Consider the following 67,806-nt stretch of genomic DNA (forward strand, 5'->3'; position numbering starts at 1 on the left):
TTCTCATTTTTCTCATGAAAGCTCAGCAAATCACAGAGAGTAATGAACAACACTTCCTTCAGCGACGATCGATTCAGCGATCAATCGGTCAGAACTTCGCGAAACTGCGAAAGAAACCTCAAGAACACAGCGAACCTCCACAGAAACCTGCAACTCCACCAGAAACCAACGCTTCTTCCACGAAAAACCAAACAAGCCAAAGAATTCAAGTCTCACCGAACAAAACTCGCGCAATTAGCAGAAAACTTCACCTCACCGAACAAAACTCCAAACGAATGGTGGAAAACGCGAAAATACCGAACAAAACTCAGATGAACAGCGAACAGTGGTTGCACCAGCACACAACCACGCAGAAAACTACAAAAACCTCCAAGAACTCACGCTGTGGATGGGAACAGGTTTTACACGGCCCCACGGTGGGCGCCTGATGATCCTGCCTGTTGACCAGAACGTTGAAGCTTGCCTCGTCAAACTTGGATCGACGTGTGCAACGCGTCAACCCCCGTCCTTCGTCACGATCCACCTCAAGAACCTGCAAACGAACAGAGCGGCGCCGCTGCGGCCGATCGCAGTCCAACGCCCAAGTCAGTGACTGAACCACCAAATACTTCAAGAGTAACACTCAAGAACTCCTAAGGAACCGTGAACCAGTTCTCTCTCTCACAATATACTCAAGAACTCGCAAGCGTAAAGAAGATAATCTGAACGTGCGTACCTTAGAAGTTCGTTGGGAAACCCTTATATACCTGGTCACTTTCTCTCTCCTGGCAGTTACACATCTGGACACGTGGCTCACATCCAGCTGTACACGTGCCATCATCTGGAGCCTCCTTGACTTGGGCGCTGCTTCTGACTTCTCCTTTGGCTAAGTTACTTATGCATGATACTACTCAGTGCATAGCTGTCCTGGAGTGCGATCTCTACTGGATTGGCGAGCTAGGGTGCCTTCGTACGCACCTTCCCTGTGGTCTCGCCGGCCGCCTTCATAATCTGTACCGCCTTCATCTTCGGCGATGTGCTTGCTCCGGCGATCTCTAATCACTTGGTTGCCTAAGTTTACATCTGGCGACTTCATTTTTAACCCGGTGACCGCCGGTTCTGGTACGCTGGAGATCGGAGCACGCCAACTTAATAATTGGCGATTTCACGAGCCCCCCGACTCCCTTCCCTCCTGCCAACCTGGCGTCTCGTCAACACGCCTATACTGTAGCTTGATGCCACGTCATCACTCCCGACTACCAGGGTGGTACAATCTTCTACTCCTCTTTCGTACTCATCACTTATGTGAAGAGAATTAATCCAATTTCGATCTATTCTATTCTGAAATAGTCATGAAGGTGAATTTTAATTAGTGTTCTACCTAACGCGTTTGCCGACACCCCAGACTCAATACCAACACGTATCAATTGTCGAGGGTGGAACACCCTCAGACTCAATACAAACATGATAATTCTATTATAAACTAACAACTAACATAATATAAATTAAAATAAACACTAAATAATATAAATTTTAGGAAATAAAAATTATAATACATAAAAAAAAAATCATAACATTAAAAAAAAAATCAAAGAATACGACCAACCTTGTGTGTGAAGGCAAAGTAGCCAAGGTTGCACGGCGGCGGCAGCCGACGAGGCAGTGGACGCGAAAGCAGCGACGGAGACACAAGCAAGAAGAGAGGAACCTACGAAGGCAATGCAACTCTATGAATGAAGGCAATACAACAGTATGAACCGTACCAATAACGCTGTATGAATGAAAAATACATTGGTGAAGAAGAAAGAGAGCTCCCAGACTTACCACGAAGGCAAGAACGCTTCAAGAAGAGAGGAACGCGAAGCGCAAATGAGAGAACAGTGCAAACGCGAAACGTTTATGGAGAAAGAAAGACTAGTGAATGGCGCGCTTCTGAGGTGAAGTTAGGGTAAAAATGATTTACGAGGGCAACTATTTGTAACAATCGCACTTGTAAATCAAAGCGTTTGATTTACGAGTGCAGCTGTTACAAATAGCCGTATTTGTAAATGAAATTAATTTAAAAAATGCCACCGCATTTTTTACGAGTTCGTCTGTTCGTAAAACTGCACTTAATAAGGTGCCCTTGTTTTGCCTTTATGCACTAATGTTGATGGAGTTCCTTCTTCGTGATTGTGAAATTAACATTGATTGGTTTGGAATTTGGATGCAGAATCTATGGAGGAATGAAGCCAAGGCAAAACTCATAAAAGGGCTTGGAGTGTCGTGAGGTGTTTTGGAGAGTGATAGATGAGGCCTAATCACTTGGAAAGGGAGAGGAGATGATTGAAGAGTTCCTTCAATCCGATTGGTTTTCTTGGTGGAGAGGTGCGGTAACTTCATGGATTGTAGCAGACAAGGAGCTCACTTAGAGCTTGTGGATTCCTTGAAGGTGAAGGATAGGTATGGAGAGTGATAGGTGAGGCCTAATCACTTGGTCTAGTGGAAAATTGAAGATCAAACATCTATCCTAGGGAGGGTAGGAGACAAGAGTGTAATTGGCACAAATTTGGCAGCAATTCACTCATTGATTAATCTTGATATTAGATGAGCCAAGCCCTCTTACCTTGGTTAATTTAGAGGTTTTACAAACCCTAAATTAACCTAGGTTGGTGTTTGAGGTGCCAAAATTAATTCTAAGAAAAATTACAAATAAAGTTCCTACGCTAATTTTGACAAGGAATTAAATTCTACTCTACACTAGAGTTATGGCATCTTTGAACATGTATTGGGAAGTTTCTTTGTCGCAGTAGCCATATCCCAGTCTTCTTGGATCTTCTTGGCCATAACTCTAGTGGTAGGCCCGAATCTTCTCTTTGTCGGGCTTGTATTTGAACTTGTCCTTGGGCCTCTTCCATCAGGAGATCAACAAATGTGTCTAACCTAAGGAGAGGCAAGACAAGGAAAGCTATAAACTTGCAATTTGGAAGCATAAATCTAATATTATTAATCTAAATTTTGAAGAGCCAAACACCTCCTTTTATAGGTAAAGAGGTTAGCCAAATTACAAGCTAAATGGAGGGAGTTTTAAATTTAGAACTAGGCACCAATTGCTAGTCACATGACAAGTGTGATAATGTGTGTTTTGTGTGAGTAATTAGGTTTAGGATGTTGTCCTAGGGTTTAATGTGGGTTTTAATTAAGTCCAGTTATACCATAGGTAGGTTTTAGAAACCTAACCCTAACCCTAATATACTCAAGGCCAAAGTACAAGCCAAAACTTTATTCTACTTTTAAGTAAGAATTTTAAATTCTACTCTAGATTGTACACCTAGATTTTGGCTCCTTCAAACATGTATAAAAGAATGTCTCTGCTTGGAGTAGCAGAGTCTCACTCTTCTTGGATTCTTCTAGCCATTACCCTAGTGGTTGGTCTTGTGTTGAGGACTCTGCCATCATCCCCTCCCTCTTAAAGAGGATTTCTTCTCAAATCAAAAGTCTCTGCCTCATCATCTATACTACCTGCAAAAGGTGTTAGATCTATTGTAGAGCATGGGAGCTTTGATATCTCAAATCCATGATGAAGCTTGAAGTTGTGCTGCTTTTGGTTTGGGTTTAGATTAGAGTGTTTAGAATCTATGTAAAAATCAGTTCTTGACCCTTGGACAAAGCTTGCCCAATTTATTTTAAAAAGAAAAGTGTTTTTCTAAGCAAAGAGAAAAACAACCGGTTGAATTATCGAAATAATCGGTTTTTTGTCACTTGGCTTGTTTAAAGGTTTTAAAACTGTTTTTGACTTGGTTATGTAACTGCCTAACCAATTCAACCGGTTAAAACGACTTTTCAACCGGTTGATTGTAACATTTCCTAACAGTTTTTTGAAAACTTGTTAATCTGTTTTGGATGTGATCAAAACTGCTTTGCTCATAAATGTTGCCTTAAACGACTAGTTTTTGAGTGTTGTAAATATAGCCTTTCTTTCAGAACAAAATACACAAGTTTTTACACAGTTTGAAATCAAACAAAGTGAGTTTGAGATTAGTTTTGAAAGAAGTTTTTCAAAGTTTGCAAGATTGTTGTTTAGCTTTGCATTGGTACAATATCTGATCATAGGACTTCCTGGTTTCTGTAATCTCAGGTGTTTTCTATTCCTTTCATGATTCTTGTAATTGTACTTTCATAAACTTGTAAGTGTGTGAAATCCTGTAAAGTCAGAGGGTGTTCTGACTTGAGGTGTGTAGTTGCAAAGAGGATGAGTGGGTCTTGTGGTTTTCAAGGTCACCTCTTTGTGGTTGTGTTGTTGTAATATGTAAGTGATTACTAGTGGAACCCAGTGGTTGTTTTGGGAACTTGATGTAGCTCAAGGTTGAGTGAACTAGTATAAAATTGGCTGTGTATATCTCTTTCTCTCTAACACCTTATAACTGTTTGTTTTAGTTTTGCTTTTGTTGCTGATATAAACAACCAATTAAAACGTATTTTCAATCGGTTAAAGTTCTCTAAACAGTTTATGTAGCATTGTTTGATTGTTTTCCTTAATTGCTTATCTGTGATTGTTTGATAAAGGTTCATTCTTATTCAATCTTTGCGAAAATATTTGATAAACAATTCACCCCTATCTTGTTTAAGCCATCAATTCTTACATCTATAACATTAAAAGTAGCATGTACTTCATATTCTTTAGGAAGGTATAACTTATATGCATTATTATTGATTCTCTTGAGGATTTGAAAAGGACCATCTTTTGGGAGATAAACTTATACTTCTTCTGAATAGGGAATCTATCTTTTCTAAGGTGAAGCCAAACCCAGTCTCCCTCATTAAAAACAATCACCCTCTTCCCCTTATTGTTATGTCTAATGTATTCCTAAGTTTGCTTTTGAATTTGAGTTCTAATCCTCTCATGTCTAATATATTCCATAAAAATTTCAGACCAAAATTCCCAAGGAGTAAGGCGTAGTAAGTCCTAGACCGAGAGTGAACAAAACTGGTTTTCTGAAAACAAAATATCCTGGCTTTTCTACCACGTATCTTCTTTTTGTGAATTGTTTATGGACGTGCCTCCTTACCTGGGTGCAATAACATATGAAAGTACTTGTGTGAATTTTTTCAGAGTAATACTGACCCAAAAAAATTGCTGAAAGCAGGGCAAAATTTCACAAGTTTTGGTAGAGGATACCCTTGGTTTGCACAAAATTTCTGAAAAATTCTCCCGATATAGGTTTTTCCTGAACATGTAAGAATCTCGACTGAATTTAGGACAAAACGCGACAGGTTTCAGGTCAAACATATGAGTATTCACCTAGGCAAATAATCAAACAGTTTCACACACAAACGAACCTTCTTTTCAGCCCTGACAATGATGAATAAAAAATTTATTGCAAATCTTGTGGGACGAATCTGGGACTCAAATCTTAGCCAAAACTCGATAGACACAACAACCAATGTCTGGTAAAAATTTCAAACCAAAATACCCAAGGAGTAAGGCGTAGTAAGTCCCAGACCGAGAGTGAACAAAACTGTGAATTTTTTTTGTGATATGTTTATGGATGTTCCTCCTCACCTGGGTGCAAACAGCATATGAAAGTACTTGTGTGAATTTTTTCAGCGTAATACGGACCCAGAAAAAAATTTGCAGAAAGCAAGGCGGAATTTCACAAGTTTTTGTAGAGGGCCTGCCCACTGCAGGTTGGGAGTTGAGTGTGGGGACTTTAGTGAAGACTAAGGTCTCTTGGCTCTTAGTGTGGAGGGCACAGCGTGAGGCTGGTTTCACAGAGCAACGACCACCTCCCACTCCCGACAGTGGAGGGTTCACAGGCTGCAACTACCTCAGTCCCTAATGGCCTGGTCAGCCTAGTCTACTTGGACTATCACTTTTATTTTTATTAGGTGTTTCTAGTTTTTTGTATTTTATTTTTTTCTCTTAACTCATATCTGTCACATACAAGATAGATTAAATATAAGTATAGTTTCCTGCACCATCATACATTTTTCTGGTTATAATTAAGTTTTGCACCAACCTTTTCAATATAATAGAGGAGATTACCCTAATTTTGTTTTGTATATTAAAAGTGGTTCAATATATGTATGATCGTGTCTTAATATATCTGATATTCATTAAATGTGTATCAATATTTAAATATGATGAAATAAAAGATAATATTTTATATTTATTTTACAATATTTATATATATCTAAATAGTTTTATATGGGGGTGGACTGATAAAATCAACTCATTTCTTATGTAAGGTGGGTGGGTCGGCCTCAATTGCCATATGTTAATATCATTGGGCCAATACAAATTTGGGATAGTACCATTTTTGGAATCAAGCATCTAATGCTACAACCCCTCAAGCTTCCCACCGGAACTAATCATCGTTCGAAAAGGAAATTATGCAATTTAGATTATTAGACGATCAATCGAGTAGGTGCTCTGCGAAACAAAGTTTGGTGAGATCAAGATATATTGCCCCGGATCAAGTTTGCGAGATACATTATGCAAGTCAGGAGTCTAGGCTTGTTGATGGAGATCAAGCTCAAGTGGACATGGAAGCCAATCAACAAGATCAAGAAGAGGTAGAGGCGCAAATGGAGGACGCCCATGGAGGTCAAAGCCCACCTCAAAGGCTTACAAGAAGCATGTTCAAAGCTTTAGGAGCTAGGGGACAATTATTTTCTCTTTTTGTAATTTCTTTGGTTGAAGGTGCTTAGAGGGAAACTGATCCTGCCTGTTGACCGGAGCGCTGGAGAATGCCTCGTCAAGGGATCGACGTGCGCACCGCTTCTCACCTCCGTTCCTCTTCGGGATCTATCTCAAGAACCTGCAAAGAAACGACACGGCGCCGCTGCGGCCGATCGCACTCCGACGCTCAAGTCAGTGACGGTATCACCAAATACTAAGAACGAGAACCGTGCAAATCCTCTCTCACAATCAGCTCTGTCACTCGCAAGCGTAGAGTGTATGAACTGAACGTGCGTACCTCAGAAAGTTTGTTAAGAGCTCTTATATACCTGGTGACTTTCTCTCTCCTGGCAGTTGCAGACTTGGACACGTGGCCCGCATCCAACCATACATGTGCCATCATCTGGAGGTTCCCTGACTTGGTGCAGCTTCTACTCTCATTTTGGCTAAGTTACGTATGCATGGTACTGCCCAGTGCATAGCAAACTTAGGAGTGCGATCTCTACTGGAACTGGCGAGTTGGGGACTTTCATACACCTTCCCTGTGGTCTCGCCGGCCGCCTTCATAATCTGCTTCTCCTTCATCTTCGGCGATGTGCTTGTTCTGGCGATCTCCGACTGCTTGGTCGCCTGAGTCTACATCTGGCGACTTCATCTTCAACCTGGTGATCGCCCATTCTGGCAATCTGGAAATCGGAACACGCCAACTTAACAACTGGCGACTACACGTGCCTCCCGACTTCCTTCCCATCTGCCAACCTGGCGCCTTGTCAACACGCCTACACTGTAGCAGGATGCCACGTCATCACACCCGACCACCAGGGCGGTACACAAGCCCCCCAGTCTTAAGCGAGGACTTGTCTAGCGAAAAGACTGAAAGAGCCTTCGTTAACACCGATCTACGTGGCACTGACGCAGAATTCCAAGCGATGGTACTTTCTGCTGCTCTGACGCTCCACCAACCCCTTCACTCATCGTTCGACACGTGGCTTTCATCAACGGCTCTCTTCATCTGCCGTTAGCGCTTCCTAACTTATTTCGAAAACCCTTAAACCCATTACGCTCCACTGTTCCATCACTTTCCTTCGTGCTTGAAAAACGCTCTAACTTCCCTCTGCGAAAGCTCTCAACGCTCTTCAACGCTCCAGATCACCATCTTCCTCCATCGTCTTCCCGATCATCGAAAGGTAATTACTTTCCTTCATCTGCTGGGTTCCCTTGCATTTTCACCGATTTGCATCATCCTGTAACTGCCTGGTGCATACGCTGTGGGTTGTTTCTCCATTTCTCCTTCTGCGTAACTTAGGGCTTTGTTGATCGTCGCGACGAACATACACTCGTTCGTTTTTTCACCTTCCTTCTGTGATCGAGTCAGCCTCTGTAATTCCCTGATCGTTTTTTCTTTCTTCTTCCTTTGCAGTTGCTATCATGACTCGCACAAAGATCACCCCGAACCCCCCTCCTTCAGCAGGAAACCCTTCTTCACAAGCACACGACCCAACACACGACCCAACACAAGTTCGTGGTGCTTCCTCTTCGCAGGCTGAGAGGCCTGCATCTTCCCAAACTGTCCCGGCTCAGGCGACTCCATCTAACGTTGGAGGAGCCCCCGCCCCTCTGCCAGACTTCAAAACGCTATATCCCTGGGCTAATCCAACCCTTCTAAAGGAGACTTCGTCGGTGAACACTGTGGGAGCAGTTTTGCGGTTGACAAAGGGGGACGAGGCCTATCAATCGTTTCACAAGGAGCACGACGAGAGGATGATGGTGCTGCCTTGCCCCGCCGCTCTGCCAGTGTGCGCTGATGACAAAGTAAGCGCCGACGGGCCCTTCTGCTTCGTCTACACAACTTTCTTCAAGAAGGTCAAACTCAGGTTCCCTCTCACCCGATTCGAGAGGGAACTCTTGACCGAGCTCAACATTGCCGCCGCCCAGCTTCACCCTAACAGCTGGGCGTTTGTTCGAGCCTTTCAAATAACGTGCGACCACCTGGGGCTGCCCGCGTCGGTGGACGTGTTTTTGTTTGTTTTTGAGGCCAAGCACCCAGGTGACCGCCTGTGGGTCAGCTTAAATGCAATTGCTGGGAGATCCATTTTTACCATCTTCCAGCAATCGTATAAGGACTGGAAGGGGAAGTTCATTCAAGTACGCGCAAACGATAAAGACACTTCCCTGCTTGATGGCTTCCCCTTGTACTGGGTGGACAAGGGGAAAAAGGAGTCCAAGAGCTGCTTCAGGAGGCCCAGAAGTCCTGATAGCATGGGAGCTTTGGACCGAGACCTCTGTCTATTCTGGAAGAGGGTGGCAGATGCCAACATAACATTCCTGACCCCCACCCTGATCTCCTTCGAATTCTTTGAGGACCAGTTGGAATTCCAAATAGGTTAGGACGCTATACTCTTGTTTTGATATTGCTTCTGATACTGCTTCTGGGCGTCTTGTGCGATACGCACAAGACAATGGTTTTACCTTTTCTGCATATACCTGTTTTGCTGTTTCATTACCTCATGCACTTATCTTTTTCTTCTCTGAGCTAACTCATGCACTTTCGTTTCATGCAGACACCATGTTGGGTAAGAACATGCTCGCCGACTTAAAGGCGCTCGCCCGAAACCACGGGTTGGCGACCGGTTCCCAGACGGTTCCCAACTCGGCGGTCGAGAAGGCTATCGTTCATGGGCGATCACCGCCCAAGGAACCCACCCAGCGCAAGAAACTGGTCCTTAAGAGGCCAAAACGGAAAGCCCCCCAAATCGTCCAAGAGGAGGAAGAAGAGGACGACGAGGTCACAGAGGATGGCCTTGTCACGAAAAGGAAGAGGGTGGCACCATCTTCTCCACCTGCTCCACCCCCTCTTCCAACCTCATCACCACCATCAACGCCCGCTCCTCCTCCCTCATCGCCAACACCACAAGCCCCTTCAGCACCAGTCCAAGCAACTCCACTGGCCACTGCGCCACCAGCAGCTGAGGCTCAAGAGCCAAATTTTCTGGAGGACCCCCCAAGTGCCTCTACGCCTCATATCTCATCTGGAGGGGGCCCCCCTTCAAACGCTTCAGCTGCAGAGAACGTTCCAATCGGGGATGAGGTTGCTCACACCTCTCCAATTCTAATTACCGAATCCCCGATTGCGTCGCCACGCCAGGATGCAAACACTGAAAATCCTGCTAAGGAAGGTGGCGGCGAGAACCCTCAACAAGCCCCCCTGGCGCCTCTCCAAGCATCAAATCTTTCCCTTGAAGTCACAAGGATGTGGGAACCTCTGACTGCCAAACTCAAAACCATAACAGAGGATATCCCATCGATTATAACGAGGGCTGTGGAGAGCTCCACCAGGCGGCTTCAAGACGACCTCTACAACCTCAAGACCGAAAATAGCACTATGAAGGTTGAGGTGGAGAAGGTATCATTCAGCCTGACGCTCGCGGAAATGGAACACTCCCGAGTGGAGGATGCCCTGAGTACCGAGCTCAGGCTGGCGCGCAAGGAAGCTGCTGACCTTCGCCGCAAAATTCATGATCTTGCCCAAGAGAAAGTCGAGCTAGAAAGCAAGATCGTGCCTCTCCGCACCAAGGCGAGCGACCTGGAGGCTCGCATCCAAGCTGATGCCGCCAAGTTGCAAAACCTGGAGCAGAGGTCGGTCGAACGCGAGAAGCTACTTGGGCAAGTAGAGAAAGCGAGGGACGACGCCATGGCTGATCTCACCGAGGCCAACAAGGAAAAAGGGAAGATGGCTGCCGAGTTGACCCAAGCTCAAACAGAATCCAAGAAGGTTGCTGACGACCTTCTCCATGCTCAAGAGACCAACAAACAACTCCGAAAACAGGTTGGAGAGCTGGAGCAGCAGAACAAGGAGCTCAAGAAACAGGTTGAAGAACTTCAAGGGCAAATTGAAGAACTTAAGCTAAGCTCCGCTCAGATTCTGGTTGCTGGATTCGAAGCCGCTCGGGAGCAATTCGCATGCCTATTCCCTGATCTCGACCTCAGCATGGTGTCGTTAAACAACGAAGTAGTAGATGGAAAGGTCGTTCCCGCCGAAGGCTCGACCAACTCCACCCCGTCTGCTACTTTATAATTTCGCTTGTATATACCTTGTAGTAAAAACTCGTGCATATGTGTTTTGAACAGATACTTATTTCAATCACAAAACTTGGGTATTCTTTCTTCTGACTTCTTTAAGCGCTTTCACCTTCTTTGTATGTTTAACTTTGTCGGTCTTAACTTAACGATTTCGCGAACACAACCTTTTGACTATAACCGCTTCGAACCACTTCAAACTTAAGCAATAATCACTTTAAACAACTTGTACTCTTGAGGCACTAACCTTATCATAAGAATACCTTCCAAGCAACGAACTGTAACTCAATCATTGGTTCAAACAACGTCCCACTCGACCTGCTTTATCAAACAAGTCTTTCAATCTTCTCGCCGTGTTTGAGCTTTTCCCGATCGCCAAGACCTCTTGGCAACACCAGCTTTTCCCAGCCTCATGCTTTGGCAATCGTTTCTTTATCTGGGGTAGAAACGCCCTTTGGGACCTTCCTTTCCCCCCCCTGAACTTCAGAGCAAAAGACCGGCTGACTAGGCGTTCTCTTCGAACCTACCTTAGCCACCTTTCAAGCTTCTTCCACCCTCTTCGCCATACCTGAACTCGTTCGAGACGAGAAGGATTTTATCTTGCCTATGCTCGCACATAAGCGAGAAGGTCTTTTAACTTGCCTGAACTCGCTCATCGGCGAGAAGGACTTTTTACTCGCCTGAACTCGCTCGACGGCGAGGAGGTCTTTAACTGGCCTTAGCTCGCGCAACGGCGATAAGGACTTTATATGGTGCCTCAACTTGCCCAGGGTGTACATCTCCTCCCCCCTGGATGCACTGAGGACCTTTCTTTCTCTCGCCTGCACTCGCTCGACGGCGAGGAGGTCTTTAACTTGCCTCTACGTTGCCCCAGGAGTTACATCTTTTCGCTCCCAGAAACACGGAGGACTTTTTCTCTTTCTCGCCTGCACTCGCTCGACGGCGAGGAGGTCTTTTACTTGCCTCGGGACGCGCGAGAGCGTTGAGGTCTTTCATCTGGTGCCTCCGATCGCCGAAAGACGATGAGGACTTTGAAAACTTAACTGGTGCCTCCAATCGCCGAAAAACGATGAGGACTTAAACTTAACTGGTGCCTCCAATCGCCGAAAAACGATGAGGACTTAAAACTTAACTGGTGCCTCTAATCGCCGGAAAACGATGAGGACTTAAAATCTTTTAGAAAGCACGCGATATATCTTTTCTTGCCTTAAATCATGTACAAATGACAAGGTCAAAACTTTTGAAAATAGCGCACATGCAATCTGAGAACACCTTATACTTCGAAAACTCTTCTTTTATTGGGTAGCCTCATTAAAAACCCTCCTTAGGGAAAAAAGAGTGCCGCCTTCAAACTGTTTTAACAGAGACATTGTAATATAACATTGTGTTTGTCTTTACTTACAAAGCTCTTAACTATAGTACAACTTCAAGTGTGTGGCGTTCCAGGTGCGAGGAATCGCCCCTCCTTCCAGCGTCTCTAAGCGGTAGGCCGCGTTCCCGAGCGCCTCGGTTATTCTGAACGGTTCAGTCCACTTGGGTGATAGTTTATTCTCCATCTCGTACTGGTGGGCCTTCCTCATCACCAGATCGCCTTCTCTAAACTGCCTTGGCATCACCTTTGAGTTGTATCTTCGCTTGATCCTCCTCTTCACCGCCTCAGCCTTCAGCCTCGCCTCTTCTCTGACTTCATCCAGCAGATCCAGGTTCAGCCTTCTCTCTTCATTCGAGTCTTCCTCTACAAAGTTCTGGAATCTCGGCGAGCTCTCCTAGATCTCCACCGGAATCATGGCGTCACACCCATAGACCAAGCTAAACGGGGTCTCATGGGTTCCTGACTGCTCGGTGGTGTGGTACGCCCAAACTATACGGGGCACCTCCTCAGCCCAACTTCCCTTGGCTTTCTCAAGCCTTCTCTTCAAACCTCTCAACAACACCCGATTAGCTGATTCCACCTGGCCATTTGTTTGGGGGTGCTCGACGGATGCAAACACTTGTTGTATTCCTACCCCTTCGCAAAGCTTCTTCAACAGGTGGCTTGCAAACTGCGTCCCATTATCTGATACCAGGCGCTTAGGCACTCCAAACCGGCACACGATGTTCTTCCATACAAAACCTTCGATCTTGTGTGCGGTGATCTGGGCCACTGGTTCTGCCTCAATCCACTTGGTGAAATACTCAATCGCCACCACCAAGTACTTCATTTGCCTGATCGCCAGCGGGAAAGGTCCCAGGATGTCGATTCCCCAAGTATGAAACGGCCAAGGGCTATAGATCGACTTCAACTCCTCGGGAGGTGCCTTATGCCAATCGGTGTGCTGCTGGCATTGTTTACAACATTGGGCATATTTCTTGCAATCTTCTCTCATGGATGGCCAGTAGTAGCCTGCACAGAGAGTCCTCGCGGCCAGAGCTCGACCCCCGACGTGGCTTCCACATATACCTTCGTGGAGCTCTGCCATAATTCTCGTGCACTTCTCGCCGTGTATACATTCCAGGAGTGGGTGAGTGAACCCAAACCTGTACAGATCGCCATCAATCAATGTATACTTGCTGGAATTTTTCTTTACCTTCCTAGCTTCTGTTGGATCTAGCGGGAGGAGGCCATCTGCCAAGCACCGCTTGTACTGTGTTATCCAAGTGTCTGGCTCATGGGCGGCGCAGACCTGCATCACGTCCACCTTCTCTCCTCGACATGCTCTAACTCTCGGCGATCTCAGGGTTTCTTGCGTCAAAGACTTATGGCTTCTCGCTGCTTTTTCCGTCGACTTGCTTATCTGGAGGACCAGGTGATCTGCTACAAATGCTCTTGGCGTCTTCAGAGTTTTTTGAATCACCGTCCTCTGCCTACCCCCCTTGCCTGAGCTGGCGAGCTTAGCAAGCAAGTCAGCTCGGGCATTCTGCTCTCGGGGCACATGCACTACTTCAAAAGAGGCAAAGGAACTCTTCAATTCCTGCACATACGCCAAGTAAGCCGCCATTTGTGGATCTTTAGCCTGGAACTCGCCTGTTACTTGCCTGTGACTAGCAGCGAGTCACTCTTAGCCATCAGCACCCTAGCTCCCATCTCCTTGGCCAGCAAAATCCCGGCGATCAGCGCCTCATACTCTGCTTGATTATTGCTGGCTTTGAAGGCAAACCTCAAAGATTGTTCGATCAGCACGCCGTTGGGCCCTTCCAATATGACTCCAGCACCGCTACCCTGCTGGTTTGACGATCCATCCACCGAGAGTACCCAACGGAAATCGTCTCCTTCAACCCGCGTCGCCTCTGATGAGAGCTCGACCACAAAATCTGCAAAGATTTGCCCCTTGATCGGGCCTCGAGGCTCATATTTAATGTCAAACTCTGACAACTCCACTGCCCACTTCACCATTCTTCCCGCAACGTCGGGTTTCTTCAAGACCTTCTGGATGGGCAGGTCAGTCATCACCAGTATTGTGAAACTGTGGAAGTAGTGGCGCAACCTCCTCGCCGAAAACACCACAGCTAGCGCAGCCTTCTCCAGGGCCTGATATCTCGTTTCTGGGCCCTGCAACACTTTGCTCACAAAATAAATAGGCTTCTGAGCCTGATCTTGATCCTGGGCGAGCACCGCACTCACCGCCCTCTCAGTCACAGCGAAATACAACCTGCGAGGGGTACCCGCCAGCGGTTTGCACAGAACCGGCGGGCTCGCCAGATACTCTTTTAGCTTGACGAAAGCTTCCTCGCATTCTTTCGTCCAAGCGAACTTGTTATTGCGCCGCAGACATTGGAAATAGGGATGCCCCTTTTCTCCGCTAGCTGACACGAAGCGAGATAGGGCTGCCATCCGACCTGTTAGCTGCTGGACTTCTTTCACCGTAGCCGGGCTTCTCATCGCCAAGATGGCGGCACACTTGTCCGGGTTAGCTTCTATTCCTCTTTCAGTCAAGAGAAAACCCAAAAACTTTCCAGCCTCCACGCCGAAAATGCATTTCTCCGGGTTGAGCTTCAACTTGAACTTGGCGATCGTCGTGAACAATTCTTCCAAGTCTGCAACGTGCTTGCTTTTCTCCTGCGAGGTCACGACCATGTCATCGACGTAGGCTTGCACGTTCCTTCCCAGCATTGGTGCAAGTACTCGATCCATCAACCTCTGATACGTGGCCCCCGCGTTCTTCAGCCCAAACGGCATCACCTTATAGCAGTAGCACGACCTCTCCGTCATGAAGGCTGTGTTTTCTTCATCCATGGGATGCATCTTGATCTGATTATAGCCCGAGAAGGCATCTAGGAAACTCAGCAGCTTGCACCCTGCAGCACTATCAACCAGGGCATCGATGCTTGGTAAAGGATATGAATCCTTTGGGCAGGCTTTGTTCAGATCGGTGAAATTGACGCACATGCGCCATTTCCCGTTACTCTTCTTCACCAGTACAACATTTGCCAACCATTCAGGGTACTGGACTTCCCTGATGTGGCCTGCAGCGAGGAGTTTCTGTGTTTCGTCCCTGATCGCCTGTCTCCTCTCTTCATTGAATTTTCTTCTCCTTTGTCGCACCGGTCTCACCATGTTGTCCATCGCCAGATGATGGCACAAGAAGTCGGGATCGATCCCGGGTATGTCCGAAGCGGACCAAGCAAACGCGTCCAGATGCCGCTCAATCACCTTGGCGATCTGGTCCTGGAGATCGACCTCCAGAGATCTTCCGAGCTTGAAAACTTTCCCTCCGATCTCCTTCTCGAGCCACTGCTCGACAGGTTTGGGCCTGGATTCTCTGGCGATCACCGCCTTGGCGATTCCCAGTTCTCTCACTTCCTCGGGGCGATTCCGCGCCTCTTCCTCCTCCAGGCCAACATTCCTCTCCCCCAGCTCAGCGTCTATCATCTCTACATCCCTTCCGGCGGCCTCCTCTGATACCGGCGGTCTGGGCTTCACGCCGGGAGGTGGGGTGGTCGTTACATAGCTCACTGATCTTTTGTTTTTCAGGCTATTCTCATAGCACCTTTTCGCTTCTTTCTGATCCGACTTGATTGTGATCACCACCCCTTCCATGGACGGCAGCTTCACCTTCATGTGCCGAGTCGATGGAATGGCGCCTATCCTGTTAAGAGTGGGCCTACCCAACAGGATGTTATATGCTGAAGGGGCGTTTACGATGAGGTACTTGATTTTCTCCGTCCTCGACCCAGCCTCATCTGTAAACGTGGTTCTCAGCTCAATGTACCCCCTGACCTCCACCTGGTCGCCAGCGAACCCATACAAGCACCCTCCATAGGGCCTTAGCTGGTCAAGGGGCAATTCCAGCTGCGTGAAAGTCGGCCAGAACATCACGTATGCCGAGCTTCCTTGGTCCACCAGAACTCTGTGGACCTTCCTTCCCGCCGTGATCAACGAAATAACTATGGGATCGTTGTCATGAGGCACAACGTCCCGAAGATCCTGCTTTGTGAACGTGATGTCCACTTCTGGCGAGTGATCTTCAAACATGTCCACTGCCATCACCGATCGCGCGTACTTTTTCCTCTGCGATGCGGTGCATCCACCGCCTGAGAAACCCCCTGCAATGGTGTGGATCTCCCCATGGATAGGCATCTCGTGTTGCTGGGTTTCTCCACCTGCTGGCTGGGAACTCGACGCTCCCCCCGTCCTCCTATCCAGCAGATAGTCATTTAGGAACCCGCTCTTAACCAGATCGTCGAGCTGGTATCCTAAAGACAAACACGAGTCCAGATTGTGGCCAAAACACTGGTGGAACTCGCACCAGGCGTCCGGCTTTGACCCCAGCACCTTGTCTCCCACCTTCTCGGGCGCCTTCAACCTAGCAGATATGTTAGGGATAGCGATCAGGTCCGCTAGTCCCATGACGAATTTGTGCTTAGGCGGGCTATTGTATTCCCGGCGTGCTGGTTGTTGGCGTGCTTGGCTTCTTCCCTTATTTCTCCTATCGTAAGGATAGCGAGTCCTTTGGTCTTTTCTGGCCGCCGCCGTCGTTTCCAGCACCCTCTGCGGCTGGATCCTGGTCTGGGCGCGTGGCCTGGCGGGAGCCACGCTGCCTCTCTTCTCGGCGACTTCACTCTCGTCGGCGATGTGGGCCACCGCAAGTCGCCTGACTTCAGCAAACGTCGCTGGATGAGCCCTGATCAAGGCCTCGCAGAATGGCCCTGGCTGCACGCCCTTCTTGAAGGCATAGACCAGCATTTCTTCATCCTTGGCCGGCGATCTGACCATCTGCGCTCCGAAGCGATTGAGGTAGTCTCTGAGGGACTCCCCATGGTACTGCCTTATATCAAACAGATCATAGGACACCCTGGGCGGTGCCTTATTCACAATGTACTGCTCGACAAAGATTTTCGAGAATTGTTGAAAATTGGTTATGTGGCCGTTAGGCAGGCTCACAAACCACTCCATCGCCGTTCCCTGGAGCGTGCTTACGAACATCTTGCAGTAGACGGCGTCTGACCCTCCTGACAGCATCATCTGCGTGTGGAACGTGGTCAGATGAGCCTCTGGATCCTCCACGCCAGTAAAAACAGCTTTAACCGGAACCACGCTCGTGGGAATAGGCGTGTCGGTAATCGCCTGAACAAATGGCATTGGGAAAACACGAGGTGGCGTCGACGGTGCCACCTCTTCAGCAGAAGAGCGTCCCTGCTGCTCCTGAAGAGCTCGACGCAGCTCCTCAGCTACCATGCTGAGCTCCTCGTTCCTGACGCGAGAGGCGACCAGGTCCTCATGTATCCTTGCCTGCTCTACGCGCGAGGCTTCCACGGTTGCCTGCAACGAGCGCATCATTTCTGCCATCTGCGCCATGGTCATGGCGGCGTCGCCTTCAGCTGCGACAGGCGCCACGGGACTGGAACGATTGCTTCTCATTTTTCTCATTAACTTCAGCGAACCACAGAAATACAGCAAACAACACTTCAACCACGATCGAATCAGCGATCAATCGGAGAAAACTCAAGAAACTGCGCAAGAACTCAAGAACACCGAAAACCTTCGCAGAAAACCACAAAAGAACTCGAACTTCCACCAAACAGATTGCGCGCAAGCAACAAAAGACCTCACTCCACCGATTGAAGGCCAAACAAACGGTACAAAACGCAAACTTCGCCGAACGAAACTCAAAGAAACTGCGAACGACGGTTGCACCAGCACACAACCACGCCGAAAACCTCGAAAACTTCCACGAACTCACGCTGTGGATGGGAGCAAGTTTTACACAGCCTCACGGTGGGCGCCTGATGATCCTGCCTGTTGACCGGAGCGCTGGAGAATGCCTCGTCAAGGGATCGACGTGCGCACCGCTTCTCACCTCCGTTCCTCTTCGGGATCTATCTCAAGAACCTGCAAAGAAACGACACGGCGCCGTTGCGGCCGATCGCACTCCGACGCTCAAGTCAGTGACGGTATCACCAAATACTAAGAACGAGAACCGTGCAAATCCTCTCTCACAATCAGCTCTGTCACTCGCAAGCGTAGAGTGTATGAACTGAACGTGCGTACCTCAGAAAGTTTGTTAAGAGCTCTTATATACCTGGTGACTTTCTCTCTCCTGGCAGTTGCAGACTTGGACACGTGGCCCGCATCCAACCATACACGTGCCATCATCTGGAGGTTCCCTGACTTGGTGCTGCTTCTACTCTCATTTTGGCTAAGTTACGTATGCATGGTACTGCCCAGTGCATAGCAAACTTAGGAGTGCGATCTCTACTGGAACTGGCGAGTTGGGGACTTTCATACACCTTCCCTGTGGTCTCGCCGGCCGCCTTCATAATCTGCTTCTCCTTCATCTTCGGCGATGTGCTTGTTCTGGCGATCTCCGACTGCTTGGTCGCCTGAGTCTACATCTGGCGACTTCATCTTCAACCTGGTGATCGCCCATTCTGGCAATCTGGAAATCGGAACACGCCAACTTAACAACTGGCGACTACACGTGCCTCCCGACTTCCTTCCCATCTGCCAACCTGGCGCCTTGTTAACACGCCTACACTGTAGCAGGATGCCACGTCATCACACCCGACCACCAGGGCGGTACAGAAACATTAGAAACCTCTATTGTTATAGCATCTTTTAGTCTTTAGTTAGGAGCTTTAGGAGGGGGTGTGTGTTAGTAGATAGGTGTATGAGTAAATAAGGAGGTGCCAAAGTGAGAGAAGGGATCACACCTTCCTCATGTCTTGTTTAGGCGCCGGTTGTAGCTTCTTTTAGGAGGGAATTTTGAATTCTCTTAGTTTGATTTTAAGGACCTTTAGGCTATAAATATAGGTGCTGCCCTTGTACATTTCAGATTTGAATTTTAATTAGAGAAACTATACTCAAATTTTGAGAGAGCATTGGAGAGCTTTGAGCCTTCTTCTCTAGTCTTATCTTGATGGTTCCATGGTTACCTCAAGTGGAGGCTTGCACACTCATCTAGGAGCATCCATCCTTCTAGTGGCGTGATCATCCAACCATACATCCATCTTCATGAGCTTTCTCCTCTCCTTCCTTCCTTCTCTTTCAATTGTTCATGTTTAAGCTTGTTTCCTTGAAATTCTGTTCGGTGTTCTTGTGTTCTTGAGTTTTTTTGGTTCGGCTGTTGTTATTTTCCAACACTCCTTTTCAGTTTTCTTGCCTTTTAATTCATTTTGTTCGGTTCATAGTTGTTCTTATTCAATTCTATTCGGTGCTTTTGATTTTTACATCTTTTTGTTGGTTCAATTTGACAATATGAGGAACTTCCATATGAGTTTGGATTTGGTGCTAGTTTTGGTGAGTTCTTGACTTAGAACATTGATCCAATTCTAAGAAAAAGCGCCTAACTATTGTCCAACTCAAGTTGATTCCTAAGAATGTCAAGAATCATTCTCTTCTTTGCTATTGGAATCACATCATGTGGTATCAAGAGTTTAGGTGTGTTCTTGTTTAATTGTTGAGTTGTGTAGCACTTTATTTCAAGAGCTCTTTTAATTTCTTGCAATTTATGGTTCTGTTTTAAGGCTTATTTGAGTTGGCTTGCTGTTTTAATTCTTTTGCCTATCATATGTTTGAGTATTTTCCTTTTTGAATCCATACAAGTTTTGTATTAGTCTTGTTTTTCCATAATTGTCATCACTTCTAGTAGTACTTTTGTTGATTTTCTTGTTTCTTGCTTTAGTGTCATATAATTTTCTGAATTTTATATTGATCCTTTGTACATTTTCTGTTTTAGAATTGAGTTCATGCTTGTATTCTAGACCTATACAAGTTCCTATACATCATTTTCCATTATGTCTTTGCTAGTTCATAATTCTGTTTTTCATTCCTATTAGGATTCCTCTGTTTCTGAAAACGTGCTTACTGTTTTTCCTTATTGCAATTGATTTACTCACTGGAAAATTCTGAAATTCTGGATTTGTGTTATTCAAAGTGTTATAAAAGCATAGAAAAAAGAAGTACTCAAAAATTCAAAGTACACAAAAAATGATAAATAAAATACAAAAAGTGTACAATTCTGCCGAAAAAAATACTGTAATCTGGCAGCGATTTTGAAAAGTTTATCTCAATTAATTGGCTTACTGTTTTTAAGTGATTCCAGTGCCATTATTGAGTTAACATCTTGAAGTTTCTGTGGTTTAAATTTCATAATCCAGTTCGCTCTATATCATTCCAGTTAAATCAGTGAACATCAAGCACAGTTTGCATAAATATTTTTTTCTAGTAGCTAATTTTTGTTTTCTTCATCTACTCTAGTGCTTTTCTTTAAGTATTCTTTTGTGTGCCTACTTTCTCATTGAGTTCTTTAATTTTCTTGCTTGTCTTTTGTTCTTTAATCTCTGAGTTTGTCAAACATCTAGTATTCCGTTTGTTCTAGCCTTTCTTTGCTTATACTTTTCTTGTTTGTCTTTATTGCTTCATTGGTTTTGTGGTGGTTGGCTTTGAGATTGGTGTGCTTGCTTTGACATATTTCATTTGAGGATTCCAAGGCCTCAAGATCAAATTGGTGCAAGGACATTATTTCTTTGAGAGTGACCTATTTTCTGCCTCAATTCACTTCGGCATTTTTGCTTAAAACACTCACTGTTTTTACTAATTTTGTTTCTTGACTTGTTTGCTGTTTTGTGTGTTTGCTGTTTTTGAATTACAAATGGCTGGCTTTTCAAGTGATGCATCCTACAAGCAGAATTCTCCTTCCAAAGCTTCAATCCTTGGTGAATTACATGAAGCACAAAGAACTATTAGACGCTTGGAAGAGAAGATGCAAAAGATGGAGGTCCAACAAGCTAGGCCTTCTCCTTCTATCCATGATGGGCATCATTCTCATAGACCATCTTCAAGAGCCTCTTCAAATTATTTTTGCCGTGAAGAAAAGCATAGGAGAAGGAGGACTCCACCACAATTTCATGGACAAAGACCTCATCATCAAGGAGAAAGACATCACTACGGCAATGACTTCTATCAAGATGCAAAGTCTAGGCTTCCTTCGATCAAGCTTCCTTGTTTAAATGGCTCTAGTGATCCTAATGTATATTTAGATTGGGAGGCTAAGTGTGAACAAATATTTGAGATCCATGAGATCCAAGATGAGCATAAGCTTAAGCTAGCCACCCTAGAGTTTAGTGATTATGCCATGAAATGGTGGCATGGTGTTGTAAAGGACATTATCTATCACAAGGGTTGATGAGAATCAAATAAAGGAGGCTTTTATTAATGGAGGAAGAGGACATCCACCCTCACATTTGAAGTTCTTCCTTCTAGTCTTCTCAAAATTAAAAGAAGACATAAAATAAAGATGAGGCCCAAGCCCAAAGCCCAAGCCCAAGCCCAAGAAGGCCAAAGCCCAAAGAGCCCAAGTCCATCCCATGAGGGGCAAGGCCAAGCTTTGAAATACTCTTGTATAGTTTTAGGAGGTGTGGTTATTAATAAAGGAGTGTGAAAATGTAAAATAAAGTCACATTGTCCATGTGACTTAGGAGAGTGGTGTAGGTGTAGTTTTTAGGAGGTGTCATAGTAGAAAAAGGTCACACCTCCCATGTGACTTGTTTTTGGTGGGAATTTCAAATGAGTTTATTTAAATTTTCCCACCTATTTTTCAGCACCTCTAGGCTATAAATAAAGGTGCTTAGCTTGTACAATTCAGATTTGAATTTTGATTAGAGAAACTATACACAATTTTTGAGAGAGCATTGGAGAGCTTTGTGCCTTCTTCACTAGTCTTATCTTGAGAGTTCCATGGTTACCTCAAGTGGCGGCTTGCACAATCATCTTGGAGTCACCATCCTCTAAGTGGCGTGATCATCCAACCATTCCTCCATCTCCATGTGCTTTCTCTTCTCCTTCCTTCCTTCTCTTTTCATGTTCATGTCTTAGTTTGTGTTCCTTGTCTTTTTGGTTCGGCATTTTTAATTTCAGCTGGCTGTTCTTCTTTTGTTTTTGATTTTGGTTCGGTGTTTTTAATTTTCCAGCAATTCTATTCGGTATTCTTGCCTTTTGTTCCATTTTAATCGGTTCAATTTGACAATACATGGAACTTCCATATGAGTCTTGGTGAGTTCTTGTTCATGGAACCTTGATCCAATTCTATGATAAAGTGCCTATCTCATATCCAACTCAAGATGATTCCTAAGAATGTCAAGAATCATTCATATTGTGCTAGTGGAATCACATCATGTGGTATCAAGAGTTTAGGTGTGTTCTTGTTTAATTTTTGAGTTGTGTTGCACTTTAATTTCAAGAGCTCTTTAATTTCTTGCAATTTACGGTTCTGTTTTAGGCTTATTTGAGTTTTCTTGATGTTTTCTTTATTTTGCCTATCATATGTTTGAGTATTTTCCTTTTTGAATCCATACAAGTTTTGTCTTAGTCTTGTTTTTCCATAATTGTCATCACTTCTTGTAGTACTTTTATTGATTTTGTTGTTTCTTGCTTTAGTGTCATAATTTTCTGAGTTTGATATTTGATCCTTTATGCATTTTCTGTTTTAGATTGAGTTCATGCTTGTATTCTAGACCTATACAAGTTCCTATACATCATTTTCCATTATGTCTTTGCTAGTTCATAATTATGTTTTTCATTCCTATTAGGATTCCTCTGTTTTCTGAAAACGTGCTTACTATTTTTCCTTATTGCAATTGATTTAATTACTGGAAAATTATGAAATTCTGGATTTGTGATCTTTAAAGTGTTAGAAAAGAGTATAGAAAAGAAGTACTCAAAAATTCAAAGTACACAAAAAATGATAAATAAAATACAAAAAGTGTACAATTCTGCCGAAAAAAATACGGTAATCTGGCAGCGATTTTGAAAACTTTATCTCATTTAATTGGCTTACTGTTTTTAACTGATTCCAGTGCCATTTTTGAGCTAAGATCTTCAAGTTTATGTGGTTAAAATTTCATAATCCAGTTCGCTTTATATCGTTCCAGTTAAATCAGTGAACATCAAGCACAGTTTGCATAAAAAATATTTTCCAGTAGCTAATTTTTGTTTTCTTCATCTACTCTAGTGCTTTTCTTTAAGTATTCTTTTGTGTGACTACTTTCTCATTGAGTTCCTTATTTTTCTTGCTTGTCTTTTGTTCATTAATCTTTGAGTTTGTCAAACATCTAGTATTCCTTTTGTTCTAACCTTTCATTGCTTATACTTTTCTTGTTTGTCTTTATTGCTTCATTGGTTTTGTTGTGGTTGGCTTTGAGATTGGTGTGCCTTGGTTTGACATCTTTCATTTGAGGATTCCAAGACCTCAAGATCAGCTTGGTGCAGGGACATTATTTCTTTGAGAGTGACTTCTTTTTCTGGCCAAATTCACTTCGGCAATTTGGTTGCCAAATTCATTTTTGCTTACTTTGTTTCTTAACTTGTTTGCTGTTGTTTTTTTTTGTGTTTGCTGTTTTCATTTGCAAATGGCTGGCTATTCAAGTGGTGAAGCTTACAAGCAGCACTCTCCTTCCAAAGCTTCAGTCCTTGGTGAATTGCATGAAGCTCAACACACCATTAGGCGTTTGGAAGAAAAATTGCAAAAGATGGAGGTGCAACAAGCTAGGCCATCTCACTCTATCAATGGTGGGCATCATTCACATAGACCTTCATCAAGAGGTTCTTCAAATGACTTTGGTCGTGAAGAGGAACATAGAAGAAGGAAGCCTCACCATCATTCTCATGAAGAGAGCTATAACCGTGACCAAAGATATCACCAAGTGTTCAACATTTCTTGTGCCAAAGTCCCTAGTTTTAATGGTGATAGTGATCCTAATGTGTATTTAGATTGGGAGACTAAGGTTGACCATTATTTTCATGTGTATAAGGTCCAAGATGACGATAAACTTAGGGTAGTTTCTTCATCCTTTTTGGGCTATGCAAAAGAATGGTGGCATAAAATTGTAATGGACATTATATATCGCAAGAAACCTCCCGTGGTTTCTTGGAATGCTTTGAAAGAGCGTATGCGCGCGAGGTTTGTTCCTCCTTCTAGGAAGGAACACTTGTTGAAGTTCCAAAGGCTTCCTCAAGGACATAGGATGGTAGATGAATACTTTAAAGATTTTGAAACAACTTTGACTAAAATGAATATACATGCTAATGAAGAGTCAAAGATAAAATGGTTTGTACGTGGTTTGAGAAGAGATATTAGAGAATTTGTAGAATTAAATGAGTACTCTTCTTTAAAGAAAGTGTTTCGCAAAGCTATCAAGGTAGAATCCTATCTTTTGAAAACAACTTTCAAAAATATTCATGATGATGATTTCTACAACTCTTATAGGAAGGATGCCAACAAAATTTCTACTCAAAATTCTCCTTCCAATTTTTCCAAACAAACCTTGTTTTCAAAAAAAGTTTCTACTACAAATCCTTCTACTCCTAAGTCACCTACCAAAACTTCAAATATCAAATGTTTTAAATGTTTAGGTTTTGGGCACATAGCTCTTCATTGTTCACAAAAGCAAATCTTAAAGCTAAACAAGGTAAAACAAGACCTCACTCACCCACCTACCACAAGTAAAAATGAAAAAGACAAAGAAGGCCAAGTTGACATGGGTCTTATACTTTCACATCCAAGGTGTTTTCCTTCCTTATCTTTTTCATTACAAAAGGTTCTTACTTCACCACCATCTTGGTTTAAAAATGTTAGGGATGATTTTTTCATACCTCCTAATGGTTGTCACCATTTAAGAGGACTTTTTCCAAAAGATATCATCATTCCTAAACAAATTTTTCCAACTTGGTCGTTTTATAGAATCTCCTTTTCTGAAATCCCATTGTTTCCAAATGCTAAGTCATGCTTTCCTTTTTCTTCCACTTTTAATTGTAAGAATAAACTGACTTTGTTATATGCAGGGATTCAGAATTCATGGACGAATTCTCTCCAACTCGAGGAGTATGATGAGAATCAAATAAAGGAGGCTTTTATTAATGGAGGAAGAGGACAGGCCATCCACTCTCACATTTGAAGTTCTTCCTTCTAGTCTTCTCAAAATTAAAAGAAGACATAAAATAAAGATGAGGCCCAAGCCCAAAGCCCAAGCCCAAGCCCAAGAAGGCCAAAGCCCAAAGAGCCCAAGTCCATCCCATGAGGGGCAAGGCCAAGCTTTGAAATACTCTTGTATAGTTTTAGGAGGTGTGGTTATTAAATAAAGGAGTGCGAAAATGTAAAATAAAGTCACATTGTCCATGTGACTTAGGAGAGTGGTGTAGGTGTAGTTTTTAGGAGGTGTCATAGTAGAAAAAGGTCACACCTCCCATGTGACTTGTTTTTGGTGGGAATTTCAAATGAGTTTATTTGAATTTTCCCACCTATTTTTCAGCACCTCTAGGCTATAAATAAAGGTGCTTAGCTTGTAAAATTCAGATTTGAATTTTGATTAGAGAAACTATACTCAATTTTTGAGAGAGCATTGGAGAGCTTTGTGCCTTCTTCACTAGTCTTATCTTGAGAGTTTCATGGTTACCTCAAGTGGCGGCTTGCACACTCATCTTGGAGTCACCATCCTCTAAGTGGCGTAATCATCCAACCATTCCTCCATCTTCATGAGCTTTCTCTTCTCCTTCCTTCCTTCTCTTTTCATGTTCATGTATTAGTTTGTGTTCCTTGTCTTTTTGGTTCGGCATTTTTAATTTCAGCTAGCTGTTCTTCTTTTGTTTTTGATTTTGGTTCAGTGTTTTTAATTTTCCAACAATTCTATTCGGTATTCTTGCCTTTTGTTCCATTTTAATCGGTTCAATTTGACAATACATGGAACTTTCATATGAGTCTTGGTGAGTTCTTGTTCATAGAACCTTGATCCAATTCTATGATAAAGTGCCTATCTCATATCCAACTCAAGATGATTCCTAAGAATGTCAAGAATCATTCATATTGTGCTAGTGGAATCACATCAAGGGTCCTCCCGTGGACTCTTGGAACTCTTTAAAGGATCACATGCGTGCTAGATTTGTGCCCCCACATTTTAGGAAAGACCTCATGTTGAGACTCCAAAGGTTTCAACAAGGCACGCTAAATGTGGATGAATATTATAAGGAGCTAGAGACGCTTGTGCTTAAAATTGAATTAGAAGAAAGTGAGGAAGCTATGATTGCTAGGTTTGTGAGTGGACTTAGGAAGGATATTCAAGACATTGTTGAGTTACAAGAGTATTCATCATTGGGTTCTTTAGTTCATCTTGCAATGAAGGTGGAAGCCCAACTTGCTAAGAAAAATTCTTTCAAAAATGCTCCCAATGATGGTTACTACAACAAGTCTTGGAGAAACAAAAAGTCTTTTTCTAAATTTCCTTCCAAAGAGTCTTCTTTCAAACCCAAGGAAACTAAGCCATCTACCTCTAGGCCTAAATCACCCACTAGAACGTCTAATACTAAATGTTTTAAATGCATGGGTTATGGTCATATAGCTGCTAATTGCCCTTCCAAACGAAGTATGTACATGCATGAAGGCATTGTAGTGAGTGAGCATGATTCAGATTCTCCTAAGCATTCATTGCATTCTAGTGCATCTAGTGAGGAAAAGAGTGAATGTCCACTTGAAGGGGATTTGTTAGTTGTGAGAAGACTTCTTGGACAAGTTTCACAACCTTTTGATGAAAGTCAAAGGGAAAATATTTTCCATACAAGATGTCTTATTCAAAACAACATTTGCTCTTTGATAGTGGATGGGGGTAGTTGTGCAAATGTGGCTAGTCCAAAGATAAGCTTGGATTGCCTACTATCTCTCATACAAAGCCCTACAAATTACAATGGCTTAGTGAAGTAGGAGAACTAGTTGTAAATAAACAAGTCCTCATCCATTTCTCCATTGGAAAATACAAAGATGAGGTATTATGTGATGTTGTGCCCATGGAAGCCACTCATGTTCTTTTGGGAAGGCCTTGGCAATTTGATAGAAAAGTTTTACATGATGGCTTTACCAACAAACTTTCTTTTGAATTCCATGGTCACAAGGTTACTTTAAAATCTCTCTCTCCAAGAGAAGTCCATGAGGACCAAGTTATCATGAAGAAAAAGAGGGAGAGTGAAAAAGATAAAAAAGATAAGAGTTCTAAGCCTACACTCCTTGTGTCTAGGCGTGACATTGAAAGGGAAATAGTGGCTCATCATCCTCTTTTTTTAGCCATCCCTAGAACTCTTAGAGTAGAATCACTTGTTGATAGTCCTCATTGCTTGGAAAATTTGGTAGAAGAGTTTCAAGATGTGTTTCAAGATCCTCCAAATGGACTTCCACCTTTGAGAGGGATTGAACACAAAATTGATTTGATACCGGGCTCTTCTTTACCAAACCGTCCAGCATATAGGACCAATCAAAGTGAAACCAAGGAAATTCGCCAACAAGTCGAGGCTTTGATTGAGAAAGGGTGGGTGCAAGATAGCATGAGTCCTTGTGCTATGCCTATCATCTTAGTGCCAAAAAAGGATGGCACATGGCGAATGTGTTCGGATTGTAGGGCCATCAATAACATAACAATTAAGTATAGGCATCCCATACCTAGACTAGATGATTTGTTGAATGAATTACATGGTTCAAAAATCTTATCAAAGATTGATCTTAAAAGGGGCTACAATCAAATCCGTATCAAACCGGGTGAAGAATGGAAGACGGCTTTTAAGACCAACTTTGGTTTATATGAGTGGTTAGTTATGCCTTTTGGTCTAACTAAAGCACCAAGTACCTTCATGCGCCTCATGCATCATGTTCTTAGACCATTCATTGGTAAGTTTGTTGTTGTTTATTTTGATGACATTCTCATTTATAGCTTATCTTTGGATGACCATAGGTTGCATGTTAGGCAAGTTTTAGAAACCCTTAGGAAAGAACATTTGTATGCTAATCTTGCTAAATGTATGTTTGCTCTTGATCATATAGAATTCCTAGGGTTTGTTGTGAGTTGCAAAGGGGTCCATGTGGACAAAACTAAGGTGATGGCCATTCAGAATTGGCCTACACCGAAATCTTTGAATGAGGTCCGAAGTTTTCATGGACTTGCTTCTTTTTATAGAAGATTTGTCCCAAACTTTGGTACCATTGCCGCACCACTCAATGACATAGCGAAAAAGGATGTGGTCTTTCAATGGGGAGAAGCACAACAAAAAGCTTTTGAAACTTTGAAAGAAAAATTGACTAATGCTCCCATCTTGGCCCTTCCTAATTTCACTAAGACATTTGAGATTGAGTGTGATGCTTCAAGCATAGGTATTGGGGCTTTTCTCCTTCAAGAGGGCCACCCCATAGCCTATTTTAGTGAGAAATTGAAGGGAAGTCATCTCAATTATTCCACCTATGATAAAGAATTATATGCACTTGTTAGGGCTTTGTTTACTTGGCAACACTATCTTTTTCCCAAAGAGTTTGTGATACATAGTGATCATGAATCTCTTAAATATTTGAAAAGCCAAAACAAACATAACAAGAGGCATGCAAAGTGGGTGGAATTCATTGAGCAATTTCCTTATGTGATCAAACACAAGCAAGGCAAAGTAAATATTGAGGCGGATGCTCTTTCTAGAAGATACACTTTGTTAAATCTTTTAAGCTCTCAATATCTTGGTTTTGATCACATTAAGGAACTTTATCATGATGACCTTGATTTTTCTCTCATCTATCAAGAGTGTCTTAAGGGAGGACACAAAGATTTTTTTATACAAGATGGCTTTCTTTTTAAAGGAAAACGTCTTTGTGTTCCTCAATGCTCTATTAGATTGTCTCTTGTTAGAGAAGCTCATGAGGGGGGTTTAATGGGACATTTTGGGGTTGCTAAAACTTTGGATGTATTGCATGAACATTTCTTTTGGTCTCATATGCATAAACATGTTCATAGTTTGTGTGATAAATGCATAGCTTGCCGCAAAGCTAAGTCTAAGATGCATCCCCATGGTCTATATACTCCTCTTCCTATCCCTTCAATGCCTTGGGTAGATATATCTATGGATTTCATCTTAGGCTTACCCAAGACATCAAAGGGAAAGGACTCCATTTTTGTGGTAGTGGATCATTTTTCAAAGATGGCTCACTTTATTCCTTGCCATAAAGTGGATGATGCATGCCACATTGCAAACCTCTTCTTCCAAGAAGTGGTTCGCTTGCATGGGATTCCTAGATCTATAGTGTCCCCGATAGAGATTCCAAGTTCTTGAGTCACTTTTGGAAGACCTTGTGGGGCAAGCTTGGGACTAAGCTTTTATTTTCTACCAATTGCCACCCACAAACTGATGGTCAAACCGAGGTGGTGAATAGAACTTTGGGACAACTATTGAGATGTTTTATTTCGGAGAATCCTAGAGTGTGGGAGAATTTACTACCCCATGTTGAGTTTGCATATAATAGTGTAGTAAATTCTACCACCTCACATTCTCCTTTTGAGGTTGTCTATGGGTTTAACCCCCTAACACCTCTTGATCTTCTTCCTATTCCCCTTCTTAGAGATGTCTTGTGCAAAGATGGGGGATGAAAAGGCTTCTTTTGTAAAAACTTTGCATAAAGACATCAAGAAGAGAATTGAGAAGAAGGTTGGCAAGTATGCTGAACTTGCCAATAAAAGGAGAAAAGCATTGTTGTTTGATGAGGGCGATTGGGTTTGGCTTCACTTGAGGAAGGATCGTTTTTCTACTCAAAGGAAGTCCAAACTAATGCCTCAAGGGGATGGACCTTTCCAAATCCTCAAGAGGATTAATGACAATGCTTATGAGTTAGATATGCCTGATACATTCTTAGGTAGTCATACTTTTAATGTCAGCGATCTAACTCCTTTTTCTGTAGGTCTCCAGAATTCGTGGTCGAATTCTCTCCAACTCGGGGAGTATGATGGAGATCAAGCTCAAGTGGACATGGAGGCCAATCAACAAGATCAAGAAGAGGTAGAGGCGCAAATGGAGGACCCCATGGAGGTCAAAGCCCACCTCAAAGGCATACAATAAGCATGTTCAAAGCTTTAGGAGCTAGGGGACAATTATTGATGAGAATGCAATAGCAAGAATACAAGATTCTTTGACATTCTTAGGAACAACTTGAGTTGGTCGTGAATTGGCACTTTAATTAGAATTGGATCAATGTTCTAATTCAAGAACTCACCAAGACTTTGCACCAAACCAAAGCTCACATGGAAGTCCATATATTTTCAAATTGAATCAAGCAACAAGAATGGAAAAACACATAATTGAACTCAGCCAAAAACAGAAAACTACCGAACAAAAATTGAAGAATAAGCTAAGAAACACCAATTCAAATGGTGAAAAGGATGAAGAACACTAAAACAATGGAAACTATCGATTGAAATTGCAAGAGATGAAAGAATGAACACTTATTGAATGAAGCTTGCTGGATTTGAGAGTTTGGACTGCATTCACGCCACTTAGAGCCTTGTTCCAAGATAAGTGAAAGGTTGCCGCCACTTGAAGCTCACCATTGGCACACAATATAAGGCAAAGGAAGAAGAAGACAACAAGACTCACAATTTCTCTCTAAACTTGAGTATAGTTTCTTTACTTCTAATTTCCAAATCTGATTTGTACAAGGGCAGTACTTTATTTATAGCCTATAAGGTTCTGAAATGCAAAGCTAAATGTGCTCCTAATGACATTCAAATTCGGCGCCGACTAGTGCATGAAGGAAGTGTGACTTTCCTTCCTAGTTTGGCACCTCCTAACTCATATCTACACTCCCCCTAGCATCCCTTACTAAGTTCACACCTATTTATTAATATTCGCACCCCTACTCTATACAATAGAAATAAGAAGAGTCATCTTTTGATACTCTTGTCCCAAAGGTCTTGTCATGCTCCTAGTGATTCGTTGGGCTTGGGCCCCTTGTTGGGCTTGGGCTTCATGGGCTTGAGCATCCTCTACTTGGTTTCCATCATACTCCCCGGGTTGGAGAGAATTCGTCCACGAATTTGGGAAACCTGCATCAAAAGGAGTGAGATCAGTAACATTGAAAGAATTACTACGAAGATAAGTATTAGGCATATCTAACTCATAGGCATTATCATTAATCCTCTTGATGACTTGGAAAGGGCCATCACCACGAGGCATAAGTTTGGACTTCCTTAGAGAAGGAAATATATCCTTTCTCAAATGAAGCCAAACCCAATAGTCGGGCTCAAAGATTAATGCCTTCCTCCTTTGGTTGGCAGTTTCAGCATACTTACCAACTTTCTTCTCAATTTGTAACTTGATGCGGGTATGCAAGTCTTTAATAAAAGAAGCCTTTTCAAAACCATCCTTGCATAGAACCTCATCAAGTACAGGAATGGGAAGAAGATCTAGAGGTGTGAGGGGATTAAACCCATAGACAACCTCAAAAGGAGAATGGTTAGTGGTGGAATTTACTACCCTATTATAAGCGAACTCAACATGAGGTAGTAAATCCTCCCAAGCCCTTGGATTCCCGGAAAGAAAGCATCGCAATAATTGACCCAAAGTTCTATTAACCATTTCAGTTTGACCATCAGTTTGAGGGTGGCAAGTAGTAGAAAAAAGAAGTTTTGTGCCAAGTTTCCCCCATAAGGTCCTCCAAAAGTGACTTAAGAACTTGGAATCCCTATCGGATACTATACTTCTAGGAAGTCCATGTAAACGAACAACTTCCTTAAAGAAGAGATTTGCAATATGGCATCCATCATCCACTTTGTGGCATGGAATAAAATGAGCCATTTTAGAAAAACGGTCCACTACCACAAAGATGGAATCCTTACCCTTCGATGTCTTGGGAAGTCCTAAAATAAAATCCATAGAAATATCAACCCAAGGCATTGTAGGGATAAGAAGAGGGGTATATAAACCATGGGGTTGGACCTTAGATTTAGCCTTCCTACATGCTATACATTTATCACAGAAGTTATGTACGGATTTGCGCATGTGAGGCCAAAAGAAATGTTCATGCAATGTTTCTAAAGTCTTAGCTACCCCAAAATGTCCCATAAGCCCACCCTCATGAGCCTCTCTAACAAGAGATTGTCGTATGGATCCATGGGGAACACAAAATCGTTTTCCTTTGAAAAGAAAACCATTATGTAAGAAAAAGTCTTTGTGACCTCCCTTGGAACACTCTTGATAGATTAGAGAGAAATCTAGGTCATCATGATAAAGTTCCTTTATGTGATCAAATCCTAAATATTGAACATTCAAAACATTTAACAAGGTATATCTTCTTGAAAGAGCATCGACAACCACATTAATTTTACCTTGTTTATGTTTGATCACATAAGGAAATTGTTCAATAAACTCCACCCACTTAGCATGTCTCTTATTAAGCTTGCTTTGGCTTTTCAAATATTTAAGGGACTCATGATCACTATGGATCACAAATTCCTTTGGAAAAAGATAATGTTGCCAATTTTGCAAAGCTCTAACAAGAGCATAAAGTTCTTTATCATAAGTGGAGTAATTGATATGACTCCCTTTGAGTTTCTCACTAAAATAAGCTATGGGGTGTCCTTCTTGAAGGAGAACAACCCCAATGCCTATATTAGAGGCATCACATTCTACTTCAAATGTCTTAGCAAAGTTAGGAAGGGCTAGAATGGGGGCTTTAGTCAATTTTTCCATCAAAGTTTGAAAAGCGTTTTCTTGCTCTTGTCCCCACTTAAAAACCACATCCTTCTTTACTATGGCATTTAAAGGTGTGGCAATTGTACTAAAGTCTTTCACAAACCGCCTATAAAAACTAGCAAGTCCATGAAAACTTCGTACCTCATTGACATTGGTGGGTGTAGGCCAATGTTGAATTGCTGCAACTTTTGTTTGATCTACATGCACCCCTTTATGACTTACCACAAACCCTAGGAAGTCTATATGATCTAATGCAAAGAAACATTTAGCATGATTAGCATATAACTTCTCCTTCCTAAGAGTTTCTAAGACTTGTCTAACATGTGACTCATGATCTTCTAAAGACAAGCTATATATAAGAATATCATCAAAGTAAACCACAACAAACTTGCTAATGAATGCTCTTAATACATGATGCATGAGTCGCATGAAGGTACAAGGAGCATTAGTCAAGCCAAAAGGCATGACTAACCACTCATATAAACCAAATTTGGTCTTAAAAGCGGTTTTCCATTCATCGCCATGTTTAATTCGAATTTGATTGTAACCACTCTTAAGATCAATTTTGGAAAATATTTTAGACCCATGTAATTCATCCAACAAGTCATCTAACCTAGGAATGGGATGCCTATACTTGATGGTAATGTTATTTATAGCACGACAATCCGTACACATCCTCCATGTCCCATCTTTTCTTGGGACAAGGATGACAGGCATAGCACATGGGCTCATGTTATCTTGTACCCACCCCTTAGCTAATAAATCCTCAACTTGTTGTTGAATTTCTTTGGCCTCTTGGGGATTGGTCCTATATGCAGGGGCGATTTGGTAAAGAAACCCCGGGCATGAAGTCTATTTGGTGTTCAATCCCTCTTAGAGGTGGTAAGCCTTTAGGAGGATCTTGAAACACATCTTCATATTCCTTTACCAAATTGTCCAAACATGTGGGACTATCCTTAGCCGACTCACATTCAATAGTTCTAGGAATAGCTAAAAAAATAGGCTTTTGAGTAACTATTACCTTTTTAACTTGTTGTGTAGACATGAGAAGGCTTCTCTTGGAACTCTTTTTATCATTTTCTTTCTCTCTCTTTTCTTTCATTTTGACTTGGTCCTCATGTACTTCCTTTGGAGAGAAAGACTTAAGAATGACTTTGTGCCCATGGAAGTTAAAAGAAATTTTGTTGGTAAAGCCATCATGAAAAACTTTTCTATCAAATTGCCATGGCCTACCTAAAAGAATATGTGTAGCTTCCATTGGGACAACATCACACAAGACCTCATCTTTATATTTACCAATGGAAAATGTAATGAGGACTTGCTTGTTAACAACTAACTCACCAACCTCACTTAACCATTGTAACTTGTAGGGCTTTGCATGAGAGATGGTAGGTAATCCAAGTTTGTCTACCACTCTTGTGCTTGCCACATTAGCACAACTCCCCCATCCACAATCAAAGAGCATACCCTATCATTAATAAGACACCTTGAATGAAAAATATTTTCTCTTTGAGTTTCATCAAAAGGTTTTAAAACTTGTCCAAGCATGCATCTTATTACTAATAGGTCACCCTCATGTGGGCTCTCACTCTCACTCTCACTTGGGGATCTAGAAGGTGAGGAATGTCTAGAAGATTCGGACTCATGCTCACTACCATCTACCCCATCATGCATATACATAGTTCGCTTAGAAGGGCAATTAGAAGCAATATGTCCATAGCTTAAGCATTTAAAACACTTCTTACTATACGATTTAGGTGGTGATTTAGGCCTAGAAGTGGAAGTGGAAGGCTTAGAATCTCTAGGTTTGAAAGTAGAGTCCTTAAAAGGGATATTTGAGAAAGAGCTATTTTTATTTTTCCAAGAAGAGTGGTAGTAGTTATCCTTAGAAGAATTTTTTAAAGCATTTTTCCTTGCAAGTTGATTTTCAATTTTACTAGCAAGGTGAACCACATTTTCCAAAGAAGAATATTCTTGTAACTCTACCACGTCTTGAATGTCCCTTCGAAGGCCACTCACAAACCTAGCTATCTTAGCTTCCTCACTCTCATCCATATGAACTCGAATTAAAAGCGTGTCTAGTTGTTTAAATTAATCATCCACACTTAGCGTGCCTTGATGAAACCGTTGGAGTTTCAACAATAGGTCTTTCCTAAAGTGTGGGGGTACGAATCTAGCGCGTAAACAAGCTTTCAAATCGTCCCAAGAGACCACGGGCGGTCTCTTGTGTAGGTCAATGTCCATGAGATATTGATGCCACCATTGCATGGCATAGTCTAAGAATTCTAAAGATGCTAATCTAACCCTATGCTCATCTCTAACCCCATTTACATCAAATATTTGCTCAACCTTAGCCTCCCATCCTAAGTACACATTAGGATCACTTTCACCACTAAAGCTAGGAAGTTTTACAATAGGTGAATAAGGGCCAGCCACATGTTGGCGCCTCTCTTCATGTTGATGGTGCCTTGGCCGTGCATTGTCTTCATAATGTCCATGAGAAGAATGAGAATGCCTTGAAGAATTCCGAAGAGGAGGATGATGTCTTCTCTCCCGGTTTTGATGAACTTCTTCACGGCTTAACTCCAAGCTTTGGAGTCGTGCCTCCATTTGTCTTATCATATCAAGATATTGAGCATTTGATTGTCTAGCATTCTTTAAATCTTCAAAGAAAGCTGCCTTTTGAGGTGAGCAAGGTTTGGAGGATTCTCCACTAGAAAAATTAGCCATGATCAAAAAGTACAAAAACAGAAACAAACAATTAAAGAAACTTGTTAGCAAAATAAAGTGAGATATAGGTTGCTGGAAAATGCCAAAAGAAAGTACTCAAACCACTCCAAGAAAGTATTCTGTCCTCAACCAAGCCTTTCTTGTGGAATGGAGGAGCTTCAAATGAAAAATGTCAAAGCAAACCACACTCACTTAAGAACAAGTCTCCACAAAACTTTAGAAGAACAAAAAGATAAGCAAGAAAAGGTATAAGCAAGAAAAGTTAAACCAAAACAGAAAGCAATATATGACAAACTGGAAAAGAATATGAATGAAAGACAAGCAAGAAAATAAGGAACTCAATGAATAAAGAAGACACACCAAAAGAGTCCTAAAGAAAAGTACTAGAGTAGATTTAAGAAACAAAAAATACAAGCTACTGTAAAATATTTTTTTTTTTATGCAAACTGTGCTATGTTTACAGATTTAACTGGAATGATTGAAAGCGAACTGGAATGTGAAAAATTAACCACAGAAACTTCAATGTCTCAACTCAATAATAGCAATGGAATGAGTTAAAAACAGTAAGCCAATTGAGAGAAATAAATTTTTCAAAATCGCTGCCCAATTACCGTATTTTTTTCGGCAGAATTGTACACTTTTCGTATTTTATTTATCATTTTTTGTGTACTTGGAATTTTTGAGTACTTCTTTTTGCTATGGTTTTGTAACACTTTGAAGAATGTAAATCCAATTTTTTACAAATTTCCAGTGAGCCAATTAATTGCAGTAAATTGAAAACAGTAGCACGTTTGTAAGAAAACAGAGTATCCTATTTAGGAATGAAAAACAGTATGATGAACTAGCAAAGACATAATGGAGATTGTGTAAAGGAACTTGTATAGAATGAAAATACAAGCATGAACTCAAATCTAAAAAGGAAAATGCACAAAGGATCAAGCAATAAACTTCAAAAACAGAGAGTAAACCAAAGCAAGAAACAATCAAAGCAATAAAAGTACTACAAGAAGTAATGACAATTATGGAATAACATGACTAAGACAAAACTTGACATGATTACAAAATTAAAAGACATATCACAAGATATAACAACAAGTGAAAGGAAGCTTAAGGTCAGCTTAAGGAAGGAGAATGCCTTTCCAAAAAGCAGCCAAACTCATATGAATAATGAGTGTCATAATCCTTTTTCACAAACACTTGGTGTAACAAAAGAAAAACAACAAGGAAACTCAAAATACAACCTAAAAACAGAATGGTAAACAACTTGAATTAAAGAGTTCTTGAAAATAAAGTGCAACACAACTCAAAAATTAAGCAACACAAAACCTAAACTCTAGATACCACATGATGAGAATGCAATAGCAAGAATACAAGATTCTTTGACATTCTTAGTAACAACTTGAGTTGGTCATGAATTGGCACTTTAATTAGAATTGGATCAATGTTCTAATTCAAGAACTCACCAAGACTTTGCACCAAACCAAAGCTCACATGGAAGTCCATATATTGTCAAATTGAATCAAGCAACAAGAATGGAAGAACACATAATTGAACTCAGCCAAAAACAGAAAACTACCGAACAGAAATTGAAGAATAAGCTAAGAAACACCAATTCAAACAGTGAAAAGGATGAAGAACACTAAAACAATGGAAACTACCGATTGAAATTGCAAGAGATGAAAGAATGAACACTTATTGAATGAAGCTTGCTGGATTTGAGAGTTTGGACTGCATTCACGCCACTTGGAGCCTTGTTCCAAGATAAGTGAAAGGTTGCCGCCACTTAAAGCTCACCATTGGCACACAATATAAGGCAAAGGAAGAAGAAGACAACAAGACGCACAATTTCTCTCTAAACTTGAGTATAGTTTCTTTACTTCTAATTTCCAAATCTGATTTGTACAAGGGCAACACCTTTATTTATAGCCTATAAGGTGCTGAAATGCAAAGCTAAATGTGCCCCTAATGACATTCAAATTCGGCGCCAACTAGTGCATGAAGAAAGTGTGACTTTCCTTCCTAGTTTGGCACCTCCTAACTCATATTTACACTCCCCCTAGCATCCCTTACTAAGTTCACACCTATTTATTAATATCCGCACCCCTACTCTATACAATAGAAATAAGAAGACTCATCTTTTGATACTCTTGTCCCAAAGGTCTTGTCATGCTCCTAGTGATTCGTTGGGCTTGGGCCCCTTGTTGGGCTTGGGCTTCATGGGCTTGAGCGTCCTCTACTTGGTTTCCATCAATTATTTTCTCTTTTTGTAATTTCTTTGGTTGAAGGTGCTTAGAGGGAAACATTAGAAACCTCTATTGTTATAGCATCTTTTAGTCTTTAGTTAGGAGCTTTAGGAGGGGGGTGTGTTAGTAGATAGGTGTAGGAGTAAATAAGGAGGTGCCAAAGTGAGAGAAGGGATCACACCTTCCTCATGTCTTGTTTAGGCGCCGGTTGTAGCTTCTTTTAGGAGGGAATTTTGAATTCTCTTAGTTTGATTTTCAGGACCTTTAGGCTATAAATATAGGTGCTGCCCTTGTACATTTCAGATTTGAATTTTAATTAGAGAAACTATACTCAAATTTTGATAGAGCATTGGAGAGCTTTGAGCCTTCTTCTCTAGTCTTATCTTGATGGTTCCATGGTTACCTCAAGTGGCGGCTTGCACACTCATCTAGGAGCATCCATCCTTCTAGTGGCGTGATCATCCAACCATACATCCATCTTCATGAGCTTTCTCCTCTCCTTCCTTCCTTCTCTTTCAATTGTTCATGTTTAAGCTTGTTTCCTTGAAATTCTGTTTGGTGTTCTTGTGTTCTTGAGTTTTTTTGGTTCGGCTGTTGTTATTTTCCAACACTCCTTTTCAGTTTTCTTGCCTTTTAATTCATTTTGTTCGGTTCATAGTTGTTCTTATTCAATTCTATTCGGTGCTTTTGATTTTTACCTCTTTTTGTTGGTTCAATTTGACAATATGAGGAACTTCCATATGAGTTTGGATTTGGTGCTAGTTTTGGTGAGTTCTTGACTTAGAACATTGATCCAATTCTAAGAAAAAGTGCCTAACTATTGTCCAACTCAAGTTGATTCCTAAGAATGTCAAGAATCATTCTCTTCTTTGCTATTGGAATCACATCACTTGTTGTAGCTATGGATGTATAGTTCATCAAAAGGTTAGTTGAGGACTCCATGTTTTTTCAAGCTTAGATTTTGCCTAAGTTGCATTTTTGTTATCTTTATTACTTTATGCTTAAGAGGTAGAGATGGGTTAGTCCGCATGTGTGTGATAGCAATTGTTATATTTGAGCTAGTTGAAGTTTGCTATATGATAAGTTAAGTAGCAAGCACCCGTGAATAAAGGTCACAAGATTCTCTTTTGTTGTTAGCACCATTTGTAAAGGTGCCCGTAGGCAAAATATTTTTCTGTTATATGTTTTCAGTTGAGATTATATTCTCGTAAGCCTCTTCGCCTAGTCAAGCTCGCCTCAAGTCTAGGGGGGCTTATGTACTAGACAAGAATGCTTGGGACCTCGGTCCAGGTATTTTGGGGAGGTCAGTCAGTGTTTGGGCCGAAGAGGTGGGTCGTGAGCTCAACCCAGAAAAGGTAATTGAGATAAAAGATAAAAAGATATTTTATCTTTTATCAAATTATCATGAAGATGAAAGATATAATTGTTATTTAAATTTGTTATCATATTATTCTGAAGATGAAATATATAATTGTTATTTAAATCTGTTATCATATAATTATGAAGATGAAAGATATAATTGTTATTATTTAAATATGTTATCATATTATTCTGGAGATAAAAACATATTTACCTCTTGTGATAATATGCAAGTTAGTTATATATTAATTAATACATGGCAGTTACATATTAATTAATAGTTGTTGAGAATGAAAGAGGAGTACCCTAGAATAATGGTGCACATGTTAAACATGATATTTTTCTGTTGTTAGCACCTAAAGATAAGTTATGCCCGTTAGCAGGTGGTTTTTCTGTTATTGTGATACATTCATTTGGTACCCTAGATTTCGTTATCAATATATGAAAAAAAAAAAAAAACTACACCAAGATCCTGCAATGCCCCCAAACTGAAAAGAAACCTTGCATATGATCATCTCCCAGGTCCCACATTAGTCAGGACTCTGACAAGCATATGAAGCTCAAAAAATAAAAACTCAACCCTTGCAGTGTGGAGATCATACCTTTCTCGGCCTTTTGGCTAAGATCAAGTGTAGTATCTGTTCTTATCAGTTTAATATCTGATATATGGACCATTGGTTCATACAATATTAAATTAATTTTTTTTGAGAGAGGGTCAACTGCATTGGCTTGCTACTGAGGCTCTCAAGCATTGCTCTTGTTTTGCACTAGTGCAAGAGAATGGTGCATCTCACTCAAATGAGTTCAATTTTCTTTTATTGTGGTATGAGGGATTTTGTGTTATGTTGTTTTTTTATGGTTATATATTAACATCTTCTCTTAAATCTCTTTATGTTATTTATATAATCACAAATTAAGTTAGACTTTCAATCAAATTTGTGATTATACACCTCTGACTGCACTGTGAGCTCCTTAGGTCCCTAATGGTCTGGTTAGCCTAGTTTGATGGACTACACTAACTACACTTTTTTTTTTTTCAAAATGTGATAATCTTACTTAGAACAAAAGAATAAAACTTAATATGAATCTAGCTGGTGTTTGGATACTTTGTCTACATATATATGAAGTTGATACATGCCACTATCAATTAGCTATACTTTGAATGCTTAGTGGCACTGAATTCTATATCTTCTTCGTCTGGCTTTATTAGAAGAAGGGATTCATTTGATTCAAAGTCTTCCATTCTATGTGGTGTGCTCTCTTCATTCATCAGGCTCAACATATGTCTATGTTCCTTCCTAATTATACAATGTGAAATCTGAGAAAATTGAATTGTCGTCCTTTTCATCTTTTTGTAGTGTTATTCAACAACAATATGGTCTCAAGAAGCTGCATTGACAGTGTTACAAAATAACTATCATGAATTAAATTTTTGTTTAGACATTTCACAGCTTCAAGCTTGTCATCTTTCTGTTACTTATTTTTTAAAAAGACTCTCTCCTACAATTTTGAGGCATTCAAAATCAAACTTCAGAGACTATGAAAAGAAAGAAAGAACATAGTACACATAATAAGTTCAAGTAAACTATTGGAAGAAGAATATACTCACTTCTCAATGTCAAATTTGAACATTGATTTAATTCTAAAATTATTTTGCACTCTAGCATTCCTGAAGCGCCTAAATCAAGGAGCATGTGAACTATTTAACTAATGGGCTCTTTAGCACGTAGCATCAATCCCTTTAAAAACAGTTTAACTATTGTAGTTGATTATTTTGCTTGCACTACTGCAAAACTGTGTTGCATTCCCCTTAATATGGTTTAACTATAATAATTTATTACTGACTTGGGAAGGTTACATGTTTTTTCCTTTTTACTATTACTGTGTTGAATTTAGAGCTTAGTTATATTATAAAATTCATCATACTATAAGATACTTTGTAAAACAGAAATATGAAGAAAGAACATACAAAAATTTTAACAGGTTCAAACATTTAACTATTTTATACTACATTATTGGTGTGAGACTGGTTTCACAACAGTGGAGGGATCACTGCTGCAGAGCCTGGTGAGGCTGGTCTGCCATCACTTTTTTTTTTGTCAAAATCCTTTTGGAATGGTAAAGGTCTTCACAGATCAGAAGAAAAAGTGTTAAATTGATTTACAAATTGTTGGAGGATGTTTTGCCTGATGCCAAGTACATGAATTACCATGACTAACTATTTCTAGCTATGTTAACAAACTCTTCACTACTACGACATGAGGCTCTTCGTTTGATTGCAAGTCTTCCATCCTAGAGGTGTGTCTGTTCTTTTGATTGCAACTCTTCCATCCTGTGAGGTGTGCCCGTTCTTATGCATGAGGCTCAATATCTTTCTACAGTTCATCCTCACATATGAGAAACCAGGATTGTGGTCATTTTCCTTTCTTTCCCTTTTATATTAAACACATTGTTACTAATAACTAGCATGGCTTTTTCTTTGTTTATGAGAAAATATTAAACTAACAGGTTCAAGTTTGTCATATTTCTGTGTCGGATTTGTTGGACCAAATCTGTCTCCTACCAAGACATTCAAAATGAAACTTACAACTGTATGGAAGTATATAAAATTATTTTTATCCTTATTCAACTGAAAAAGTTCCACATTTGTCAGGACTCTGTCAAGAAGATGAAGCGCATAGTACAAAACCAAAATACTCACTTCAAACAAATCATACTGATCCTGCCTGTTGACCAGAACGCAAGAGCCTTGCCTCGTCAAAGGTATCTCCCTATGGATCGGCTTTGCACCACGCTAGCTTCCGTCCTTCACACCTCGATTCACCTCAAGAACCTGCAAAAGACAGAGTGGCGCCGCTGCGGCCGATCGCGCTCCGACGCTCAAGTCAGTGACAGAACCACCAAAACTCTAAGAGAGAAAACTAAGAACTCAAGGAACCGTGCAAAAACTCTCTCAGTCACTCAAATATTCTCCAAGCGTAAAGAAGTGTTCTAAACGTAAACGCGCGTACCTCAGAAGTTCGTTAGAATCTCTTATATACCTGTGCACTTTCTCTCTCCTGACGGTTACACATCTGAATACGTGGCTCGCATCCAGCTGTACACGTGTCACCATCTGGAGCGTCCTCTGCTTGAGCGTCACTTCTTACTCTTCAGGCTATTCGACTAAGTTACCCATGCAAGGAGTAACTCGGTGTATAGCTGCCTTGGAGCGCGATCTCTTCTGTGTGGCGAGTACGGGTGTCACCATGCACACCTTCCCTGTGGTCTCGCCGGCCGCCATCATGATCTGCTTCACTTGCTTCACCGTGCATGTCCTGGTAAGCTGTTCCCTGACCTCAACCTCTGGCTAGCTAGGGAATGATCATCTGATAACTTCATCCTTCGCACTCGTGCCCTTTGAAAGCCTTGAACAAGCTTTCCTGATCTTTCGGCGATGTCCTCCTCTCGGCGATCTCTGATCACTTGGTCGCCTAAGCTCGCATACGGCGACTACAACACAAGCCTGGTGACCGCCGGTTTAGATATGCTAGTGATCGGAGCACGCCAACTTAACGATTGGCGACTACATGAACTCCCCGATGTGCTTCCCTTCTGCCAGCCAGGTGTTCCGCTCAACACGCCTATTTTATCTCTTGCTGCCAGGTCATCACTCCCGACTACCTGGTCCGTACACATACCTTTCTCGACCTTTTGGCTAAGATCAAGATCATGTAGTATCTGTTCTTATCAGTTTAATATATGATATGTGGATCATTGTTTCACACGATATTAAATTTATTTTTTAGGGAAAGTGTCCATTACAATAGCTTGCTATTGGGACTCTTAGGCATTGCTCTTGTGTTGCACTACTGAGAGCTTGTGCATCCCACTCCAAACAAGTTTATATTGTTTATATATTGGTTCTTTTGTCCTATATATAGTTTACAATATGTGAAGAAAATGTCAATCAAATCCAGGGCTAATGTACACTTTTGAAATTATAGGTTTGAATAGTGCAAAGAATTCCATGCTCATATACCCCAGCTAATGGGTTAGATATGCAATTCACTTCTTTTGCCACAAACTACTCTTCCACTGTGGCAACAGTGTGATCTTGTATTAATAATTACCTGTAAATTGATTAATATATGTAAATGGGTTGCATCACTTAAGTGATTTATTTAATTTAATTTATTATTTATTGTTAATATACTCATTTAAATATGTTTTCAATGTATTTATTACTATTCTCACAGGCTTTTTTTCACTTATGTACCTATAATTTCTCTGTCAAGGATATCAGATTGCCGAGGTGAGTTACAAGTGGGGACATTATGATGATGGAACACCCCTGTGGCTGTGGCTGCAATTACTTATATTAAACTCAATAATCAATGCGTGTAATAAAATCCAACTTTGTTCTTACTTCAAATGGTAGGGAGAGGGTATCTAGCTAGATCCAAATAGTTTGAAAAAACCATTCTGTGTGAGTATTTCAGGTAACCTGAATTATATGTTGTTTTATATATTGCCTTGAACATTTCTGATTTCAACTTGCACGATTAGAGCTACCCTCTTGGTGTTAATTCTTTACAAAAAGACATTTATAATAAAATTAAACTATCATAGTGGATACAAATTACTTGTAGTCATTCACTGTCAGAGAAGGGCATGGAACTGTTGGCAGAAAACCAATATTAGTTATGCTCTCTTCCTTCCCTTTTTTATTCCTAGAAAAGAAGCATTCAAGTGTTTGGTACATGAGCTTCCTCTCTGAGAGAGCCACCATGCACGGAGGAGCACTTCTCTGAGGCTAATAGCAGTGGTGACTGGAGTTTTATCCCAGCTCATTCATTTTTCTGTCTCCACCAACAATTTTACTTTGATTCCAAAACATCTTTCCACAATCTGCTTTTCTTTTATTTTCAACCTCCTCTTCCATTTTTCTAATAAGACTAAATTAAATGTTTGAATCTAATAACATGGTATGCAAGATGGTCTCTCAAGAGATGATTTTACAGGTTCATGGAATTCTCCATGCCACGAAGAAAACTTAGAGAGAAAAAAAAGGAGAACGAAGGGAAAATGGAAAGAAAACAAAAAACAGAGCACATGTATTATTCTTGTAAAGGCAAAGGCAGGCAAGGGTGTATACATACAGCGAAAACATAAGCAAAACCCAAAAGAAAACAAATTAACATAGGATGATTAACTAACCATCAAGATGGTCTAAACAATATGCTAACATGTTTGACGATCTGGTATAAAACAAGAAGTCTAGACTGTTTATCAACTAAACGATCTAGTAAGAATAAACGACTTGATGTTTAGATATTCTAAACAAAAAAATAGACTAGACGGTCGAAGATCATCTACACAAATACTAGATGCTTTGGCAAAAGAGTGACTATATAAGAATATACTAGACAATCTAACATAATATAGTGTATATATAAAAACAACACCCAAAATAAAGTGAGTGGCTATACTACAAACTTTATGATAATTACATCCCACATCCCAAACAAAATGAAACAACAAATTCTTTATAACTTCACTAACAAGAAGCCAGATTGCTGAGCTGAGTTACTCCAGCTTGTGACCCAAGTGGGAGCATTACTGTGCTGGAACATCACTGAGGCTTGCTGGGTTGGGCTGTGTATGCAATATGTTGGCCTGCCCACTCCAAGTTGAGAGTTGAGTCTGGGGACTTTAGTGAAGGCAAAGGTCTCTTGACTCTTAGTTGGAGGGCACAGCGTGAGGCTGGTTTCACAGAGCAGCGACCACCTCCCACTCCCAACAGTGGAGGGATCACAGGCTGCAGCAACCTCAGTCCCTAATGGCCTGGTCAGCCCTGTCTGCTTGGACTATCACTTTTATTTTTATAAGGTGTTTGTAGTTTTTAGTATTTCATCTTTGTTCTGATCTTCAATTTCCTAAAACATATTGCAGACCTTACTTTATTCCTTTTAGTACTATCAGTCAGGATCACAATACACTGCTTTTGCATTAACAATTAAATATTTTATTTACCCTAATTTTGTTTTGTATATTAAGAGTGGTTCAATATATGTATGATCGTGTCTTAATATATCTGATATGTCTATTCATTAAATGTGTATCAATATTTAAATATGATGAAATAAAAGATAATTTTTTATATTTATTTTACACTATTTAGGTACCGTTAGCAAAGAAAAATTAACACTTTTTTTTCAGAAGAGTTTGCCTGATGCCAAGTACACGAATTACCATGACTAACTACTTCTAACTATATTAACAAACTCTTCATCACTAGTAACATGAGGCTCTTCGTTTGATTTCAAGTCTTCCATCCTATGAGGTGTGTCTGTTCTTTTGATTGCAAGTCTTCATCCTGTGAGGTGTGACTGTTCTTTTGATTGCAACTCTTCCATCATGTGAGGTGTGCCTGTTCTTATGCATGAGGCTCAATATCTTTCTACAGTCATTCTCACGTAAACATGTGAACTATGAGAAAACAGGATTGTGGTCATTTTCCTTTCTTTCCCTTTTATATTAAACAAATAACTAGCATGACTTCTTTTCTTTGTTTATGAGAAAATATTAAACTAAAAGGTTCAAGTTTGTCATATTTCTGTGTCGGATTTGTTGGACCAAAGCTGTCTCCTACCAAGACATTCAAAATGAAACTTAAAACTGTATGGAAGTATATAAAATTATTTTTATCCTTATTCAACTGAAAAAGTTCCACATTTGTCAGGACTCTGTCAAGAAAATGAAGTTCATAGTACAAAACCAAAATACACTCACCTCAAACAAATCATACCTTTCTCGGCCTTTTGGCTAAGATCAAGTGTAGTATCTGTTCTTATCAGTTTAATATGTGGATATTTATTCACACGATATTAAATTTACTTTTTAGGGAAAGTGTCCATTAATAGCTTGTTATTGGGACTCTTAGGCATCACTCTGGTCTTGCACTACTGCAAGAGTCTGATGCATCCCACTACAAACAAGTTTAGAATGTTTACATATGGATTCTTTCGTTTTACAATTTATACTACAAAATGTCCTTAAGGGTTGATGTACACTTTTTGAAATTATAAGTATGAATAGCTGATTAGGTTAGAAAAAGTTTGATTTGGAGGAGAATGCAGATGGTTTAGGGTATTTGGAATCATAAAATAATAAAGTATTTAGAAGAGATTTTTGCATTGGTACAGATCAACACATGGTTATGGGTAAACAACAAATGTAGAATTTTTCGTATTCAGATTACCCTAAACCCTGCTGATATAGGGTAAAATCCAAAGCATATAAAGAAATAATATTGACTGGACTTGCATGTATACAATTCTAATTATTCAATGAACTTGCATACATATAATCCTTTTATTGCACATATATAATCTTCTGTTTTCATAAGTTATGTATGATTTTAGGGTTTAGAGCTAATTCAAAATGTCTTTCTCAGTTACATAATTCTGCATGCATATGTATATATACCTTGAACACCAAACGCAAGCTATTTTCATAATATTGTTTAAAATTAAGGATTCATATTGATTAGTCTTGTGGTTCACAAGTTATTAATTTCATGGTATAATTATCCGGAAAATGTGATTTTGTACTGTGTACATCAGTAAAGCAGTTGGTTATCATTACTAACTTGATTGTTGAACTGTATAGCTTGTCATGATGCTAATCATTGATACATAACTATTATCCTTTTCTGTCCAAAGATTTTAGGATACAAATTAAGCTTCTTCCTGATTAAATATATCATCAATGATGGTAAAATAGATGATTAAAGAAAATTTATATATGTCTTGATGGTAGTTAGTTTTTATTGTTTTTTTGGCAGAACTATTTGGTTGGCTTATTTCTACTGTGAAATGTAAAGAGATTCTTTTAAAAATTCAGACCCCAAGTCATGATCTATGCAACAAGTATCATGGAGTCAATCATATCTGCCACTAATACCAGCCTTACTTTCAAAGTATAGTTTCTGATATGGTTGTTAAGGAGAGTGACCCCCTTGCCACCCTAGATTTTGTGTCTATCAATATATGCAAAAGAAAACTGCACCAAGATCCTGCAATGCCCCAAACTCTTTCTCCAAACACGCACAACTGCTTCTATGTTAAACCTGAACTCATAAATGTTCTTTGCATATATTTATCAGATGTGCACAGGGAATAAATCATGAACCACCACTCAAACATAGATGTAACCCATTACCATTATCCATCATTAGCAGAGATATAAAATCTTAAATATGAACTGAAAAGAAACCCGATCATCTCCAGGTCCCACATTAGTCAGGACTCTGACAAGCCACTAAAACTTATGAAATAAAATCTCAACACTTACACGGTTTAAAGCATACCTTTCTCGGCCTTTTGGCTAAGATCAAGTGTAGTATCTGTTCTTATCAGTTTAATATCTGATATGTGAATCACTGATTCACACGATATTAAATTAATATTTTGAGGGAGAGGGTCCATTGCAATAGCTTGCTATTGGGACTCTTAGGCATCACTCTTGTCTTGCACTACTGCAAGAGTCTGATGCATCCCACTCTAAGCAAGTTCAGAATGTTTACATATGGGTTCTTTTGTTCTACATGTGAAAAAGAAAAGGTTAATCACCTTTCTTTCTTTTTAGTTGTAAGGTAGTTGATAACATTTGGCAGTGATTTGTGGATAGGAAGATCTACACTTTTGAAATTATAGGTATGAATAGTGTGAACCACGGCAAAGAGACGCAATTACCACAGCTTCACAATCAAACATGCATTCCCAACATTTTTCCTACATCTTCAATCAGAAAACAGTGCTATAAAGTGATTAATAGCGACTAGATACAAATCCAAGAGCCTCCTTAAAAACTGCCTCATAGTCTTGCTTCTCACCATGATATCAGCTTTGTTCCCCAGCCTTCTCTCCTTCAAAGACTTCTACAACAGCCAACAACTCCTAGTCACTACCCCTCCCCTTTACAAATAACTTTTTAAGCATTGTACTAGGTTCAAATGCCAATCCGAGAAGGAATAGTTGAGAGAGCGTAACCTATGTTTCATCCATATCCAGGATTTGATATGATATTTTATGGAACCATCAGAATGATATTTGATTTTAGCAAATTTTTCAAGAGGAAGATCTATGATAATCTAGGTTTGATTAGCTGTAAGAGCAACTAATTTGTCCTTAATGGCTTGAACCCAAAAAGGGTTTTTAATTGCTTCCTCATAATTTTGAGGTTCAGCATGTGAAAAAATAAACATTATGATATGTCTAAAACCAAAAGACAAAGAATTAAAATTTAAGAAGGATTGAATAGGATACTTAGCACTTACCTGATTGTTGTTGGTCTAGAAGTCTAACAAATATGATGGCATTTTTATGTTGTGATTGGATCATCTAAGAAGATTGGTATATACTTTATTATTATCAATACAAATGTTCCCGCCGGTTGACCAGGGTCGTCTTTGTGCGTGGCTTGTCCTTGCGAGCTAGGGCACCTTCGTTATGCTCCGTCTTTGATACCTGAAAAGAAGTGAACAAAGGGGCGCCCTCGCGGCCGTTTGCACTCCGACGATCAAGTCAGCTAGCGAGAAACATCAAAGGTGACGCACCTCCGTATCGGAACACCGTAAACGAATGCTTTGAAGGTGGTCTGAAATAACTGAGTGACTAAAACTGTGTTGCCCTAATTGCCTTGTGCTCACAGTGGGTGCGCAGCGAAAACAACTAGGGTTTGTGCTCTGTGTAACTATGAGAATTAGGTCAAAACTCTTCTCCCCTTTCAAACGCCCCAAGTACCCTTTTTATACATCTCTCATGTTTAAAGCGCGCTAAAGCGCATTGAAAGCGTATAAAAATATTCCTTGGAACGTTCAAATCTTAACTGAATTAGCGCGTACCTTGGCAAACTTTCACTAAAACCTTTAATGAGCACGTGCGGATCGTCACGTGCCCTTCTGACTTCATTGTTATTCTGCGCAGAGGGTCCCACAGCGCCGCAACCCAACTTAGGGTTAATCCATTGTGTGGGCCCTCCTTCCTTCGAAGTGCTTCTAGCGCGTGGGGTGACTTTCTGGGTGCCAACTCATGCGCCCCAATCGCTAGTCACTCACCCTGGGGGTGTATCTACCTTTCTCTCGTATTATGCATGTGGTTCTCCCCTGATCATGGTCCTCTCATGGGTCGTATCTGTCCCAGGGTCTCCCAGCAGTGGCGTGGATACTTCACGAGTCAGGTTTACCCCCTACTGGTACTAGAACTTATGGCCTTGAAGCCACCTTTCTTTGTTACTGTTCTGAGCTATCAAGGTCCAAGGCTTCCTCACGGTGTTGCCCCCTCCACGGTCTTTCCTACCCATGGGCATCCGGGGCTAACACCATCGATATCTCCGCTTGGCTATGTTTTCTCTTGGCGGCCCCTTATCTTGGCGACGCCTTCTTTTGGCGACTGTTCCTCTTAGGCGATGTCTTTGCTTGGCAATGCCTCTCTTGGGCGATGTCTCTTTTGGGCGATGCCTCTCTTGGGCGATGCCTCTCTTGGGCGATGTCTCTCTTGGGCGATGGCTCCTTTGGGCGATGCCTCCCTTGGGCGATGTCTCTCTTGCCACCTGATCTTCCATTATCTAACACGTCGGTGACACACAAAGCGGCGACAACCGACTATGTACACCGCAGAACGTCACTTCCATAAACGGCGACTATGTTGACTTCTTGACCACCCACCTTTCTCTTGTCCACGTCATCACACCCGATGACCTGATCGGTACAACAAACATCATTATTATTGTTGTGAGAGACATTGTCAATGTGCATATTTATATCATCATAAGTCTGAGCATAATTGTTGATTAGGGAAAGAAAGGCTATTGGGATATTTTTCATTTTTCAAATGATATGGAAAATAATTTTCATAAAAAGTGACATGTCTAGAAATCTCAATTTTATGACTCTTTAGGTTTAAGAAAACAAAACCTTTTGTTGCGATTTAAAACCAAGAAACACATAAGTACAACACGACTATCAAGTTTCTTTCTATGTGCAACAAGAGTAGATGTGATGTGAGTTGATTTTAGGACTGTACATTTGAATCGGTTGCTCTTGTTTATGATTTTTTATTTTTATCAATACAAGGCACTAGTACAAAAAGCTTCATTAACGACTCTAAACAAAGACGGTTTAAAAATAACCATCGTTATAAAAAGCACGGTGGCAATTTTGTAAATAAAAGCAAGATATAACGACGGTTCCATCTGGAACCGTCTTTAAAAGTGCATTATAACGACGGTTCCATCTGGAACCGTCTTTAAAAGTGTATCAAGGGGACATATAATGACGGTTCCATCAGGAACCGTCTTTAAAAGCACATCCCTTTTTTTTCAATTGCCGCCCAACGTACACTTTCATTCACACTTCTTGTCCAACACTCTTCTTCGCTCTTTTGCTTTCTTCCACACTCCTCACAGCCTTGTCGTAGCCCGCCGCCCCTGAGCCCATCACTGCGAAGCCATACGCCGTCGTGGGTCACCTCCGTCGTTCCCTCCGCACGCGTCGTCTCCCCCGCACCGCTGCGCCTCTCGACCGCCGCGCCTCGCCATCCCAGAACTCCGCGCCTCTTGACCGCCGTACGTCGTGCCTGGTCACTATCGGACGTCGCGCCTGCCACCACCGCGCTTCGCAACCACCGCGACTCCTAACCGCTGCGACTCGCCACCGCCGCGCCTCTTCATCGCCGCGCCTCGCCCCGTTAGTGCGTGCAAGGTCGTTTCTCTCACCGTCGCCGTGCTTTGCTCTGTGGCCTCCGCCTTTCCGCTTAGTCCCTTGCTTGTAAACCTCCACGCCAACATTCCCACGTAAAGGCGGGAACTTTTCTGCTACATTTATTTTGCTCCATTTCCAGGTTAGTAATTTTTTATTAATATATTAAATTTTATTTTATATTAGATATTGTTTTTATCTATTGAACGTACTGATTCTGAGTCCGGAGGTGTCCGACCTTCGGCAATTTTGATTTATATTAGATATTGTTTTACCTATTGAACATATTGATTCTGAGTCCGAAGGTGTCCAACCTTCGGCAATTTTGATTTAGTTTTTAATATTTAGATATTGTTTTTACATATTGAACGTACTGATTCTGAGTCCGGAGGTGTCCGACCTTCGGCAATTTTGATTTAGTTTTATAATGAATTAGATAGTACATTTGATTATATTGAATACATTGATTTTGAGTTTGAGGTGTTTGACTTTCGCAAATTTTGATATAGATTTTCTTAGTTTACCAATTTTATGGATCGGAGTTGGATTAATACACCAAGGATAAGTGATGCTTATGAAAAAGGGGTTGAAGAATTCTTACAGTTTGCGCAACATAATGCCATTAGTAATCATAATGGAGTAAGAATAAGGTGTCCTTGTGTCAATTGTTTGAATGGAAGGATATTGAGTGTTTCCAAAATTAGAGAACATCTTTTGTGTGATGGATTTTTGAAAAGTTATACGACATGGACGTGGCATGGTGAATTGTTAGACTTGCCAAGTGTGCGCAGAGCTTCAGAGGAAGTTCATTTCTCAATGGATGATAGATTAGAAGACATGATTCGTGACGTGGGAGCTGAATCATTTGCTAATGTAGTTTTTGAAAATATGTCTAATAATGCAGAGACTCCTTTGTATCCTGGTTCAACTAACTTCACACGATTATCAGCAGTGTTAAGGTTAATGAATTTGAAGGCAATGAATGGATGGACCGACAAAAGTTTTACAGAATTGCTTCAATTGCTTAAGGACATGCTTCCAGAAGGAAATACCTTGCCCAATCGAAATTATGAGGCGAAAAAAATACTTTGTCGAATGGGTATGGAGTATAGAAAAATACATTCATGTCCTAACGATTGTATTTTATACAAAAATGAGTATGAAGATTTAACAAGATTTCCCAGGTGTGGTTTGTCACGCTATAAGGTTAAGGTTGGTCAGAATGATGAAATTGATGAATTGACAAAGGAAGGTCCTCCTGCTAAGGTTGTTTGGTATCTTCCGATAATTCCAAGGCTTAAGCGTTTGTTTGCAAATGCAGATGACGCTAAAAACCTTAGGTGGCATGCAGATAATAGAAAATGTGATGGATTACTTCGTCATCTTGCTGATTTGGAAAAGAATATTGATAAAGAATTTCCTGAATTTGGAAAAGAATCAAGAAACTTAAGACTTGGATTGGCAACTGATGGAATGAATCCCTTTGGAAATTTAAGTAGTAATCATAGTTCATGGCCCGTTTTGTTAGTGATTTACAACTTACCTCCTGCGTTGTGTATGAAGCGCAAATACATGATGTTATCTATGATGATCTCTGGTCCAAAACAACCTGGAAATGACATAGATGTTTATCTTAATCCATTGATTGAAGATTTGAAATTATTGTCGAATGAAGGGGTTGATGTGTTTGGCGCGTTTAAAAATGAATCTTTTCGATTGCATGCGATGTTGTTTTGTACTATCAATGACTTCCCTGCATATGGGAACTTGTCAGGTTATAGTGTGAAAGGCCATAGAGCATGTCCAATATGTCAAGACAAGACATCTTATGAGCAGTTGAAACATGGAAGAAAAACCGTGTATCTTGGGCATCGTAGATTTCTAAAGAAATATCATCTGTATCGTCGATTGAAAAAAGCTTTTAACGGATACCAAGAACATGACATTTGTCCCACTCCATTAAGTGGTGTTGAAATTTATGAAAAAAAAAATGTTAATGTGACTTTTGGAAAAATGAAGAAGAAGCAAACGGTGAGTGAAATATGGAAGAAGAGATCAATCTTTTTTAATCTTCCGTATTGGTGTAAGTTGGATGTTAGACACTGTCTAGATGTAATGCACGTAGAGAAGAATGTGTGTGACAGTCTAATAGGAACACTTCTGAACATTAAAGGCAAAACAAAGGATGGTGTGAATGCACGTCTGGATTTGATTGAAATGAATATACGAGAGGAATTGGCACCGAGAGAAGTTGGTAAACGTACATACTTGCCTGCAGCGTGTTACACTTTGTCAAAGAAAGAGAAAACAAGTTTTTGTGAATGTCTTAAAGGTGTTAAGGTACCACAAGGCTACTCTTCAAATGTGAAGAGTCTTGTATCTATGAATGATTTGAAACTAATTGGCTTAAAGTCACATGATTGTCACGTTCTAATGCAACAATTATTACCAGTGGCTATTCGTGGAATCTTGCCCAAAAATGTTAGGCATACAATCACTCGACTATGTTCATTTTTCAATTCCATATGTAGTAAAGAGATTGACTCTCAGAAGTTGGATGAACTTGAAGAAGAAATAATTGTTATCTTGTGTCAACTCGAGATGTTTTTTCCTCCATCTTTTTTTGATATTATGGTACACTTGGTTGTTCATCTTGTAAGAGAAATCAGATTGTGTGGGCCAGTTTATATGCGAAGGATGTATCCAGTTGAACGATACATGAAGATTTTGAAAGGATATGTGAAGAATCAATGTCCAGAAGCTTCCATTATTGAAAGATACATTTCAGAAGAATCTATTGAGTTTTGTTCCGAGTACATGTCAAAAGCCAAATGTATAGGAGTTCCTGAAAAAGGTTGGCACTCTCGTAGATTCATAAGTAAATCTTCAAGAGGTGTACATGTCATAAGCAAATCTAGAGAAGAGGTTCTGCAAGCACACTTGTATATCTTGAATAACACTGATGAGGTGTTACCATACTTAGATACACACAAAGACATTGTGAAATATAAAAATCCAAGACAATCAGAAAAAATGGGTGTTAATTGAGCATAACAAAACTTTCATGTCATGGTTTAAGCAACAAATAATGAATGATCCATCAGCATCTGAAACATTAACATGGCTTGCAAATGGTCTCAAATTTGATGTTTTATGTTGTTCTGGCTATGAAGTAAATGGTTGTTTGTTTTACACAAAGTCTCGAGATGATAGGAGTACAGTGCAAAATAGCGGAGTCACCTTGGAGGCAGAGTCTATGCAGTTTTCAACTGCAAAGGATCAAAATCCTGTTGTGGGATCAATGCCTTATTATGGTGTCATAGTAGAGATTTGGGAAGTTAATTATACAAAGTTTACTGTACCTGTTTTCAAATGCAAGTGGGTTGACAATAAGACTGGTGTCAAAGTTGATGAATCAGGAATGACTTTGGTTGACTTTCGAAAGATAGGTTATCATGACGAACCATTTATAATGGCACATCAAGCTTCCCAAGTTTTCTATATCCAAGATCCTACGTCTGACCACTGGTCTGTTGTGCTACATGGGAAAAAACAACATAATGACCCAGAAGATACAAACAATGACATTTGTGAGATTGAATCACTTACAAGAACGACCATCAATAAAGAGTACGAGGATGTTGCTGATGTTGTACATGCAACTCGAAATGATCATGATGAAGGAATACATATTTGTATGTACATGTGATTCATGTTTAGTTTTACAATATATTTCATATTCTTGATGCTTATTATATTTTTTTGATAACAGGAACATGGCAGATGATAAAGTTTCCCATTCAAAAACCGGTAGAGGACCTACAAGATTGAAGAATATGTTTAAGAAGATAACTAAAGATGACAAAATACCTTTGTCTATTGATATCCACACTGGTGTGCCCACTGGGCAACATGCAAAGAAATATAGGAGTTATCTCGGAGTACTATCTCGTGAAAGGATCTCTATCTTAACTCAGTCCTGGGATCACGTGACTGACCACGAGAAAAACATGATTTGGCAAGATATTCTGGTATGTAACTGTTTTTACTTTGCTCAATCTAAAGTTCTTTTATACTTTGTTTTCGTTTATGAACTAATTCTTTCAAACAATGTAGACGCATTACAACATCCCGAATGTGGAAACCTTGAAAGCGAAGGTTCTTTCAGATGTGGGTGTCACGTTTCGTCAGTTCAAATCAAAATTGACAACAGATTATATATATGGGAAAAGGAAAGAAGAAAATCCTTGTGCAAAATATGCATCCATTGATGAAGAAACTTGGCAGCAGTTTGTCAATATTCGACAAACTGAAAAATGGCAGGTTAGTATCACTTTTATATTTGAATATAGTTTATATTAACGTATTACTAAATTTTGAGTGTTATGATAGGAGGTTCGGAACAAAGCAAAAGCCAATCAGACACATAATGATACCCCACACTTATTGTCTCGTGGTGGTTATAAGTTGCTAGAGCAGAAGATGCTTGAAGAAAAGATTAAAGCACGTTCTACTTCCATTGAGGAAATGAATAGTGTAGATTCTTTAAGACCTCCATCCCCACCACTCCGACATGAGATATGGAATGGTGCCCGTATAAACACATTAGGGACATGGAGTTCTAAGTCTACAGAACAAACAGTTCAACGCATTGTAAGTTTGACAATTTCTTTTCAATGTGTTATTTTAAATTCAATGTGTTGAAGTTTGTCAATTTCTTTTCATTTGTTTTAGGAATCTCTTAATGAGCAATCAACACAGGGGACTTTTAAACCATGTGGTCGCAATGATATTCTTAATGTTGCTCTCGGACGACCTGACCACCCTGGACGTGTTCGTGTAGCTGGATATGGGGTTGGGATTCGGTCATACTTTGGACCTCCATCACACAGCAAGGAACAATTGTCCAATGAACCTAGCCAAGAGTATTTACTACAACTACGTGAGCAGTTAAAGGCTGAGGTAACTCAAGAGCTTAAAGAAAACTTCATGGAGGAGTTTAGTGCGCGAATGGAAATGGAGTTCAAAAAGCGGTGGGAGGGTTTAAGACACTCACAGCAACCACCTACTATGGTAGAAGATGAACCACCTCCGCCTCCTATTAAGAAAGTCAGCACTAAAGGGATTTGTTCGGTAGTTGATCTATCAGGGGATGACTTTGGCTCAACTAGCCAATGCAAATTATATGTTGAGTGTAATTCTTTGACCCGATTCGTTGCCTTAGGTAAGTGTTATGAAGGGGTCACAATGTTACACAATGTGCCTCTTCCTTCTAATTTCATGAAGGTCACGGTGGAGAAGGTCCTTTATGGTGATCTTGCAGTTCCTGTGCCGACATCAGAGGTGACAATTGTGGCAGAGGCATTACATACTTTCGTTGCCTGGCCTAGACATCTCGTCAGACCTATAGACTCTATGGTATATATTTGCACTAATACTAATACAATTATATATCAGATATATTACATTCTAACTAATTTAAGTATTTTTTTTCTTTTGATGAGTAACAGGAACCTAAGACAAATCTGCCTCTGGGAAAGAAGAAAATAGTCTCCATTGATGATCCTCTGGCAGCATTGGTGGAAGTTGCTACAGCTTTAGATACAACCGTCTTAGAGGTTCCATGGGATGCCAATGTTTTTGAAAGGCATAGTAATCTACCGTTGTACGTTTACATGTTTGATTTGTGTGACCTTGCATCCGGAAATCAAGAGATTAACATAACAGTTATGCAATTATGGATGATGTAAGTTCAAATTTTAAAATCTTTATACTTTTGATTTATTAAATATATTAGTACTAACTTATTGAAATTTAGGTATCTTTCTGGATTATGCTTTGATGAGGGGAAACACAATATATATGGGTTTTTAGACCCTCAAATCACTCAATCAATTGGAAACAAGAAGTCGGAAACACAAACATACATCACCACTGCCTTAAAGAATGGTGGAAAACACATTTATTTTGCTCTGTACATCCATGAGTAAGTTCTTATTTATTAAATAAGTTTTAATAAATTATTGAAATAAGAGAAACTAATTAACTGATTTGTTATACAGGCGTCATTGACAACTATTGATCATATCTGTTCAAGATCATACCGCTGCATGGTTTTGCTCCTTGCATAAAAAACCTCCTGCCTATTTTAAAAACATTATAGATAGGTATGAAAGTTTCATTTAATATTTATTATTACTTATATATTATATAATGTTATGTATTCTAACATGAAATCTTATTATTTTAGTGCTTACTCTGGATATAATATGTTGTGTGGGAGGAGAACTTCAAACGCACAAAAACTCACTTGGATGTACCTTAAGGTATTTAAAGTATATTTGTTCACTTAATTTAATGTGTTTCACTCATTCATTTAATACATTTATTTTCACATGCAGTCCAACAGGCAACCTGAAAATTATGAGTGCGGTTATTATGTTATGCAGTGGATGTTGACTATTTTGCAAGCTGAAATTAAGAAAGGTTGAGATAAGGTAATACAATAAACACTTTAAAATTTGAGATTTATTATTCATGCACTAATTCAAAATATTTCAAATGTCACAGTTGTTCAACGACCAACACCCGCTAGATTTAGAAGCATTGGAGTATGTGAGAACAACATGGTCAAAGTATTTTGTAACCATGTATAACACTCTAGTATAGATAAATCATTACAATGACAAATTTTTTCGTATATTACCAAACTTTTTTGTATAATGTTATAATTTGTTGTATGTAATTTTTATATTTAAATTATGATTTGAAATGTTTTTATTTTCTGGAATTGAAAACTTTATGCAGGTTGTTTGAAATTTTTTAAAAAATAATTTTTTTTTTAAGCAATACATATAACGACGGTTCCACTTGGAACCGTCTTTAAAAAAGGCATATTTACAACGACGGTTCCTCTGGGAACCGTCTTTAAAAGTCCCTTGAAGTTTAAAAAAAAAATCACAATCCACCTTTAACGACGGTTGTGGACACCGTCGTTATAAGTCGGCGTTTTAACGACGGTTCCCAGAACCGTCGTGAAAAATCCATACCTTTTAACGACGCCTGTATAACGACGGTTCTGGAACCGTCTTTAAATGTTGATTTTAACCGTCGTTAATCTACCTTTTTGTACTGGTGAGGTGAGAACCCAAAGAAGATCCCCATTGGACACGAACTTAACCAAGTGGAGTAAAGAATGAAGATGACCACAAGGAAATGACATAAACAAGAACATAACAAGTAACATAAAATGGTGCAAGGAAGGATGGAAAAAGAGATGAGATGAAGGAAGCTTATGGTGAAATGGTGAAGATGATCACGCCACTTGGAGAGTGGGAAACTCCAAGATAAGTGAAGGAAGAGCCGCCACTTGAAATGCTCACACACTCAAGATAAGACCCAAATCATTTAGGAGACAAAACTCACTAATCACTCAAGCATAGTTTCTTTACTATATTCAAAATCTAGTTGAAAATACATGAGGCAAGACACCCTATTTATAGGAATGGGTGCCTTGGTGGGCAAGATGGGGGAGGGGTAGAAGAGTCATAAGAGAAGGGCGACCTAGGGGTTGACCTAGGTAAAAGCTGCCCTTAGTCCTAGCTTCTAGCAAATAGGGCTACCTCCTAACCCTAATAGACTTGGTAAAAGCTAAATTGATAAATACACCCCCTATTATGCTATATGGACCCTACTCTACTAAAATTAAAAACAAAGAGACTAGCTAGTGCTCAACTCCCATAGCTTGGGCTCTTCTCCTGGTGATCCTCTGAGAAATGATGGGCTCTGAAGAACTGACTAGTGGTGGGTTTTGACCTAGCCCTGGATCCTGTCATCCTTCTTGAGGGTTGGGATTGGTCAGAGGATGCTCTATCTCGCAGGTCTTCATCATACTCTTCGAGTGGGGGGAAATTTGTCCATGAATTTGCAACACCTGTAGAGAAAGGAGTTAGCTCACTAACATTAAAAGAATGACTCCCTAAATACGTGTCAGATAAATCTAACTCGTAAGCATTATCATTGATCCTTTGGATTATCTGGAAGAGCCCATCACCACGTGGGAGGAGTTCGGATTTCCTTTGAGTAGGGAAGCGATTCTTCTTCAAGTGAAGTCAAACCCAATCCCCAGTTTCAAAGATCAATGTCTTGCGCCCTTTATTGGCGTGTTGTGCATACTTTCCTACCTTCCTTTCAATTTAGCGCTTGATGTGGTGGTGCAAGTTTTTAATAAAAGATGCTTTTCCAAAACCATCTTTGCACAAAACCTCAACAAGTACAAGAATAGGAAGTAGGTCAAGGGGTGTGAGGGGATTAAACTCATACACAACCGCAAAAGGGGTGTGAGAAGTAGTAGAGTTAACTACTCGATTATAAGCAAACTCAATATAAGGAAGTAAATTTTCCCACACCCTTGGGTTCCCAAAAATAAGGCATCTTAAGATTTGGGCCAAAGTTCTATTGACCAATTCTATCTGACCATCATTTTGGGGATGACAAGTAGTAGAAAACAAAAGTTTAGTACCAAGTTTTCCCCATAAAGTCTTTCAGAAGTGACTCAAGAACTTAGAGTCTCTGTTAAATACTATACTTTTTAGGAAGCCCATGCAATCTAACAACTTCCTTAAAGATGAGATTTGCAATATGACAAGCATCATCTACTCTGTGGCATGGAATAAAATGGGCCATTTTGGAAAAGTGATCCACCACCACAAAGATAGAATCCATACCCTTAGATGTCTTGGGAAGACGTAAAATGAAATCCATAGAGATGTCTACCCAAGGCATGTCCGGGATGGAAAGAAGGGTATATAAACCATGAGGTTGCACTTTAGACTTGGCCTTACTACATGCTATGCTCTTATCACATAAGCTATGTATGGATTTGCACATATGGGACCAAAAGAAATGCTCATGCAATGTATCTAAGGTTTTTGCTACCCCAAAGTGTCCCATTAAATCACCCTCATGTGCCTCCCTAATAAGAGATTGTCTTAAATACCCTTGGGGCATACAAAGTCTTTTCCCTTTAAAGAGAAAGTCATCATGTATGAAAAATTCTCTCTGGCCTAACAAGAGATTGTCTTAAATACCCTCGTGTGCCACCACATTAGACTTGCCTTGCTTATGTTTGATCACATTAGGAAATTGCTTAATAAAATCTACCCACTTGGCATGTCTCTTGTTAAGTTTGCTTTGGCCTTTCAAATATTTAAGAGATTCATGATCACTATGTATTACAAACTCTTTTGGACAAAAAGATAGTGTTGCCAATTTTGCAAAGCCCTAACAAGAGCATAAAGCTCTTTGTCATAGGTGGAGTAATCACTAGAACAAAATGTATAAACAACGACTACTTATTTAATGCAGTTTTAGGGTTAGCCGCTGATCCTGCCTGTTGACCGGGACGCAATAACCTTGCCTCGTCAAACCTGGATCGACTTCTGCGCCGTGTTAGCCTCCGTCCTTCACCGTGATTCACCTCAAGAACCTGTAAAAGACAGAACGGCGCCGCTGCGGCCGATCACGCTCCGACGCCCAAGTCAGCGACTGAACCACCAAATACTAAGAGAAAACTCAAGAACTCTAAGGAACCGTGCAAAATTCTCTCTCAGCGTACTCAAGACTCGCAAGCGTAAAGAAACAATCTAAACGTGCGTACCTCAGAAGTTCGTTAGAATCTCTTATATACCTGTGCGCTTTCTCTCTCCTGACAGTTACACATCTGGACACGTGGCTCGCATCCAGCTGTACACGTGTCACCATCTGGAGCATCCTTGACTTGGGCGCCGCTTCTTACTCTTCAGGCTTTTGGGCTAAGTTACTTAAGCATGACACAACTCAGTGCATAACTGCCTTAGTGTGTGATCTCTTCTGAGTGGCGAGTTCGGGTGCCTTCGTACACACCTTCCCTGTGGTCTCGCCGGCCGCCTTCATGATTTACTTTACTTGCTTCACCGTGTATGTTCAGGTAAGCTGTCTCCCGACCTCATCCTCTGGCTAGCTAGGAAATGACTATCTGACTTCATCTCCGGCGATGTCTTTATTTCGGCGATCTCTAATCACTTGGGCGCCTGGGTTCACCTCTGGCGACTTCATCTCAAACCCGGTGACCGCCGGTTTAGGTATACTAGAGATCGGAACACGCCAACTTAATAACTGGCGACTACACGAGCCCCCCGACTTCCTTCCCTTCCGTCAGCCAGGTGTCCCGTTCAACACGCCTATATAATAGCTCGATGCCACGTCATCATTTCCGACTACCAGGGCGGTACACAAGCCCCCCAGTCTTAAGCGAAGACTTGTCCAGCGAAAAGACTAAAGGAGTCACGTCACTACCGATCTACGTGGTGCTGGCGCAGAATTCCAAACGTTCGTACTTTCTGCTTTCCTGACGCTCCACCAAACACTTTCCCAATCGCTCGACACGTGGCTTCATCAACGGTCATCTTTAGCTGTCGTTTACGCTTCCAAAAATCGTTTGAAAAACCCTTAAACCCATTTCATTTCTACTGTTCCATCATCTCTTTGCCTCTTCAAGCGCTCTGAGTTTTCTTCTGCAAACCCACGACGTTCTTCAACTTTCTCAATCCCCAACTCCCTTCAACGTTTGCTTGATCATCGAAAGGTACCCCTTTTACTTCTTCTGTTGATGTTTGCTGCATTTTAACCGATTCGCATCATCCATTAACTGTCTGGTGCATACGTTGTGGGTTGCTTCTTCTGCTTCTCCCTTCTCGCAACTTAGGGCTTCGTCTTCCATTTCTTCCATCATAACGAACTTTTGTTCGTTCATTTTTCTTCATCCTTCGTTCACCATCAAGTTGACCTTTGCAACCTTCGCTCACCTTTCTTTTCATTTTTCCTTTGCAGTTCCTGCGATGGCTCGAACAAAGACCACCGCGAATCCTCCTCCCTCGTCGCGAAACCCTCCATCTCAAGTGCCTAACCCATCGCGAGCACCTGGTGCTTCCTCTTCCCAGGCTGAGAGGCCTGCAACCTCTCACCCCAACCTTGCTCAGGCAACTCCACCCATCGCCGGAGGTGCCTCCATCGCCTCTCCAGACTACAAGAAGCTATACCCATGGGCCACCTTGACTTTACTGAAGGAGACCTCTTCAGTAAACTCTGCCCTGGCGGTGCTTCGATTGAAGAAAGGGGACGAGCCCAACCTTTCGTTCCACAAGGAGCACGATGACAAGCTGACGGTGCTACCTTGGCCCCCCGACGTGCCAGTCTGTGCAGATGACAAAGGGAACAACGACGAGTTGTTCTGCTTTGTGTACACCACCCTCTTCAAGAAGGTGAAACTTAGGTTCCCCCTTACCCGTTTCGAACGGGAACTACTAACCGAGCTCGACATCGCCACCGCCCAGCTCCATCCCAACAGTTGGGCATTCGTGCGGGCGTTTCAAATTATATGCGCACATTTGGGACTACCGGCCTCGGTAGACGTGTTCCTCTTCCTGTTCGAGGCCAAGAACCCTGGAGATCGCCTTTGGGTGAGCCTGAATGGAATTGCTGGGAGGTCGATCCTTTCTATCTTCCAGCAGTCTTACAAGGATTGGAAAGGCAAATTCGTCCAAGTGCGCCAGAATGACCAAGACGCTTCGCTGCTCGACGGCTTTCCCTTGTACTGGGTAAAAGGGAAATAAAGACTCCAAGGGAAGCTTTAGAAAGCCAAGAAGCCCCGACAACATGGGCGCTTTGGACAAGGACCTGTGCCTCTTCTGGAAGAGCGTGGCAGCCGTGAACATTACCTTTCTCACTTCTACGATCATCTCCTTTGAGTTCTTTGAGGGCCAACTCGAGGCTCGCATAGGTTAGTGCTTACCTTAACATCTAAGTTATTGCCCTGTGCTGCACCTCTGTTATCTGTTACTGGGCATCTTGTCTGTTGCGTACTAGACTTGGTCTTTATTTCCTGCACCACTTGTTTGTCTCATTTGCATACTTACTCATGTGTTTATCTTTGTCTTTGAGCGGACCTGTATACCTTTGCATTATGCAGACCTCATGCTGGGTAAAGGCAAGCTAGCCGAATTGAGGGCGCTCGCCCGAGCCCATGGGTTGGCGTCGGGCTCCCAGACTGTGCCCAACTCGATGGTGGAGATCGCCGCTGCCCAGGGCAGATCGCCCCCTAAAGGCCCAGCTCCTTCAGAAGCCTTGCCCGCCCAACAACGCAAGAAACTTATCCTAAGGAAGCCAAAGAGGAAAGCTCCTCAGGTGGTCCATGAGGATGAAGAAGAGGACGACGAGGCAACTGAGGATGGTCTCATCACCAAAAGAAGAAGGGTGGCACCTTCTTCACCACCTGCTCCACCTCCTCTTCCAACACCAACACCGCCTTCCCCGCCAGCTCCAACTCCAACATCGCCTCCTCCCCCAACTCCAACACCGCCAGTCCAAGCAGTGCCTTTGGCGGCTTCATTTCCCGCGGTTGAGGCTATTGAGCCCAACTTCATGGAGAACCCTCCGAGCGCCTCCACGCCATTCATATCCGCTGGAGAGGGTCCTCCTTCAACTGCCTCAAACGCCGAAGCCGCGCCAGGTGGGGATGAAGGTGCTCACAACTCACCAATCATCATCACTGAGTCCCCCACGTCACCACCGCGCCAAGAAGCTCCAGTTCAACAACCAATCCAAGAGGGCGGTGGTGAGAGCCAGCACCAGGCTCCTTCAGCACCTCCACCAACAGCGGTTGCCAACCTTCCCCTTGCGGTTAAAGGGATGTGGGAACCCTTCACAGCCAAACTCAGAATGATGGCAGAGGACCTCCCCTCCATCATATCAAAAGCTGTGGAGAGCTCAAGCAAGAAACTTCAGGACAACATCTCCGTGCTCCAAGAGGAGAATCGCCTAATAAGGATCGAGGCGGAGAAGTTGTCTTGCAACTTTATGCTGGCAGAGATCGACCATTCGAGAGTGGAGGACGCTATGAGCACTGAGCTGAGGGTGGCGCGCAAGGAGGCCACCGATCTACGCCATAGGGTGCACCTCTTAGCTCAAGAGAAAATTGAGCTGGAGAGCAAACTGGTCCCCTACCGTCTCAAGGTGGCTGACCTGGAGGCGTTGATCAAAGCAGATGCAGCCAAGGTAGAAAGCCTTGAGAAGAGGTCAGTAGATCGGGAGGTCCTCTTGGGAAAAGTTGAAAAAGAGAGAGATGACACCATGGCTAAGCTTGCTGAGGCCAAAAAGGAAAATGAAAAGATCGCCGCAGAGCTGGCCCAAGCTACTGAAGAACAAGAAGGTTACTGAAGACCTCCTTCAAACTCGTGAAACAACTGAAGAACTAAAGAAACGAGCTAGTGAGTTAGAGCAGCAGACCGAGGGGCTCAAGAAGCAAACTGAAGAGCTCGAGCTGAGCTCCGCCCAAATCCTCGCTGCTGGGTTTGACGCCGCCCTGGAGCAATTTGTCTGCCAGTACCCTGATTTGGATCTCTCCATGGTGTCGCTAAACAATGAAGTGGTGGATGGGAAGATCGTTCCTTCTGAAGACTAGCTGCTCCCTGATCCTGCCTGTTGACCAGAACGTTGGAACCTGCCTCGTCAAAGGATCGACGTGTGCACCGCTTCAGACCTCCGTCCTTCTTCAAGATCTACCTCAAGAACCTGCAAAAGAACAGAGCGGCGCCGCTGCGGCCGATCGCACTCCAACGCCCAAGTCAGTGACCGAACCACCAAATACTAAGAGCAAGAACACTCAGGAAATCTCAAGGAACCGTGCAATGTTCTCTCTCACAGTGAGCTCTAGAACTCACAAGCGTAAAGAGTGTAATCTGAACGTGCGTACCTCAGAAAGTTCGTTGAGAACTCTTATATACCTGGTTACTTTCTCTCTCCTGGCGGTTACAGACTTGGACACGTGGCTCGCATCCAGTCGTACACGTACCATCATCTGGAGCCTCCTTGACTTGGGCGCTGCTTCTTACTCTCTTTCTGGCTAAGTTACTTATGCATGGTACTGCTCAGTGCATAGCTAACTTGGGAGTGCGATCTCTACTGGAACTGGCGAGTTAGGGTGCCTTCGTACACCTTCCCTGTGGTCTCGCCGGCCGCCTTCATAATCTGCTTCACCTTCATCTCCGGCGATGTGCTTGCTCTGGCGATCTCCAATCGCTTGGTCGCCTGAGTTTACATCTGGCGACTTCACCTTCTACTGGGCGATCGCCTGGTATGCTGAAGATCGGAACACGCCAACTTAACAACTGGCGACTTCACGAGCCCCCGACTTCCTCCTCTTCTGCCAACCTGGCGCATTGTCAACACACCTACACTGTAGCTTGGTGCCACATCATCACTTCCGACTACCAGGACGGTACACAAGCCCCCCAGTCTTAAGCGAAGACTTGTCCAGCGAAAAGACTGAAAGAGTCACGTCAACACCGACCTACGTGGCACTGACGCAGAATTCCAAGCGGTTGTACTTTCTGCTTCTCTGACGCTCCACCAAACCCCTCACCCATCGCTCGACACGTGGCTTCATCAACGGTTACCTTCAGTTACCGTTTGCGCTTCCCAAACCCATTTCGAAAAACCCTTAAACCCATTTTCACTCCACACTGTTCCATCACTTTTCTTCGCATTCACAAACGCTCTAACCTTCTTCTGCGAAAAAGCTCTCGACGTTCTTCAACTTTCTGAATCACCAACATTCTTCATCGCCTTTCTGATCATAAAAAGGTACTTCCTTTCCTTCTTATGCTGGTTTTTCCTGCATTTTAACCGATTCGCATCATCCTGTAACTGTCTGGTGCATACGTTGTGGGTTGCTTTTTCCATTTCTCCTTCTACGTAACTTAGGGCTTCGTCAATCGTTGCAACGAACCTATGTTCGTTTGTTTTTCACCCTTCTCCCATGATCGAGTCAACCTCTGCGAACCCTGACCATTTTTTTTTTCCTTTTCTTCTTCCTTTGCAGCTTCCATCATGACTCGCTCCAAGATCACCCCGAATCCTCCTCCTTCATCGCGAAACCCCTCTTCTCAAGCACTCAACCCACCGCGAGCACGCGGTGCTTCATCTTCCCAGGCTGAGAGGCCTGCACCTTCCCGCCCCAACCTGGCCCAGGCTACTCCGCCTGTCACCGGAGGAGCCTCCGTCCCCCCACCGGACTTCAAAAAACTGTATCCCTGGGCCAACTCGACCCTGTTGAGGGAAACGTCTTCTGTGAACACTGCTGGAGCAGTTCTGCGGTTGACGAAGGGGGATGAACTTCATCAATCATTCCACAAGGAGCACGATGAGAAGATGACAGTGCTGCCTTGCCCCTCCGATCTGCCAGTTTGCGCCGACGACAAGGCGAGCAACGATGGGCCCTTCTGCTTTGTCTACACAACTCTATTCAAGAAGGTGAAACTCAGGTTTCCCTTCACCCGCTTTGAGAGGGAGCTTCTTACTGAGCTCAACATCGCCGCCGCCCAGCTTCATCCCAACAGCTGGGCGTTCGTGCGAGCGTTCCAAGTGATGTGCGACCATCTGGGGTTGCCAGCATCTGTAGATGTATTTTTGTTTCTCTTCGAAGCCAAGCACCCAGGAGACCGCCTGTGGGTAAGCTTGAATGGGATTGCTGGGAGATCAATCCTTTCCATCTTCCAGCAATCCTATAAAGACTGGAAGGGAAAGTTCGTCCAAGTGCGCCCCAACGACAAGGATACTTCCCTACTCGACGGCTTCCCCTTGTACTGGGTAAACAAGGGGAACAAAGAGTCCAAGAGCTGCTTCAGGAGACCCAGAAGTCCTGATAGCATGGGCGCATTGGACAGAGATCTCTGCTTCTTTTGGAAGAGTGTGGCGGATGCCAACATCACCTTCCTCACCACCACCCTGATCTGCTTCGAATTCTTCGAGGATCAACTCGAAATTCGAATAGGTGAGAACATTCAAGTTCTTGTTTCAATACTTACTTCTGTCAACTGTTTCTGGGCGTCTTGTGCTTTGTGCACAAGACTTTGGTTTTACTTTTCTACACTCTTTATCTGCTTTGCTGTTGCACACTGCCTTATGCATTTATCTTCTCTCTGAACTAACCCATGCATTTTTGCTCTATGCAGATAACATGTTGGGCCAGGGCAAGCTTGCTGAGTTAAGGACGCTCGCCCGAATCCACGGGTTGGCAACGGGTTCTCAAACAGTGCCAAACTCTGTGGTGGAGATCGCCGCCGCACAGGGCCGATCGCCACCCAAGGGCCCAACACCTTCCGATGCCCAACCCGCCGCCCAACGCAAAAAACTTGTCCTCAAAAGGCCCAAGAGGAAAGCCCCCCAGGTGATCCACGAGGAGGAAGAGGAGGACGACGAGGCCACTGAAGATGGCCTTGTCACGAAGAGGAAGAGGGTGGCACCTTCTTCACCTCCTGCACCACCCCCTCTTCCCACATCAACGCCGCCATCTACGCCTGCTCCACCTCCATCATCGCCACCCACACAAGCTCCTGCTTCGCCAGTCCAAGCCATTCAATTGGCAACTGCAGCACCCGCGGTTGAGGCTGCCGAAGACAATTTCTTGGAGGACCCCCCGAGCGCCTCCACACCATATGTATCAGCTGGAGGGGCTCCGGTCCTCCTTCAAATACCTCAGCCGCAGACATTGCTCCAATCGGGGATGAGGTTGCCCATACTTCTCCAATCCTGATTACCGAATCCCCAACGTCGCCACCACGCCCAGAAGTGCCTACTGAAGAGCCAACTAAAGAAGGTGGCGATGAAAACCAACAACAGGCCCACCCATCGCCTCTCCAAGCAGCAAACCTCCCTCTCGAGGTCACGAGGATGTGGGAGCCTTTATCTGCCAAGCTGAAGACGATAGCAGAAGACATCCCCGCCATCATAACTAGGGCTGTGCAGAGCTCCACCAGGAAGCTCCAGGACGACCTCTTCAACCTTAGAACTGAGAACAGCACCATGAGGGTTGAGGTGGAGAAGTTGTCCTTCAATCTGATGCTCGCGGAGATTGAACACTCCCGAGTAGAAGATGCGATGAGCACCGAGCTCCGGTTGGCGCGCAAGGAGGCCACTGAACTCCGCCATAAGGTGCAGCAACTGGCTCAAGAAAAGATCGAACTAC

At 41.8% G+C, this 67,806-nt stretch overlaps 4 non-coding genes and 2 pseudogenes across 4 annotated transcripts; all 6 read left to right on the plus strand.

Annotated features, from left to right (window-relative positions):
* The first annotated feature begins 5,630 nt into the window (after positions 1-5,630).
* LOC150023260 (signal recognition particle RNA) lies at positions 5,631-5,778 on the plus strand (annotated as a pseudogene).
* Positions 5,779-39,599: 33,821 nt separating this feature from the next.
* On the plus strand, positions 39,600-39,795 carry LOC137811961 (U2 spliceosomal RNA). Its single transcript, XR_011081207.1, has one exon. It is a non-coding gene; the product is annotated as a U2 spliceosomal RNA (small nuclear RNA).
* Positions 39,796-42,677: 2,882 nt separating this feature from the next.
* LOC137812002 (U2 spliceosomal RNA) lies at positions 42,678-42,873 on the plus strand. Its single transcript, XR_011081217.1, has one exon. It is a non-coding gene; the product is annotated as a U2 spliceosomal RNA (small nuclear RNA).
* Positions 42,874-44,558: 1,685 nt separating this feature from the next.
* On the plus strand, positions 44,559-44,861 carry LOC150023261 (signal recognition particle RNA). The gene has a single exon (XR_016518011.1).
* Positions 44,862-45,787: 926 nt separating this feature from the next.
* Positions 45,788-45,972, plus strand: LOC137811999 (U2 spliceosomal RNA; annotated as a pseudogene).
* Positions 45,973-47,350: 1,378 nt separating this feature from the next.
* On the plus strand, positions 47,351-47,546 carry LOC137811642 (U2 spliceosomal RNA). Its single transcript, XR_011081108.1, has one exon. It is a non-coding gene; the product is annotated as a U2 spliceosomal RNA (small nuclear RNA).
* The last annotated feature ends 20,260 nt before the right edge of the window (positions 47,547-67,806 follow it).

The sequence above is a fragment of the Phaseolus vulgaris genome, chromosome 11 (assembly GCF_051622355.1).
Source record: "Phaseolus vulgaris cultivar YP4 chromosome 11, ASM5162235v1, whole genome shotgun sequence".
Taxonomy (NCBI): domain Eukaryota; kingdom Viridiplantae; phylum Streptophyta; class Magnoliopsida; order Fabales; family Fabaceae; genus Phaseolus; species Phaseolus vulgaris.